Genomic DNA, 72,089 nt, shown 5'->3' on the forward strand with positions numbered 1-72,089 from the left:
TGTTTTTTTAGGTACTGGGTTGAGAAGTCAGGACTTTTTCGTTAATCTAACATTCTCTCTCGCCCACTTTGGTCACTCCTTCACTCCCTTTCTCCCTTCTCTTTTTTTCCCCTCTTCTTGGAACTTCCTGAAAGTTTAAAGTTGGGAAAGATAAGTTTGAGAATTGTAAAACTGACTTTAACTACCTGAATGTTGGAAAGATTAAAAAAAACAAACCAAAAAACTGTATATGTTTTAGTGGGCCTTGACAAAAATAGGAAGCAGTGCCTCTGTGTGTGCTTATGGGTGTGTGTGAGGGGAGCACACGTGAGCAAACGTGGTCAGCAGAACTTGGTCCCTAAGCAAAATAACTCCCCTAGGCTGAGAATGGGGACTTTTTTGCTCAAGATTAGGATTCTACCAGTTGAAGTAAAACTCTACTTGAGGTATTTGGTAGTTAATTGCAATAAGGGCCTCAAAGTTTTTTCTACAGAGTTGACATGACCTCAAATATGAGATCTGAAGCTAACAGCAGCATGAGAAGACAGAATTACAAGTGCCATGAGTGCCCAGTCTTATTCAATTATTCTGTTCCTTCCCTGTCCATCCATACAATTGCTTAAGTTGAAAATATTTAAAGGTAAAATTTGTGGTTGTTAGTAAGTACATAGGTTACAAATTTGTGTGTGTGTGTGTGTGTGTGTGTGTGTGTGTGTGTGTATGTATGTATGTCAGAACTAAGTCTTTTACTGAGTGCTTAGGACTTGTATCTGATGTTCATTGCTTATGCTAGAGCTCATATTGATGGATAATTGGTGATGCCTCTCACAGGTTTTCCTGCTAGGACTTATTGGAAAATGTTATATTCAGACCTCAGCCAGTTAAGTAGCTACTATTACAACAGTAAGTTGCTAGCAAGCAGCAAGGTACAGAATTAAAGGTTGAATTTTGCTTACTAATATATTCTGAAAATCATTCCTAAGTTATCCAGCACACCTCTGTAGTTCCTATGGCCCACTGTACCATATCTTCAGATAAAGATAGTTGATAGCTTTGTAGAGTATATAGAGAAAACTCTCCTACTTTCACTTCAAGTTCAAGACCTTCTGGAAAATTCCAAATATTTGCAAGAGCAAACTCTGCATCCAATTTCCTTTTGTCATGCCAAATCACTTGATCTCCAGCAGGGTTGTGAAATTGGTTGTTCTTCAGAAAAGGATGCAACTAAAAGAGATATAATGATTGAGAATAAGGTCCATTCTAGAGTTAAGATGGAAGACCTGAACTAAGAAAATCTCCTGATTGCCTTAAATATTGCTTCAGAATTCCAGAATACCAGAGGCGTGTAATGAAGTATACCAGAGGAAAATCTACAGAAGAATAAAAATAATATTTAGGAATCTTTCCCACTCAGCAAAGGAATAAAAGGCCTCTTTTCAAGAAAAATGAATACCATGTAAATAGTCACGAGTGACACAATTTTCGGTGGTCTATCTACTGTTTCCCACAACCACAAATTTGGGAATGTCTGTATTGTGAATTTTGTAAATTTTTAATATGTAAAGTAGAACTCAATTGGATAACTCATGAGGTCATCATCTGCATTTGCAATTACTTGAGAAATGCAAAGGGAAATGGTGATTTTGCAGTTTTCAAAATATTAGGTATTACTGTGTTGATGTTATTTGTAACTAAAAGAATTTTTAGAAACAGCGAATACAACTTGTCACTGTTAGTGGCCTCCTTTCCCTAGAGGGCACATGAAAACATGCCTAGAGAATTTCACAGACATTTAAAGAAGTATAGTTTCTTGGGTTTAGGAAAAATACTTGAATTAGTTAATTTCATAGAGTTAGATACATCTCTACAAAATGACTTTCCTCATGGTGTGTGTGATCCAACACAGAAGGCCCTACCTGTGCAGGGGAAGGCACTGCCCATTTTCTCTTTCCTATTGTACTTCTGTTTGATGAAGAAGCATCTCATGGGGAGCCTGGGCCACAGAATACACAGTGTTGTATATACTGTAACTGTGTCCAGACATAGTCATGTCAAAAATGTATCCTGACAACGAATCCAAGGAGGCATTATGAGGACAACTTTCCCCCATGACACAGTCAGATTCAGAATCTGAGCAATTAAAAGAGAGAAACCACAGCCTAGCAAGGAAAAAGTCATTTGGATATTTGGAAGGCTTAACTGCCTGGACTAAATCTGTGAATCCAGAAACCTCTGGGTGATAGTGTGTAAAAATGAGACATTCATACAGTGAACCTAGAATGAAATATCTTTTCCTCAAGGCTGAGTCATCCTTTGAGTTCATGGTAAAACTGCCTTTCATTAAAAATTGTTTAATACACATCATTACATGATGTAGGAATTCATTATCAGCATATATGATGAAGACATATGCTGAAGATTTATTTATCTGGTTATAACTTCCCATGAATTTGAAAACATTTAAGATGACCTGTTTTAGAAATGCTAGCTCAATGTCCACACAGACTCTATTCCTGTCCATCTCTTCTTCTAATGCAGGAAGAATCCACAAATCATTTTCATCCTGTAAGGTTAAAAGTCCCACCAATTTCATCTAAAGTGAAGCAGTAATAAGACCATGGCAGTGGCTATCGATGTGTCCTTTGGGGCCACCTGATAGAGACCAGGAAACTTGTTCTTGTCTCTCAGGGTATGATCAAAAGGCCCAGTGGTAAGATAAAGGGAATGAAATTAGGGTGGTTCATGAATGCCATGATTTCCATCTATCATAATCCCAGACATGATGTATATTGTATAAACATGATGTAGGTGAAAGGTAGGCTTTCCTTTTAGTTTTTGAAAAACAATTAAATTTACCAATTATTTTACAACACATAAATTTGTTTGTGTGATGCCCTTTCCTTTTTGTCTGTTACCATCACCTCTTGTTCCAAAGCTCCACCCCCTCTATTCTGACTTAGTTCCATTTTCACATGTGTACATTGAGTGTGATATTGTATTTGCCCACCTATCTACTACTTCTTCCTCTGCCACTTTCCACATCCCCATAACTCCGACACCCCTCTCAGGAAAGATATGCTTATTCTTATTTTCATTTTCAGGGAAGTGGTACCATGAAATTCTATCCTGATAGTCACCATAATTTAGCCAGAGTAATCATGTATACATGTAAGTGAATATGGGTGTTCCATATTTTAAAAAATATTCCAAGTCCCTATTTTAGGCCTGACATTACACATGTGTGAACAAATACATCCTTTCTCTTTCTGAGTCTGACTTGCTTCATTCAAAATGTCTTACAGATGAGTGTGCATGTATGTGTGTTTCTTTGTGTGTGTGGCAGTACAGGCCCAGGAAATCAGTACCATATTCACTTCTTGCCTTATTCCTTCATAGGTAGCACTCTACTACTTGAACCACACATTGCTGTCTACTTTTTTTCTCATTATTTTTTCTCATTAATTAGCAATAAGTATTTTTTATTTCCTGATGTCATAAAGAAAAGTAATGATAAAACTTAACCCTCTAGGAAAGGCCCTTGTGTGCTCTTACTTTTCCATACCCTTTTCTAAAATAAGGGGACTATAGATATACAATTCTCTTTGAGGATTTACACTTTGAAATGACAAAATTTGGTAAGTTCATAAATCCAGTATCTTCATACCATTCTCTCCTAACACTTTATCGACACCAAATTATACATTTCTAGTATCCTTCCCCCTTCCCACTCTCACCTGAGGAAACCTGTAAATGTCCAGCAGTGTCCCAATCTGGGAATCTATTGCTCCTGAAGTTCTTGTAAGGACTGCTATAGACTTGCTCTTGCTCATACAGTTCTAGTTTGAATCTTGTACTCCTGAAAGAGTCAAATGAAGGGATTTTAAATAATGTCCACGTTCCATATCAAATATCATAGATATCAAATCCTAGAGTCAAATTATGTAAAAGGTCAGGGTTTTGTTGATCTCTTCAATAGCAAAAGCCAAGGCCAAAACAAACTGGTAGTTCTTGATGGATAACCTGCATAATGAATATAGATATTAAGGAAGACTATTTCAAGCTTATGACTTTGATAGACTGATTGTTTGCTTCTCTGTCAATAAATATGTTTTAACTACTCTCTTCCTAATATATTTAGATTGAGATACTGAAAAGAAAGAACATAGAAGTGAAATAGTATAAAATATTTATCTTTTGTCATTTCTGTGTGTGCAATGGTGTGTTTGTGTGTGAACTTTCTAAAGAAATGAATATAATGAAATTAATGCACTTTGTTCACAGAAAGAATCAATGGAAACAATATGGAAATACAAATGACTCAAAAAAGACTGAAAGAATCCACAGAAATACAAGAAACACAATGACAAAATGTTTATGAAAAGAAAAAAACATACGCAAGGAAATTAAAGAGCATAATTAGAATAACAATTAGTAGAACAATTCATGGTATCTACAAAAAGACAAATGAATATCATGAGTCAAAAAGGGGTCCAATTAAAATACTGTGTCCTGGCAAAATGATATGAGAGAAGACAGAGATAAACCAAAGAAGTAAAGGAGCCATACAAAACCAAAAAGAAATCGTCAGTAAAATGATAGAAGCCACCAAAAATAATCAAGTGTAAGAAAAAAAAAATAAAGTAGAAAGTCCTGACACAAGTATTTGAGACACTGAAGACAGAATAGATATAAATAGGGGACAGATTTCTATAATAAATATGAGACAATAAAGGAGCTTACAAGAAATACAGGGATCAATCAAAAGGCCTACTTTAAAAACTAAGTATTCAGGAAGGAGAAGACCACACAATGAAAGATATAGTTAATATATTTAACAGAAATCTAGCAGAGAAGTTCCTGGCCATGAAAAATCATAGACACATTCATATACAAGAACCCATAGAAGTCCAAAGATAACAGAGTAGAAGAAAACATCCTGTTGCCACAATATAATTCCCACAGGATCAGTCGAGGCCAAGGAAAAAATTATGGAGTTTATCAGAAAGAAACAATTGATTACTTATGAGGGAAAAGCTGTCAGAATGACTACAAATTTCTCATCTGACTCCATGAAATCAAGGAGAACTTGAAATGATGTATGTCACTGCTTACAGGCAAATAACATCTAAGTAGAATTGTACCCAGCAAAGAACTCCTTCATATGTGAACAATACATATAAAACTGCATAACCAGTAAAATTGAAAAAAATTCTCCACCTGACCAGCAATTGAAAGGAAAGGTAAAGTTGTCCTTCATGTAAGAAACCAACCACAAAATGATAGTGACAGAGAAACAGTCTCTGATTACATACTCAGATCAATATAATCTGAAATTATGAGACAGCCACCAAATAAGTGGATAAAGTGTCAGGAGTTACCAAATGCTTTTCACTTCTCAATAGACTTAAATCTCCAAATACACAACATAGATTGAGTAATTGGATTACAAAGCAAAACTCATATATGTGCTGTCTACAGAAGACCCATCCTGTCAACAAAAATTACATGCTCAAACTGAAAGCCTGGAATAACATCTTTCAAGACAATGGCCCCTTTCATAATGAGGGTGGATTCCAGATCCACAATCATGATAAATCAAAGAAAGTGTAAATGAATGGGATTGCTTCCAAATGAAGCATCTGCATGGCAAAGCCATATCTACCAGGATAAATAGGCCCTCAAAAGGGAGAAGGTCTTTAGTAACTGTGCATAAGACAATAGCCTCATTTCTAAAATGTCCTCAGAGGTCAAAACATTAAACTCAACCCAAACAAATCCTCAAAGAAACAACTCCCAAATCCCAAAACAAATCCTCAAAGAAACAACAGCCCAATTAATAATGGGAAAATGAATCAGAGAGAAATTTCTATGAGGAAGAAATAAGTATGGCCCATCGATACATATAGAGATATTGACATCTCTAGCCAAAAAACAAATGAAAAGAACATTGAGGTCCACCTCACACCAGTTCCTTTATTATGAAGGAAACTATTACAGATGGTGGCAGGGATGCAGCCAAAAGGGAACATTACCACACTGCTTGTTGAATGTAAACTTTTTTTCTTCTTTATTGTCAAAGTGAAGAACAGAGGGGTTACAGTTTTGTATGTAAGGCAGGTACATTGCTTATCCAACTTGTTACCCTTTTCAACCATCCTTGAAAGCAGTATGAAGGTTCTGTAAAAGAGTAAACATAGAACTTCCCTATGACGCACCAATTCCCTTCCTGGGCATTCATCCAGTAGAACACAAATGAGGCTACACTAAAGGTGTCACCCATTGACATACATTGCAGCACTGTTTACTATAACCAAGATATGGAATCAACCCAGATGCCCCTCAGAGGATGAATGGAAAAACAAACTGTAGTATATATGTACAAAATGGCATTGTATGATTCCATCTGAAAGAATCATATTGGTGCCTTCATAGGGATACTAAAATATTGGAAAATATAATATTAAGCTAAGTAAAGCCAGACCCAAAAAACACAGGTTGCATGGTTTCTCTCATTGTTGTAACTAAAGTGTCTTCCATAATATATATCTACAATATATCTACAAGTAGCCCCCTGGATGATGCAAAAACAAAATGTACACTTAGACATGACAAATTACCCAGGATTCTACACATTCACATAGTGAGAACAAAGGACAATATTTCCAAGAAAGGATCACAAAGGCTCAGTAGCTATATGCATATGATCTTAATATCATGTTTATTGAAATGAACATCCAAGATACTGAAATGAGATTTTTATATTTTTTGCTTTTCTATTTTGTTCTTTGTTTTCTGTTTTGTCACCGGTTTTCATTTCTGTCTTGCATGTAAATACCTGTTTTGTAGATATTACAGGGGAGCACAGAAATGGTGGCACAAATGATGAATGAATGCAGCAGTGATAGATACTAGACACTAGTTTGAAACTCAAATATACAACTTGTCAGGGAGGGGTAGAGGAGGGAAAAGCTGAGAGAAAATGAGGGTAGAGGTGGCACCATTCAAAAAGAAATGCATTAATCACCTGACTTATGTAACAGTAATCCCTCCATACATCATCTTTAAAATGACAATTTAAAAATGAAAAAAGGAATTGGAATAAGGCACTCTATACAAAGGAATTTTTTTAAAACTAGGAGTATCTATAACATATCACATGTGATAGACTTTAATGAAAGAATCAAAAAGTGACAATTGTTTAATGCCATGATAAAAAGGTAAAGTCAACCAGATTAAAAAAATCATCAACAATCACAGCAGATGTCAATACAATTACGTATATCAACACATATCTCCCAGGTTCTGGATGAACTTAAACAGTGTGGTGAATAAAGGCATATTACTGAAAATCGTGTACAAGTTCAGTTCTCCATCCCATTTCCTATAACTTACTTCATAGAAATGGAATCGTTGAGACTAAATTTTATGAGAAACTAAATTGTCATTATCTAGAGGTATCTTAAGACACAAGAACACTGAATTACCAGTATACCTGTCTTTCTCTTATGCAACTCTGCCAAGTGGCAGAAAAATTACTGGAACTTTGCAAGTAGTAGAGAAAATGAGGTTCAATAGACCTGTATTGGTAAGTTCAACGGAGCTCAACCCATCATAAAACAATAGCAGGAATTATCTCTGAATTTGTCTAAGTGGGAGAATTCCTAAATTCCACCAACCACTGGAAATGTAAAATAGCTTTGGTTATATTGAATTGAAAAGTTTCAGCACATGAATGAAACAGTGGGAAGCCAAATCCATGGTTGAAACTATTGCTACTCATTCATCTCTCAGAATATTAGTAGAATAGCGTAAAATAATTCTGAAATGTATATTCCAGTAGGAAAAATCAAGAAACTGACATATGGGGCTGGGAATACATGAAGCCCTGGGTTCAATTCCCCAGCACCACATATATAGAAAACGGCCAGAAGTGGCACTGTGGCTCAAGTGGCAGAGTGCTATCCTTGAGCAAAAGGAAGCAAGGGACAGTGCTCAGGCCCTGAGTTCAAGGCCCAGGACTGGCCAAAAAAACAGAAGCAGACATATGAGCAGACACTTCAAAAATTACAAATTTATCACTTGATCTGGAAGGAATAGTTTTACAATGAATAATCATAGAGGATATATGCTGGGCCTTTTACCCCCTCCTCTGTGGTCCCCTATCACTCTCACGCATGAGCCACCTGACCAGCAGGTAGTAATGCCGGAGTGAGGGCCACGGATAAACCGCGGACCATGTGTGGCTGGAAGAACACCCTTCTCCCCCATACTCGCCAAGAATAAGGAAGCTGGATACATGTGGGCACCTCGGGGTAAACTTCAGGAACTTCCATTTATTCAAGGGAAGGCCAAATACATTTATAGCAGTAATGATGGCGGGAAGGGGAGGGACCTGGAGTTGCCAGCTCAGATTAGCGACAGGCCAATCTGAGCTGTCCATCACAGTGATGTCACAAGGCTTCCCCCAAAGGCGGAGATCACAGCCCACAGAACCACCCCCTTTGGCTCCCCTCGGTGCCATTATGATATCCATGTGCTCGGAGGCAGGAGGTGGGGCTGGTTTGCTACCTCTTCCAGTTCCGGACCCGAAAGGGGGATGGAGAACATAGAAGGATTCTGGATTAAAGTGAAGCACTTAGAACCCTGGAGAGAGAGGCTACAAGGAAGAAACGCACAGTCATTTCTTACTGGCAGGTAGAAATGTCCTGAATAGTTTATGAAAGATACAGTGAAACTGAGCTGTTTGTGGTCCAATAAGAATGAGTTGTCAGGGTAGAGAAGACAGAGAACACTCATCTGTGCACCCAGAGTTCCCTCAGCCACTGTTCTCAGGAAATGAGAACACCCTAGGCTTCTTCATTGTGCTGTACTTTAATTAGGTCCCTGAGCAATCTTCAGGCTCTCTGGTGATTTGGCAGAGATATGCTACTCATGTGCCAGGGAAGTAGGGAAAATTACATGAGACTGGCAGGGTGAAGGATAAGTGCATAGAGTAAGGAATGCTTGCACATGCAGAACTTATAAACACTTACCATTGTGTTAGCTGAGAGTATAAGGTGTTTTTTAATCCCTTTAGTGAAAAGAACATGTAGATAAGGTGATGACATGGGTAGGAGGGAAGTTCTGCCGAATGTAGAAAGGTGTTGTCATGTAAGACATAATGGGGTGGGCTGGGAATATGGCCTAGTGGCAAGAGCGCTTGCCTCCTACACATGAAGCTCTTGGTTCGATTCCCCAGCACCACATATATGGAAAGCGGCCAGAAGGGGCGCTGTGGCTCAGGTGGCAGAGTGCTAGCCTTGAGCGGGAAGAAGCCAGGGACAGTGCTCAGGCCCTGAGTCCAAGCCCAGGACTGGCAAAAAAAAAAGGAAGCTTGGGCTGGGGATATAGCCTAGTGGCAAGAGTGCCTGCCTCGGATACACGAGGCCCTAGGTTCGATTCCCCAGCACCACATATACAGAAAACGGCCAGAAGCGGCGCTGTGGCTCAAGTGGCAGAGTGCTAGCCTTGAGCGGGAAGAAGCCAGGGACAGTGCTCAGGCCCTGAGTCCAAGGCCCAGGACTGGCCAAAAAAAAAAAAAAAAAAAAAAAAAAGACATAATGGGGCAGTGTGCCCAGGGACATGGAAGTCGTTCAGACTCTTACAAGTTTTCCAGATGTCACTTTGGCTCTTAAAAGTTCCAGGTAAAAGAAAGACAGCCTCTTCAACAAATGTTGCTGGCAAAACTGGTTCAACACCTGTAGCAAATTAAAACTAGATGCTTATATATCACCTTGCATCAAAGTCAATTCCAAATAGATCAAAGACCTTGAAGTAAAATCAGATATCCTGAAAACACTACAAGAAGGAATAGGAGAAACACTGGGGCTCCTCTGCACAGGATGAAACTTCCTTAATAAAGTTCCATAAGTGCAACACATCAAAGAAAGTTTGGACAAATGGGACTGCAACAAACTGCAGAACTTCTGAAGGGAAAGGGACATAGCTTGCAAGATAAACAGAAAGCCCATAGATTGGCTGAAGATCTTTACCAGCCATGCAACAGACAAAGGCCTCATATCTAAAATATACGCAGAACTCAAAGAATTAAATTCCTCTAAAAGAAATCCTTAGGGGATAGGAATATGGCCTAGTGGTAAAGTGCTCGCCTCATATACATGAAGCCTTGGGTTCGTTTCCTCAGCACCACATATATAGAAAAAGCTGGAAGTGGTTCTGTGGCTCAAGTGGTAGAGTGCTAGCCTTGAGCAAAAAAGAAGCCAGGGACAGTGTTCAGGCCCTGAGTTCAAGCCCCAGGACTGGCAAAAATATCCTCAAAGAACCAATGGCCTCTTAAACAAGTGGGCTAAAGACCTAAAAAGAGTCTTCTCTGAAGTGGAAATTAGAGTGTCCAAGAAACACATGAAGAAGTGCTCTACATCACTGCCCATAAAAGAAATGCAAGTCAAAACAACATTGAGATTCCACCTCACCCCAGTAAGACTGTCCATGATCGGGACAACAAACAATAACAAATGCTGGAAGAGATGTGGCCAAAAGGAAACCCTCCTACAGTGTTGGTGGGAATGTAAACTTGTTCAACCACTCTGAAAAGATTCCTCAGAAAGCTAAACATAGACCTCCTCTACAACCCAGCAGCCCCACTTTTGGGCATCTACCCAAAAGATTACGAGCAAGACCACACTAAATCTACCAGCACAACAATGTTCATTGGAGCACAATTTGTCATTGCTAAAATATGGAACCAATCCAGATGCCCCTGAGTAGATGATTGGATCAGGAAAATGTGGTGCATATACACAATGGAATTTTATGCCTCTATCAAAAAGAATGACACTGCCCCATTTGTAAGGAAATGGGAGGACTTGAAAAAAAAATACACTAAGTGAAGTGAGCCAGACCCAAAAAACATGGACTCTATGGTTTCCCTCAGAGGGAATAATTAATACATGTTTAGGCTAGTCATAGCAGAAGATCACAATAGCCCTTATTAACACATAAGATGTCCTTATTAACGCATAAGATGATGCAAATTGAAATGAAATCCACGTTATGGAAACAAGTGTTATATATTGTTGTAATTATTTTCAACATGCCACATGTAACCTTACCTTGTTTTTATTTTTCTTGTATTTCCTTCCTGTGGTTGTACCCCAGCTATCACTGTATCTCACCTGAGTACCCTGGAAACTGTACATACGTGTATTAGAACTAGGGAAGGGAAAGGGAATATCAAAATTGAGAGACAAAGGATAAAAGACAAATGATTCCAAAAGCAATACTTACAAAACCATTTGATATAAGCCAACTGTGCAACTCATGGGAGGGAGAGGGAAAGGGGGAGGAGGGAGGCAGGAGAAAATGAGGGAGGAGGTTACAAGTTGAACAAGAAATGTGCTCACCGCCTTACATATGAAACTGTAACCTCTCTGTGCTTCACTTTGACAATAAAGGAGGACAAAGTTCTAGGTAAGTTCTGTGAAAGAAAATATATTTAATTGTTCTCCTTTGAAGAGCTGGACAATTAGCTACTAATATTGGGATACACATTGCTAAGAGAGATGTCATTATTCAGTGGCCCTCCAGGGTTTTTCTTTTACAAGAGCTTATTACCAAGCAAATAGCATGATGACCAACAAGCAACAATAACAGAGGTTCTACATCCAATAGCCAGGATAATTTTCAACACCACTATGCTCTGGTACTGGTCATGGAACTTTTCAAGTCTCCTGTAGTGTTTTGAAATTTGTTTTGTCTTTGCCTGAAGCAGATCACCAGAACACAGTTGATTCTCTGAGCTCTGTTTCCAGGGATTCATCTCAAAAGACTTTCTACTTATTTGTGAGGGGGCTGGAGCTTGAGTTTATGGCACTGGTGCTGTCCCTGATCTCTTTTTGCTCAAGTCTAGCACTCTAACAATTTGGCCAACAGCTCCACTTCTGGTTCTCTGCTGGTTAACTGGAGATAACTCTTTCATGGATTTCCTGCCCATGCTGGCTTTAAACCACTACCATTTCATACATGAGGCAGTGAGTACATTTTTAAAAAATCAAACTCGTTATCTCCTCCCACTTTTTTCTTCCACTTCCCCCCTCCCCAATTCCCTCACCCCTATTGAGTTGTACAGTTGCATTACAGCATATTGTCTCCTAAGTATTGCTGTTGTATTGGTTCCCCTATACCCTTTGTCTCTTGATTTTGATGTTACCCTTCCCTTCCCTAGTTCTGATAAGCACAGATACAATATCCAGAGTACCAAACTCAGTTACAGTGAATTCAGAGGTAGAGCCCTGGGGAAGAAAGTCAAAAGAGAAAGCCATAACTCCACATGCTACATTGAAAATAACAACAATAATGATAGGCCACTTATTTCCATAACTTGGAGTTCATTTCACTGAGCATCATCTTATGTGTTCATATGTACATAGGTATTGAACTATTGTGATCTTCTGCTTGACTATCCTAGACATGTACTTATTATTACCTATGAGTGTACCATAGAGGCTATATTTCTTTGAGTCTGGCTCACTTCACTTAGTATGACTATTCCAAGTCTTTCCATTTGCTTATGAGTGGGGCATGTCATTCTTTCTGAAGGAGGCATAGAATTCCATTGTGTATATGTACCACATATTTTTACTCCATTCATCTACTGAGGGGCATTTGGGTTGGTTCCTTAGTTTAGTGATGGTAAATTGTGCTGTGATGAATGTAGTTATGCTTTAGTGTGGTCTTGCTTGTAATTTGGGTAGATGCCCAAAAACGGGTCTGTTGGGTTATAGGGGAGCTCTATGTTTAGCCTTTTGAGGAAAGTTCACACTGCTTTCCAGAGTGGTTGAAGAATTTTACATTCCCACCAACAGTGTAGTAGGGTTCCCTTTAGGTTACATCCCTGCCAGCATCTGTTGTTAGCCAATGTTGCCAGCACCATTTGTGGAAGAGGCTGTCTTTCTTCCATCCTACTTTTTAGCTCCTTCATCAGAGATTAAGTGGCCATAGGTCTCTGGGTTCATTTCTTGGTTTTCAGTTCTATTCCATTGTTTCCTGGACTTGTTCTTGTGCCAATACCAAGCTGTTTTTAGTACTATAGCTTCGTAATAGAGCTTGAAGTTTGGTATTGATATTCCTCCAGCACTGTTCTTCCAGTTTAGGAATGTTTTTGCTATTCATGTTTTTTTTTATTGTTCCATATTTTTACATTGCTTCCTCTATTTCAGTAAAGAATGATGTTGGGATATGGACATTGAATTTGTAGGAAGCCTTTGGCAGTATTGCCATTTTCATGATATTAATCCTCCCAATCCAGGAGTCTTTAGCGTTATTGTCATTTTCATGATGTTAATTCTCACAATCCAGGTGCAGTTCTTTAGCGCTGCTTTAATTTCCTTTTTTAGGTTTTTAAAGTTTTCATCGTAGAGTTCTTTCCTGAAAGCATAGGTCTTGGGCCATCCCAGAGGACCATGCGGAGATAATCACAGGCAAGAGAAGAAGGTTCATAAGTAGTTTTATTAGTGGGACCATAGTTCCCCACTACATAGCATCTGCACCTTATCCAGGTGGCAGCTTCTCTCTGGGGGTAAAGGGGAAGTAGGTAGTGAGTAGGAGTGGCTCATTAGGTATGGTGGATCTGGGGGCTAGTGGGAGGAGGTGAGCACCTGAGGCTAGGGAGATGCTAACATTTCCCTTCTTTGGTTAAGGTTATTCCTATGTATTGTTTTTTTTTTGAGGCTATTGCAAAAGAAGTTTCTTTTCTGTTTCTAGCCTCATTCTTCACATTGTTGGCATACAAAAAAGCCATGGATTTTTTTTTTTGATGATTTATTTTATATCCTGCTACTTTGCCAAAGTTTTGGATCAGTTCAGTTTACTTCGAAGAGGCATCTATAGGGTTCTTTAAATACAGGATCATGTTATGTGCATAGAAAGTTTTGCTTCATCTTTCCCTATTTGGATCCCCTTTACATTTCCTCTTGCCTTAATGCTTTGGCTAGGGTTTATAGTACTATGTTGAAGAGGAGCAGAAAGGGCGGACATCCTTGTCTTGGGATTATATTTTAACATATACCATAATCATTGATAGAGAAGCAAGAATCCAATCCTTCAAAAGTTTAAGTTTGAAATTTTCTCCCAAAAGTTTTTTCCTCATTATTCAGGTTTATCTTCAAGAACTACGGGTTTGTTTTGGCCTTGGCTTCTGCTATTGAAGAGATCAACAAAAACTCGGTTCTTTTACATAACACGACTCTGGGATTTGATATCTATGATGTTCAATATGGAACTTTGACAACATTAAAAAAATTCCCTCATTTGCCTCTTTGGGAATTGCAATATTCCAAACTACAACTGTACGAGAGACAGGGAGTCTGTAGCAATACTTACAGGATCACCAGGAACAATATTTGCCCAGATTGGGGCACTGGTGGACCTCTACAGGATTCCACAGTCAAGAATAGGAGGGCTGGGTAATATTAAATGTCTAATTTGGTGCTGCTTCAGATGTTAGAAGACAATGATAGGAAGAGACTGGAGTAAATGATCTATAAAATTTTGTCATAAAAGGAGGACTAATTAAAACAAAATGGAATATCTATATTCCCATTAATTTGGTAAAGGAGATGGAAAAGTTAGAGCAGACCAAGCGGTTTTTGGAGCTTTAAAACTTTTAATATTTTTTTGAAAATCAAGAAATCAAAAATGACTTTAAAGTGTAAGATATGTTTAGCTGTGTGCTGGTGACTCACATCTGCAATGCTAGTGACTTAGGAAAATTATTTCTAACTAACCGGAAAAAAGTAGGCAGTAATGTAAGCTTCATATGCTAGAGTACTTGCTTTGAGGGAAAAAAGCCAAGAAGGGAATGCAGCCATGAGTTCCTGGCCCAGTACTAACACACACACACACACACACACACACACACACACACACACTCACACACTCATTTGTAAGATATATTAAAGTAAATGAAGCTCAGAAAGAGAAAGGAGGCATATGATTTCTTACATGTAATGTTACATTTACAATATATACATGAAATATTTAAAATACATGGAAACACATACTCACTTTCATATAAATATGATAAATCGTGGAGCCAGAATGACTCCACTTTAAGGCAGCCCCCATTTTTGCTGTTTATTCAAACTATGAGTAACCCAGAGCCCACCCCAATTCCAAGAACTGCTGACTTGTTTGTGCTGAAACTGCTAAACCATAAATCACGGAGACACAACAAAGCCATTTTGAAGTCAGGCCCCACTTGGTACTATAGATGACTTCAGACTCACATAAATTCCATGAAATGACTTCTAGCCACCAATGCTTCTAGCCACCCCCTCTTCCTCAGGTGCCAGACAAAGAGGAATGCGCCCGGGTACGTAGTGGGAGGTTGACTTCACAGAAATAAAGTCAGATATATTTGGCTGTAAGTATTTGCTAGTGTTTATAGATACATTTTCTGGATGGACTGAGGCTTTCCCTACCAAGCATGAAACTGCAACTGTAGTGGCAAAGAAGATCCTGGAAGAAATTCTACCCAGGTATGGATTTCCATCTATGATAGGGTCCAACAGTGGGCCAGCTTTTGTTTCCCAGGTAAGTCAGGGACTAGCCACTGCATTGGAGTCGAACTGGAAATTATATTATGCATATAGACCTCAAAGCTCAGAACAGGTAGAAAGAATGAATTGAACTCTAAAAAGAACTTCACTAAATTAGCCTTGGAGACTGGTGCAGACTCGGTGTCCCCCCTGCCCTTCGGCCTGTTTAGGGTTAGAAATTCCCCCTACCAGATGGGGTTGACCCCCTTTGAGATTATGTATGGCAACACTCCTTCTATGATCCCTAGCCTTCAGACTGACTTGGTTGCTGAAATAGATGATCAGGATGTGATTTATGTCTTGCAGAAACTCCAGACTGTTTATAAAGCAATGTGGCCCAAGCTTAAGGCCTTGTATGAATCTGCTTCTGTGCCTACCCCACATTTGTTTAGACCAGGAGACTGGGTATTAATCTGAAGACACAATCTGAAGTCGCTGGAGCCCAGATGGAAGGGACCCTACATGATCATCCTGACGACTCCCACCGCACTCAAGGTGGACAGCATCGCAGCATGGGTCCACTACTCACATGCATGTCTGGCCTATCCCTTCGTGACTAAGGACAAGTATCAAGGAGACTCCTGGGAGACCTTCAAACATCCCACCAACCTGCTTTGTGTCCAACTCTGGCGTGGACACCCTGAACAACTCGACCCTGCCTCGTGCTCTTCTTCCTAACCGCAACTGCTGACCCCAACCCCCATTACCCTTACAACAAAACCTGGTCCATTGGTAACAATGGCAACTGGAAGCTACTTGCCTCCTCCCCGACACCCCGCCACCCCCGATGTTAAATGGTGTCCTGACCTCACGTTCGTTCTCTGTAAATTGTCTGGGGACGAATGGGCCAGACAATGTAGGGAACAGACATGCGAAGGGGTGGAGGATCTATTTTGCACCAAATGGAGCTGTGTGTCATCTATCAAGTACTGGGATGGTTGGACCCCCTTCAAACAGGATTTAGTGAAATTTTCACCAGTCCCAAATTCAGAGACCAAGGTCAGAGCAACCTTTACAGATGCAGGAAAGTTAGCAAAAGGATGGTTCGAATAATGTTTTAATAACTCCCCCTGGCTGACAATTCTGATATCCACCCTGCTGGGCCCACTAATAATTCTGCTGTTAATTCTTACCTTCGGGCCCTGCATCTTAAATAAACTAGTCCACGAAGGACTGGCTGGGGCCCATCCAACTCATGGTTCAGAGGTCCCAATTGTACACTCCATTAGTCCAACAAAATGTAATAGAACTCGACTGTAGGAACCCATGATTGTGTTATGTATGTCAAAACCAAAAGGAGGAATGTGGAGCCAGAATGACTCCATTTTAAGGCAGCCCCCATTTTTGCTGTTTGTTCAAACTATGAGTAACCCAGAGCCCACCCCAATTCCAAGAACTGATGACTTATTTGTGATGAAACTGCTAAATCATAAATCAGTGGGACACAACAAAGCCATTTTGAAGTCATGCCCCACTTTGTACTATAGCTGACTTCAGACTTACATAAATTCCAGGAAATGACTACACTAACCTGAGCTAAGCAGGCCCTGTGGCACCAATTATCCTGGCTAGCAGAACAAGCTTATTAGGGCCCAGCCAGTCAGGAAACTCCCTGCTTAACTCTAACCGCCCTGGAATGTCTCTAGCCCTGAGCGAATCAGATTTGTACCCATACCCTAATCTTGCTTGAACACCTGGTTGCTGTAACTTTGTGGTTTTTTTTTTTTTTTTGCCTTTATAAGCCCTGTGAAATTTCAGCTCAGGGCCTTCCTCCTAACCTCCGCTGCAACGGGGTGTAGGACAAGGCCCAAGCTGCAGCCCGCCTGAATAAAGCCTTGCTTTTGCATTTCGGAACATCTGGCTCTTGGTGTTATTCTTGGTGGTCGTCTCACGACTTGTGCATAACAAAATTATGGCAGATATTGTGGTAGAATGTCATATATCCTCTCTTAATAAACAAAAACAAAAAAATGAACACCAGAACACTGAAGCACATCATCTTTGGAAAAGAGGGTCTAGCTGTTAGGGTGATAAGGAAAGGGACACAGGAATAAGGACTAGATGCATGGGCAAATACAACATAATATTCAAAGTATATATGTGAAAATGGGACTAGGAAAGTCAAAGAATATGTGATCTTGATATAGATTACAGTTGATGGAAATGATGACAAAGATCTATAGGCATTTTACAAACAGATAGGATGCATAATAATTGAAAAAATATTTTTTTTTTCAAAAACGAAAACGAAAACTACTTCCCATGGTTATAGATCATGTCTGGGGTTATGATGGATGGAAATTTACTCATTCATTCATTGTCCTATTTTCATTCCCTTTAGCTTACCTATGGGCCTTTTGAACATGGCCTGAGCAACAATATTAAGTTTCCTGGTCTCTATTAGATGCCCCAAAAGACACATAAATAGTCACTGCCATGGTCTTATTACTGTTTTATTTCAAGTGCAACTGGGTAGGATTGATACCTTACAAGATGAGAATGATTTGTGGCTTCTTCCTACATTCAAAGAAAAGATGGCCAAGAACAGGGTTTGTGTAGCCTTTGGGCTAACAATCCCAATCTATACTGTGTCATATATTTTGAAAGTCATGGCACACTATAACCAGATTAATAAATCTTCAGCAAATGTTGTCATTATATATGCAGATAATGAATTAATACTTGCAGGGAGCCAACAGTGAAGTTCATCCTGACTTCTGGCTATGCTGTTCTCAAGGTCATGCAAGGACATGGCTTACTGGATGTAGGGAACCAACAACAAAGTTCATCCTGACCTCTGGCTATGTTATCTCAAGGAGTGCAAGGTCATGGCTTACTTGAAGGACAGCACTAATCGGAGATGTTTTATTATGTCCACAAGAGTTGGTTTTATGTTAGCCATTCAACCTTATCTTGTTTTACTGCCTCACAGCATGACTTTACAGCTTCCAAGAGCCATTTGATTTTCTGTTGCACAAAACATTAGAGGTAAGAGAGACAAACATACCAACTGAAAGGAAGGGCTACAGGGCTCTGATTTACTTTACACAGAGACATACAGGAAGTGCTAGCATTAGTATGCAATTTTTTTTTTTTGGCCAGTCCTGGAGCTTGGACTCAGGGCCTGAGCACTGTCCCTGGCTTCTTTTTGTTCAAGGCTAGCACTCTGCCACTTGAGCCACAACGCTGCTTCTGGCCGTTTTCTGTATATGTGGTGCTGGGGAATTGAACCCAGGGCTTCATGTATCCGAGGCAAGCACTCTTGCCACTAGGGCATATCCCCAGCCCTAGTATGCAAAATTTTGAGTGAAGGGCATGAGTAGTACACACAAAGCTGAGAGTAACGATGGCAGCATGAAGAGGTACAGAAAAAATTGCAATATTAAAAATGGCAAGAAATAATATGTGTGATAGTCACTGTGGGAAAAAGCAACAATGTGGGAATGTGTGTCAGAATATGATGAAGTCATAAGGTAATAATTTACATGTCCACTAATACATTGCAATATTACTTTTATGTTATAAGTATTGACATAAGAATTATCTCTATGTAGTGATTTTTAAATTCCTTTGAAGTATTGAAGAGGGTGTAATGGTTATTTGATTTCCTCACCAGATATTGAACAATGTATGAATTGCCCAGATCATTGGTATGCTGAAACAGAGAAAAACTTGTGCCTCACTCTGACTACAGTGAGAGTTGTGGTCCTGGATTCAGAAAATCCCCTCAGGAGGAATAGACTATTTGTTGTATTGACTGCATCCCTTGTTTAGAGAATAAGATTGCTAATGGGACAGGCAAATCATGACTTAGTGAGAAATTCATCTTCTCTCCTAGTGTCTCCCAACCCATGGAAGTAAATGAAAAGTTGTGTTTTACAATTGCAGTGTCAGTCTTCCTTCCTTCATTTAGAAATTTGTGCTGATGCATGATCCTGCTCCTTGAAAAAATAAAAGTAACCATAGATTTGTTATTTACTTAGAATTATTTAGAATTTTTTTTTACTCTCTTGTATACATTTTATTCATCAATTCAGTAATGTAAGTTTAACTTCATTCATATTAAGTTCAAACTCCTTTGAAGGACAAAGTCTCCATCTTCAAAATTACCCTTAGACCATGAAAAAACAGATCTTGCACATCTTTATTTCCTAGCGCCCAGAACTGTTCTTGTAACAGACCAAGTGCACTGTGCTGTGCTTTAAAAAGCAGGGACATGTGTTGTGCATAGAATGACTTTATAGCTTCAAGGAGTGATTTGATCCTTTGCTCCCCATTGATTTACACGTAAATAGGAGAGACAAATGTAACATCTGCAAGGGAGGGCCACAGTCCTCCTTCTATATTGCACAGAAACATACAGGGAATTTTAAGCTTTAATATTCATCATTTTTAATGAGGGCATTGAATGGTACACCCAAGGCTGAGGAACATGATTGCAACAATAAGAGGTGTAAAATATTGTTGTTAGGGTATTAGAAATGGCAGGAAATAATATGTTTGAGTCCTTGGAGGTCAAAACATTTCTATCAGAGTGATGAAAGGAGAATATGGGAATGTGTGTGGGAACATTATGAAGGCATAAAGTAACAGTGAAAATGTATGCTAATACTTGGTAATTTTTATTACAATGCTAGTAAGTAAGCTGACATGTTAGAACTACCTCCGTGTAGGGATTTCCTAATATTGATTACTGAAAAGGGTCTAGTGATTAATTGACTTCTTCAACATATATGGAGCAGTATGTGAAGTGCCCAGATCATCAGTATGCCAACACACAGAGAAACCAGTGCCTTCAAAGAGCCGCAAGTTCCCTGGCTTATGTAGAGCCCTTGGGTATTGCCTTGGCCTGCATGGCTCTTGTTTTTTCTACACGCACACCACTTGTTCTCAGAGTCTTTGTGAAACATCACAACACTCCTATTGTCAAGACTAATAATCAGGCTCTTAGCTACATTCTGCTCACCTTCCTTCTCTTCTGTTTCCTCTGTCCCTTGTTTTTTATTGGCCATCTGAACGCACTCACCTGCATTCTACCCCAAACCACATTTGCAGTTGCATTCACTGTGGCTGTTTCGGGTGTCTTGGCCCAAACTGTAACTGTGGTTCTGGCCTTCAAGGTCACTTTCCCAGGGAAGAAGGATGAGGTGGCTGCTGGTGTCAGGAGCTCCTAACTTCATCATTCCCATCTGCACTCTGGTACAGGTGACTCTCTGTGGACTCTGACTGGGGACTTCACCACCCTTCATTGACACAGATACACACTCGGAACATGGCCACATCATCATCCTGTGTAACAAAGGCTCCCTAACTGCTTTCTACTGTATCTTGGGATAACTGGTTGTCTTGTTCCTGGCCAGCTTCACTGTGCCTTTCCTGGCTAGGGACCTACCTGATACCTTCAATGAAGTCAAGTTCCTGACCTTCAGCATGCTGGTGTTCTGCAGTGTGTGGCTCACTTTCCTCCCTGTCTACCACAGTTCCAAGGATAAAGTCATGGTGGCTGTGGAGGTCTTCTCCATCTTGGTTTGCAGAGCAGGGCTCCTGGGTTGCATCTTTGCCCCTAAGTGCTACATCATCTTGTTAATGTCAGATAGAAATTGTCTGCATGGCTTTAGGGACAAAACATACACTGGGAGAAACAAACCCTCTTAACATTACATGTTAATAATGTAATGTTAAAGTTACGTGTATGGTCAAATCTATAGAAGATCAAGACTAAATACACATTCCTATTTACAATCAAATATTAGTTTATATTGTTGGAATCAATTAATTGACACTCATTTCTCCAGTAATTGTACAGTCACACGTTGTAGCCAGTCAGGTAAATTTGAATTTCATTCCACGTATTTTCGGTTCTTTCTATTTACTCTGCATTTATCATTTCCACTTTACATTTGCAGGGTTTCTGGTTTTATAATTGTGCTTTCTGAATAATTTGCCTAATATTTCTTTTTGTTGCAAATCTTGGGTCTTGACCTTGTAGCCTGGGTACTGTCCCTGAGTTTTTTTTCAAAGCTAGTGCTTTACCACTTAAGCCGCAGCTTCATTTTAGCTCTTTGGTGGTTAACTGGGAATAAGCTTTTATTGACTTTCCTGCCTAGGGTGGCTTTAAACTATGATCACTGCATCTGAGCTTCCTGTGGAGTGGGTTCATTCATATTTTTCTAAATTTTAAAGTATATAATCTTCCTGCCTGTACATCACAATTATTCTTAATCACAATTAATTCACATTTTTTGAGTTTGAAAAGTACCATGTTTTCCCATACTCAATAAAGTATATTTTCCTTATTAATTGTGCATCCATTTACACATCTGTGATTTTTCATGTTGCTCGGTCTGTTTTGTTGGATCATTCTTCCCTATTCTTTCTGATTCTAGTTCACCTCTTTGTTTTCCTTTCCTTTCTTTCTGCTCCTTTTTTGATTTTTTATATTGTTTTAGAATTTCAAGAATGGCTTTATGAGCTACAAAAACATGCATTAGTGGTGTATAATAATATCAATTAATAGCTGAGGAAAGTAAAGATACATAATAGGTTGGTTACACATGGCTGCTTATGGTTTTCAACTTATTCTTTATTAATCACTTTAAGAATAATATACATTAAAATACATATTTATATGTCTATATATGCTTTTTTCTTTTTATGTCTGTCAATAGAAAATAAATGCTCCATTTTTAATATTTTAATTTTATAAAGAAATACATTATTAATTATTGAACAGATTGCAATTTTGGTTTATACTATGCTTAAAAAATATGGCTATTTAACACATATAGTCACATACTGGTATGCGATTCTGCTCTCTCCTATGGTTCTCTGCACTTTTCTTTCCTCTGACATTTGATTTCCTTTCTTTTCACTTTTTTTAAACTATCTTTAAGTAGTTCTACAAAGGTTTTCAATTCCACATATCAGTTTATGAGAACAATGACATTTGATTTCTATTATGTGAGTGATTTCATGCTAGCAATGGACTTCTATTTCTTTGTTTTTAAATTGGAAATATTTGCCAAAAAATCCCACATTTTGTATGTTCCTTTCAAAAGGCACATTGCTTAGCAAATACTTCTAAATTACTAGTATTTTTATCGAGATGGTCAAAATAGTGGCAAGAGTACCTGCCTTGGATACACGAGGCCCTAGGTTCGATTCCCCAGCACCACATATACAGAAAACGGCCAGAAGCGGCGTTGTGGCTCAAGTGGCAGAGTGCTAGCCTTGAGCGTGAAGAAGCCAGGGACGGTGCTCGGGCCCTGAGTCCAAGGCCCAGGACTGGCCAAAAAAAAAAAAAAAAAAAAAAAAAAAAAAAAAGGAGATGGTCAAAATACTTCAGTTTCTATTAAACTTCACATTTTATTTTTCTTCTTCATTGTAGTAATTTCATCAATAGATTTGCATTATTATTCCTCAGTAAAACACTGATTCCCCATTCAGTGTCAAGAAATTGACATTTACCAGAGCTTAAGAGATCCCATCTATGCCTTATGCTGAAGTGAGTGTGCATTTTGTTGATCAGGAAGGAGAGTAAGTTATCAAGTCTGAGTAAGAAAAAATAGAAAAGAGATGATAATTAAGACATACTGTCAACGTTGTGTAAGTATTATACTTAATTGGAAAGGTGAAGTTCTGGAGTTGACATTAAATTCAAGCTCCTATGCTCTGAATTCAAGCTCCACCACACCACCATCAAATTAAGGAGCAGGTAAAGTGGGAAAAAAGTGGGAGGAGATAAGAAGTTTGATTTTTTTAAAAATGTATTCACTGCCTTATGAAATGGTGACCATGCACAGAAGGTGCATCACTTTGACAATTAATTAATTAATTAAAAATAATTCTGAAATAAGTGATGAATCCTGTGTGTAAGGTGCTGAGTACATAAGTATACAAGGCCAGCAGAAACCCCATTATCAATTTTTTCCTCATATTAGTTTAAAGTACATATGTTGCTTTGTTTATATTGTGATGTTTATGTGCATTCAACACTGCAGCATTGCACAGAGTGTCTTTACTGCTCTGAAGGACTTCTATTCTCTAGTGTCTCTAGTCTGGTCTAACATATTTTAACAAGTAGAATACACACAGTTGGTTTTCATATTAATTTATGCATGAGACAGATAAGAATTTCCCTGTTATCACAAGTTCTCAATCCAGTACATCATGAAAAAAATTCTGACCTGTATGTGAAGGTAAAAGGTCAGAAAGCAAATGCAAATCTCAATTGGGGCATTGACCTTGACTTTTTGAGACTACTCAATTGATAATACTTTTATGATATACCAATCTGTGAATCTGTCAAAGTATACTAGAAATATATTCCATGCAGAGATCTCAATCTGCCTGGATCAAATGGCAATGTTGTGAAGCTGTTGTAAAACACTGAGTTTGTGAATTGATCCACTTTGTGTGATGTTCTAATTAATTTGGTTGATTTCCCACTTGAATACATTTTCCTGGCCATTTCATCATTCAGCTCATTTGTCATTCTCTGATGCAAGCCAGTTACATCATCCCAAATGCCTTTCATGCAAATAGTTTCTTTAGACAGTTGGTGGATCAAATCTATCAAGGTAAATTTCATCCCTAGGGCCTCACTATCTGTGATCTTGGAGGAAATCATAGCACCTGCGATGAAGAAGAGGAATCTGCAAACATGTTTTCCAATTTACCATTTCCTCCTGCATGCGAGGCCTCAGGTGCCAATCCCCAAGGAAGTTTTACACATTCTTCCTGGGGTTCACAAGAGGTGGGCTGTACACCCCTTTGTCACTAAAAAGAATGTGCACATGTACAAAGTTACATGAACATATATTCCCCAAATTGTGGACCTCACCTCCTGCCAGGATTTCAGCTTGACAGAGCCTTCAGAGATGTGTCCTTTCAATTTCACATTCCTTCTTCTGCAGCTTCTTCTCCTTGTCCAGTCTTTGGCTGGCCCTATCTGCTTTTCTACAATGAAGCACCTTGCACACATGGATGGAGATGCCATGATTGCTGCATTTTTCCCTCTCTACACTTTGGGACTAGATCAAAGTAACAGCGATGCTTCTGGGCATGAAGATAGCAACCCGTAAGTAACTCATCAATTGTTTTTCCATTTCCTGTCATATTCTCAGGATAGGCAATGACTGAGGGAACACTGGGTGCACAGATGAGTGCTCTCTGTCTTCTGTACCCTGACAAGCAGTCCTTATAGCAACAGAAACAGTTTTTTCACTATTGTATTTTTCATCTACTGTTTAGTAAATTTCTACCTGCTAGTAGGAAAGGTCTTTGGTTTCCTTCCATGTAGCTTCTCTCTCCAGGGTTCTAAGTGCTTCACTTTAATCCAGCATCCTTCTATGTTCTCCATCCCAGCTGTCACTGCAGAGGATGGAGTGATGAGATTACAGTCACCTGGGTCAGTGGCAACAGTTCTGTCCTAACAGGCTGCAGTCACATTTCCTTCCTCACAGAGCAGTGGTCTCAGTTTTGTTTGGTAACACATATATTTTGAGGACACTGACAAAAATTCTAATTGTTAGCTGCTACATGATGATGTAATCATAACTATTCAGGAGGCTGTTGTCTAAGGCTATGCTGGGCATGAAAATCCCTAAGACTTTAATCTACATTTCATCAACCAAAGCTGGATTAGCAGCTGTGGCTCAAGTGGTGGAGTGCGATGAAGCTAAAAGACAGTGCCCATGCTCTCATTTGAAGCATTAGAACTCAGACACCTGGACACAAACTCTCTCTCTCTCTCTCTTTCTTCTTGTGTAGAAAAATAGTTATCCTTAAAAGTAAGAACTGTGTCATTATTTCATGTCACATATGCTCTACAATCCAGATGTTATCAAGCAGGTCAACATTATCAAAGATCCCTAATCTGAGAATTTTATCTGCCCAAGATTAGATCTGCTTTATTTGTGAACATGCACATCCTTGGCTTTTAGTTTGTTACAGAGTATCACACTAATATATGGCTAAAATGGCTATACAAAAAGAAAGAGAGAAAGGGAGAGAGAGAAAGAGAGAGAGTGAGAAATGCAACTATACACATCTCCAAGAAAATACAGCAGGTAATTTGATACCTATTTCAAAAGAAAATTTCATTGGCTTTATCATGTGCACCGCTTTTCAAGTGCTGATATGACAAGTGTCACTTGGATAGCCACCCACAGACGGGGAGAAGAGATGGCAGGGGTAGAATTACTCTCTTCCTTGCTATACAAGATACATATCCTTATATCTCATGAGTATGTTTGCTTATCCTTTTTTCCTTTTGTGCTTGATCCTGAAACTCAGGGCCTGTGCACTGTCTGTGACCACTTTTCATCATCTTTGAAGTAGCTGCTTTTCCACAGGGGAGCAGCATTTAGATACCATGTTTCCAGCATGCATCTCCAGTTCAGATTCTTTACCTTAGTTTTTATGTGCTTGACATCATCATTGAAAAATGAATTTTCCTTCTGCCAACACTGCCATCTTCCAATTCACTTTAAGCTTCTCTGGCCCTAAATGTTCAGCTTGGTATTTTCCATTACCTCATTGCCCAAAAGCACTCTCCAGTTCCAGAACAATACAGTTTTTGTCTGGCTTGATGGGTAAGTCATTGTAGCTTTGATTTTTCTGTCCTGATGTTTCAAATGCTTTAACTTTTTTTTTTCTGTTTTGGTTTTCCATTTGTGATTTGTGAGCAGATGCTCATATGTCTGTCTAATAATTGGATTTTTTCCTACTCAAATATACATTTCAGAATTATTTTACACTACTCTACTGATATTCTAAGAGATGGATAAGTATCAATAATTTCAAACATTCATTTGGCTGTTCTTCATTGTGCTGAAAGTTTTCAATTTGATACAATCCATGCTATTTTTCATTTCCAGTGTTGGGTGGAATTTAGGAACTCTACCACTTAGACAAATTCAGAGCTAAGTCTTGCTATTATTTTATGATGGCTTGAGTTTTATTGGAGTTATCAGTATAGGTATGTTGACCCTCATTTTCTCTAATACTTGCAAAGTTCCAGTAACTTTTTCTGCTACTTGGCACAGCCTCATAAGAGATATACAGGTATAGTGATAGTTTGGTATAGTTCTTGTATCTTAAGATAGGTCTAGATAATGACAATTTAGTTTCTCATAAAATTGCTCTTGACCTTTCTGTGTTTATGAAGGAAGAGATAGGAAGCAGGATAAAACAGCATTGAACTTGTACAAGATTTTCAGTAATGTATCTTTAATCATGAAACTGTTTAAAATCATCCAGAGTCTGTGAGGTATGTGTTGATATGTTTAATTGTGTTGATCTCTGCTGTGATTGTTCACTTCATTATTTTTACTTCAGTCCTATCACCTTTTGTTTCTGTACAACTTCCTTTTGATTCCTTGCTTATTGCTTTTGTGATTCTATCCTGTATTTTTTTTAGGATGGCTGTAATTCTTGCTACTAATTTGGGGTATATTTCTAATTCCTTAAGATGGCAGGGTAAGTTTGTCTTTCAGTAGCTGCTTTCTTGATTTAAGCAGGTTGTGATGTTCGTTTCATTCCTCCATTTTCTATATCCATAGAATTAATCTATGCTGTTGACATTTTTATTTTTTCAAAGCATCGATTTATTTCTTGTAATTTGCCTTGAAAAACAATTCACATTATCATGCATTAATCTTTAATTATGGTGAATAATTTAAATTTAATTTTTAATTAAATTTTATTGACAAGGTAATGTACAGAGGGGGTACAGTTACATAATAAGGTAGTGAGTACATTTTTTGTCATATTTGTTACACCTTCCCTCATACTTCTTTCCCTTCCTTAGCTCAGGTAAGCATATATACAATATCCAGTGTACCAAAATCATACACAGTAACTGCATGCGGTACGCCAAAGGAAGTTCACCTAGTACATTATACATAACGACAACAATAAAATCCTCCCCTTTCCTTCTTTTGGAGTTCATTTTGCTTAGCCTCATCTTATATAATCATGTGTACACACAATAGTTGTTGAGCTATTGTGATCCTCTGCTCTATCCTAGAACTTTTTATGTTTATTTAGTAATTGATTGGTTTAAATACATAATGTAAAGTCGCTGATCCAAACATATGAAAATACCACTTGAAAAGAAGTGAGGAGTTTAGCCTCCCAGTGTTCGTGTGGTTTCTGCAGTATTCCTTCTTATTGAGGGCTAGCTTGCCTCCACTGTGATCAGATAGAATACTTGGGATAACATTAGTGCTCTTGTATTTGCTGAGGCTCTTCGTATGGATTATGATATGATCTATTTTGCAGTATGTTCCATGGGCTACTGAGAAGAATGTGCATTAGGTCTCTCTGTAGGGTGAATATTCTGTACAGATATGTCAGATCCATGTGTGATATGGTGTTATTTATGTCTTTGTCTCCCTTGCTAATCCTCTGTGTGTTGGATCTGTCTCTTGGAGAGAGTGGAGTATTAAAGTTGTTGTATTTGGGTCTATCTTGTTCTGTAGTTCTGAAAGAATTTGAGATATTTTAGCACTCTTTTAATAGGTCAGTAAACATTTATTACTGTTATATCTTCTCCCTGGATTGCTCCCTGTATTAATATGTAGTGACCATCTTTGTGAAGTGATTTTAATGAGAGGTTTAGCTTATCTGAAATCAGGATGGCTACTCCTGCCGTTTTGGTAGGTGTGTTTGCTTGGAAGATCTTACTCCATCCTTTCACTTGGAGCCTGTTTTTATCCTTTGCTCTGAGATGGGTCTCTTGAAGACAACAGATAGATAGGTCTTGTTTATGGCCCCACTCTTCCGTCTGCTTTTTTTTGATTGGAGAGTTAAGTCCATGATGTTTATAGTTACTATGGATAGGTGTGGGTTTTGTTCCCTTCTATTTCCCTATTAACCTGCGTTTTGCTTCTGTCCTTTCTTTCTTGTGTTAATTAAGATGCTTTCTTATTGGGTTCTGAATATTGGAGATCCTTGTTCCTGGCTGTTATCTGTTAGGTGAGGTTCTCCTGGCTTTTTGTTGATATATTCCTTTAATTTTTCTTTATCGTGGAAGGTTTTGGTTTCTCCATTGAATGTAAATTCTAATTTTGATGCCTATCTAAATCTGAGTTGGCAGTTGTTGGCCTTCAGGACTTGGATGGTGTTATTCCAGGCTCCTCACGTGTTGAAAATTTGTGTGGAGAGGTCTGCCGTGATTCTGATCTTTTTTTGCCATTGTAATATAGTTCTTTCTTGGTTTTGACTTCATTCAGGATATGTTCCTTGTTGTTAAGATCTGAAGCCTTGTCTATGATGTGTCTGGGTGTGTTTCTTCTAGGGTCTGGTCTGCTAGGTGTTCTATATGCTTCTGTTATATGGGTAAGGTTTTCCCTTTTGAGATTGGGAAAATTCTCTATAATAGTTCTATTGAGTAATTGTTGTATGCCTCTGCTCTGGTACTCTTCTCCTTCATCTATTCCAATTATATGTAGATTATATTGCTTCTCCCTGTCCACTATCTCCTGAATTAGTTTTTCATGAAGAGTGACAGTTTCTTGGAGTGTGATAATCTTCTGATCCTTATCAGGTGAGTTGTCTTCCAGAAATGACACCCTAGATTCCAAATGATCAAGCCTTTGAGACATAGCTTCCAGTGTAGTTTGCATTGAGGCAAGTGAGCTGTTTATGGTTCCCTGATCAGCTCTCAATGTAATAATTTCTTCTTTTAATGCATTGAATTTTGAATCTATTTTTTCATGCATTTTGGTTCTCAGGATGTTAAGATCTTCTTTAAATGAGGACTGGATTGTGTCTATTTTTACTTCCATTTCTTTCTTTACTTCCTGAAGTTCCTTTGATAATTCCTTTCTGTATTCCTGAAATTGTTTTTGGAATTTATTCCTGATTTTTTGGTAATTCCTGCTATCATAGCCTGAAGTTTTTTTTTTTTTTAATTTTTTATTCTCCATCTCCTCTTGGGTCTCACTGGATTTTGGAGATGATGGGTTGGTTTGACCTTTCATAAAATTTGTAATATTTCTTTGTGATTTACACATCAGGGATGAAGGAGTTGTGGATTCTTGATTTCCCTCTGCACTTCCTTTTGGTGTCCTGTAGGTGGCGTCCTAGGTTTGGCTTTGTGCTGGTTTCCGCTGGTCTGCCAGGTGTGTGACTTGTTTGTGTCCTGGCTCCAGGTTTGGGCTCTGGGTGTTAGCTCCACTATTGTACCTTTCTGCCCTATGCGTGAGTGTGCCTGCCTCAGCTGCTGCCAACCTGGTCACCCTGTCTGCAGTTAAGGGTAGGTAGGTTCTGTGGCTTTCTCTGCTGGTTCGTGCTCTGCTACTCTGAAGTGCTGATCCTTGTGAGCCCCTCTTGTGGGTTTGTGGGTCACCAATTCAGCATGGCATGGAGATTTTTCTCATTTTTTTTCTTTCCCCCGCTAGTTGCTGTAGCTCTGGAGTGTGCTTATCAGAGTGAGTGTTGCTGCAGAAGGGCAGCACGCCCACCTGTGCACTCCCACAGGGGAGCAGGTGCCAGGGCCCTCCTGCTGGAGGGCTAGGATGCTAATCTGTGTGGGTGTACTGGGGACAGGTGCGTTTGAACCCCAAGCTGCTGGTGGGTGCGTGCCTGTGAGCTTGCATGCATTTGCTCGGGGCACGCGGTCCCAGGCTGTTGGGAGGTGCTTGTGCCCTCTCGTGCCTCTGCTGAGGGGTGTTATGTGTGACCACAAGTGGGTTCAAGTATCGGCAGGGGGGTGGGGGAAGTTGGAGCCCGCAGCCTCCCTGTGCCTCTGGTGTGGGGGGTACATGTGCTTGTGCCCAGGTGAGCTTGCTGGGCTAGTATTGCACATGACCACGAATGAGTCTGCTGTTCAGATAGTCCCTCAGCCCCTCAGCCAGAGGTCGAATGCCTACTAGCCCTATGATCCCTGCTGGGGGGTGTGCTGGTGCATGCATAATTTAATTTTTTTGATTTAATCTTTGTCAAAGTGATGTAATAGGGGTTACAATTTCATACATAAGGCAGACAGTACATTACTTATTCAACTTGTTTTCTCATTTTTCTCCCACTTTCCCCATCCCCATTTCCCTTCCCCCTCTCCATGTCTTGTACAGTTTGTTTACAGCATATAGTTTTATAAGTGTAGCTGTTGCACTGGTTTGTCTTTTATCCCTTTTCTTTTGATTTTGATGTTCCTCTTCCATTCCCTAGTTCCAGTATTCCTATATACAATACCCTGGGTAACAAAATCAACAACTGTGACATTGGGGTAAAATACTGGGGAAGAAAGACATAAGAAAATGGCATAATTTCACACAATAAGTTGAAAATAACAACAACAATGATAAACCACTTATTTCCATAACTTGACGTTTATTTCATGTCGCATAATCTTACGTTTTTAATTTTTATCTAAGTATTTAGTAACTATTGGATAATAATAATTGGATAATAATAATTTTCATGTCATGTGCCTATTTTTATTCTTAATTTGTAGCATTACAACAGTGTGGTCTGCATGTGTGCTCAATATACATTTGTTTTGTCAATATACTTTTGTGTTTTCTTCCAGCCATCAACTCTCCTAGACAATGTTCAGTATTCTGATGAACAGTGTTTATTCAATAGAAGCTCATTGGAATAACCAGTTTGTATATGTGGCGTTCATCAGATTATTGGTGAAATTTAATTCTGATGCCTTCCTGTTGATTTTGTTGAGAAGATCTGTGAAATCTCCAGCTGGTGGATGACCTTAAATTATGCTAATATAGTTCAATGCTCAATTAGTGTGAGAAGAAATAGAATTACAATTTCACCTTGTTAATTTGACCCCTCATCATGGCATTAAGAAATTGTCACTTTTTGATTTATTCATTAAACTCTATTTCAAGTGATGTGTTATAGATACTACTGTACTTTTTTTTTTTAAGAAAAAAGAAAGCTCCTCTGTATGGAGTGCTTTATTCTAATTCCTTTTTAAATTTTGTATATTGTCATTTTAAAGGCAATGTACAGGGAGTTTACAGACACATAAGTCAGGTAATGGGTACATTTCCTTTTTAATCATGCACCTCTTCCCTCATTTCTCTCAGTTTTTCCCAACTGAATACCTCCCTGATAAGTGTTATATTTGAATTTCAACCTAAGGTCTAGTATGTATCACTGCTGTCTTCATTCATCATTTGTCTCACCATTTTTCTACTCTTCCTTAACCTCACCAAAAACAGATAAACTTACATAGAAGAAATAAATAAAAACCAGTGACAAAAGAGAAAAGAAAGAACAAAATGGAAAAGCAAAATACAAAAATCTCATGTTTACATTTCTTGGTGGTTCATTTCAGATGTGATGGGGCGCGTTCATGGTGGTATGGCTATAGACTTGGGGGTTCATTTCAACAAACATGATTTTAAGATCTTACACATAAAGCTATCGCATTTGTGATCTTCTCTTGAGAATATTCCCCTTGATCTCACTATGTGAATGTGTAGAATCCTGTATAATTTGCCATGTCTAAGTGTAAGTTTTTGTCTTTTACCATCCATGGGAAGTACTTGTAAATATATTGTAGATATTTATTATGAACACATTTTGGTTACAAAGAGAGCAACCCTGTAACCTACGTTTCTTTGAGTCTGGCTTAGGTTAATGCTACATTTCCCAGTATTTCCATTTCCTTATGAAGATAGAAATATATTTCAGAGTCATAAAATGCCATTTTGTATATATACCACATTTTGTTGATCCATTCATCCTCTGAGAGGTATCTAGGTTTATTCCACATCTTTCCTATAGTAAACAATGCTGCAATGTATGTGATTGGGTGATGCCTTATCTGTGGCCTCACTTGTGTATTAGTGGATGAATGCCCAGGAGGGGAATTGCTGGTTCATAGGGAAGCTCTGTGTTTACTCTTTTGAGGAACTTTCATAATGCTTTCAAGAGTGGTTGAACAAGTTTAAATTTACAGGAACAGTTTAGTAGTGTTCCCTTTTGTCCACGTCCCTGCCAGCACCTGCAATTGTGAGTTTCCTTCATAATGAGCAATGTACTGGGGTGAGGTGGAAATTCAATGTTCTTTTCCTTTGCATTTCTTTTGTGGCCATTCTTATTTCTTCCTCAGACAAATCTCTGAGGCTTTAGGCCATTTACTAGTTGGGTTTTTTTTTTTGTTTTGTTTTTTTGAGGATTTATTTTGTGTTGAATTTAGTGTTTTGACTTCAGTATATTTTATTAATGAGGCCATTGTCTTATGCACAGTTATTAAAGACCTTCTCTCATTTGAGGGCCTATTTATCTTGGTAGGTATTCCTTTGTCATGCAGAAATGCTTCATTTGGAAAGCAATCCCATTCATCTGTACTTTCAGTGAGTTTTTGTAATTGTGGATCTTGACTCCACCCACTTTATGAGGATCATTTCCTTGAAAAATGTTATTACAGGCTTTCAGTTTGAACATGTAATTTCTGTTGGCTAGAAGGGTGTCTTGTAGACAGCAGATGGAAATGTATTGCTTTGTAATCCAGTTTCTCAATATGTCATGTACTTGGAGTTTTAATTCTATTGAGATGTATTTAGCAGCCCCACCCATGTTATTCACTTTTTGGGTGTCTGTGCCTCATCTTTTCTTATTATATTTATCTGATTATCTCAGCAGGAACCTTTTTTTCTGCTACTATCATGTTCTGGATGGCTTTCTATATGTAGGACATCTTTGCCTTTCTTTCTTTGCTGGTTTCCTGTAGAAAATTACTTCATTTTTTCTTTTTATCAATTTTACATGTGTCCTTCAAATATGAAAGGGTGTTTTGATGGGTATGTCCTACTTGTTATTTGCCTGTAAGCTGTGGAATACACCATTTCAACTCTCCTTGCTTTCATAGGCTCAGATGAAAAATTTGTACTTTTCTAACAGTTTTTCCTTTATAAGCAACCAATTGCTTCTTTCTGATAGCTTCCAGAATTCTTTCCTTGGTCTCTACTGATCCTGTGGGAATAACAGTATGACAACAGGATGTTTTATTCTGGTTTGGTTAGATTGGACTTCTATGGCTTCTTGAGCCTGAATGTGTCTATATTTTTTTCATGGTAAGGAACTTCTCTGGGAGAATTCTGTTAAATATGTTACCTACATCTATCATCGTACAGTCTTCTCCTTCCTGAATACTTAGTCTTAAATTAGGCCTTTTAATTGATCCCTGAAATTCTTGCCTGCTCCTTCATTGTTTCTTACATTTGTTCTAGAAACGTGTCCGCCCTTTCTATCTATTCTGTCTTCTATGTCTTGTATTCTGTTGTCAAGAATTTCTACTCTTTATTTCTTTCCCTATACTTGATTATTTTTCGTGACTTCCATCACTTTCCTGAAGTGTTCTTTTGGTCTTTATGCACTCCTGTATTTCCTTGGTTTATCTGTGTAATCTCTCATGTCATTTTCCCAAAGACAATATTTTCATTGGACCCCTTTCCATCTGATGTTCATTTATGTTTCCTTGTACATGCCATGAATTCTTCTACTAATCTTTACTTACTCTCATAATGTTCATGGATTGCCTTGTCTATGTTTTATTCTTCTCCTAAATGTTTTTAAAATTGTATTTTTAAAAAATAAATACAACTGTCTCTTCATTATCTGCCCTGTAGCCTGCTTATTTTCTGGAAAAAATTATCTTCCTGTATGCCATTTTTTTTCTATTTCTATGCATTCTTTCTGTCCATTTTGAATAATTTGTATTTCCATATTGCTTCCACTGATTCCCACTTTGAGCAAGGTGTGTTAATTTCATTATATTCATTTCGTTAGAATGTACACACACACACAGACACACACACACCATTGCACACATAAATATGACAAAACATAAAAAATTCTATTATCTTCTCTACTCCTTAATGTTCTTTCTTTCCAGTATCTCAATAAATATATTGAGAAGAGAGTAGGGATTTGTGCAATTTCCAGTTATGGCTTTGGAAGATGGATTTAAATGTAAACCTTCCTCACAATTCTTTCTGCATCCCCCTTGTTGGAGGTTCCTCTCTCAATAATTAGTTTCTTAGAGTTAGTGGATTGAATTTGGTATCCCTACATAAATAAAAAATTCCCTCATCTGATATTTAAGCTCTTATTAAATTTCGAATTGCAGGAAGAGCTGGTCATAAGGTTGGGTTAGTAAACACAGCTTCTTCTAAAGAATCGTTTTTAAATGAGTTTTTGCTTCTGAAAGATGCTATTAAATTGAAAATAGTTAGCTCAACATGTAATATAACTACATAACATAACCTGGGAGGCTTAAAACACAAATTTTCAAACAGGTGGAGATTGTTTCCCAAGGTGAAGGGAACAAAATATTGGGTGTCTCATGAAAGCCTTCTCTATGATTAATGGAAAATTTTTGCTGTACTCTGTGTGTGGTAGTGAAAAGCAAGCAATCTCTCTCTCTTAACTAAATTTCTGAAGTAGATTGACAAATTTCTTTCATGTCCTTATGTAATCCTATATACAAGCACAAGACATGATACTCATATTCCATCTGGAGTAACAATAATGTTTTAACATATTTATTGTCAGAAGAGCAAACATTCATTCCATCAAAGTTATAAGCTTGGAATAGCCCTACTGAATATCTATGTCCATTATGCAGGATTTCCATCAAGAATTACCAGTTTGTTTTGGCCTTGGCTTTTGCTGTTGAAGAGATCAACAAAAACCCTGATCTTTTACATAACTTGACTCTAGGATTTGATATCTATGATATCCAATATGGAACATCGACCTTATATAAAAATCCCTTCATTTGCCTCTTTGGGAAATACAAGATTCCAAACTATAACTGTATGAGAGAGAGCAAGTCTATGGCAGTCCTTACAGGACCTTCAGGAGCAATATCTTCCCTGATTGGGACACTGCTGGACATATACAGGTTTCCGCAGGTGAGAGTGGGAGGGGGGAAGGCTACTAGAAATGTATAATTTGGTGTCAATTCAGGTGTTAGGAGAGAATGGTAAGAAGAGGCTGGATTTATGAATCTATAAAATTTTGTCATGTCAAAATGTAACTCCTCAAAGAGAACTGTATATGTATAGTCCCATTGTTTTAGAAAAGGATATGGAAAACTTAGAGCAGACAAAAGGATTTTCCTACAGGGTTAAGTTTTACCATTACTTTTCTTTAAGATATCAGGAAATAGAAAAAAAAACGTATTCCTAATTAATGAGGAAAAATTAATGAGAACAAAGCGGACCGTAATCTGTGGTTCAAATAGTAGAGTGCTACCTTTGAGGGAATAAGACAAGAAGTGCATGTGGTACTGATTTCCTGGACCTGTACTGCCACACACACAAAGAAACACACATACATGCACACTCATGTGTAAGATAATTTGAATGAAGTCATACTCAGAAAGAGAAAGTATGTATGTGTTTTCACATGTGTAATGTAAGGTTTAAAATATGGACATGAAATATTAAAAATATGGAACACTCATATTCACTTACATGTATACATGATTACTCTGGCTAAATTATGGTACTTATCAGAATAGAATTTCATAGTGCAACTTCCCTTAAAAATACAGTGTGAACAATGAACATAAGAATACTGAAGTATATCTTCTCTGAGAGGGGTTCAGTGTTATGGGGATGTGGAAAGTGGCAGAGGAAGAACAAACAGATAGTTGGACAAATACAATGTAAGTTTCAATGTACATATGTGAAAATGGAACTACTGAAGTCAGGATACAGGGGGTGGAGATATGGAAGAAAAGGTGATGGTAACTGACAAAAATGAAGAGGCATTACACAAACAAATTTATATGTTGTAAAATAATTGGTAAATTTAATTGTTTTCAAAAACTGAAAGGAAAGCCTACCTTTCACCTACATCATGTTTATACAATATACATCATGTCTTGGATTATGATAGATGGAAAGCGTGTCATTCATGAACCATCCTAATTTCATTGCCTTTAGCTTACTACTGGGCCTTTTGATCATAACCTGAGAGACAAGAACAAGTTTCCTGGTCTCTATCAGGTGGCCCCAAAGGACACATCGATAGCCACTGCCATGGTCTTATTATTGCTTCACTTCAGCTGGAATTGGGTGGGATTCATATCCTTACAGGATGAGAATGATTTGTGGATTCTTCCTGCATTGAAAGAAGAGATGGCCAGGAATAGAGTTTGTGTGGACATTGAGCTATTATTTCCAAAACAGGCTTTAAATGTTTTCAATTTCATGGGAAGTTATAACCAGATAAATAAATCTTTAGCAAATGTCTTCATCATATATGCTGATAATGAATTCCTAAATCATGTAATGATATGTGTTGAACAATTTTTAATGAAAGGCAGAGTTTTTATCATGAACACAAAGGGTGACTCAGTCTTGAGGAAAAGATATTTTATTCTAGGTTCACTGCATGTATATCTCATTTTTACACACTATCACCCAGAGGTTTCTGGATTCACAAATTTTGTCAATGCAGTTAAGCCTTCCAAATATCCAGAAGACTATTTCCTTGCTAGGCTGTGGTTTCTCTCTTTTAATTGCTCAGATTCTGAATCTGACTGTGTCATATGGGAAAGTTGTCCTCATAATGCCTCCTTGGGTTGGCTGCCTGGGCACATTTTTGATAAGACTATGTCTGCAGACAGCTACAACGTATACAACACTGTGTATGCTGTGGCCCAGGCTCTCCATGAGATGCTTCATCATCAAACAGAAGTACAAACAATGGAAACGAGAAAATGGGCCGTGCCTTCCCCTACAAAGGTAGGGCCTTCTCTGTTGGATTGCACACACCATGAAGAAAGTCATTTTGTAGAGTTGTATCTAACTTATGAAATTAACTAATTCAAGTATTTTTCCAAAACCCAAGAATCTATACTTCTTTAAATGTCTGTGAAATTCTCTAGGCATGTGTTCATGTGCTCTTCAGGGAAAGGAGGCCACTAACAGTGACAAGTTGTATTCCCTGCTTCTAAAATTCTTTTAGTTACAAATAACATCAACATCCTAATCCCTAATGTTTTGAAAACTGTAAAATCACCATTTCCCCCTGCTTTTCTCAAGTAATTGCAAATGATGAACTCCTATATGTAATTATCTATATTTTCATGAATAATCCAGTTGAGTTCTACTTTACCTATTCAAAATTTACAAAATTCACAATACAGATATTCACAAAATTACTGTTCATGGAAAACTGTAGATAGGACACTGAAAATTGTGTCACTCATGACTATATACATAGGGTTTGTTTCTGTTGGAAAGAGGTCTTCTATTTCTTTGTTGAGTGGACAAGATTCCTAAATATTATTTTTATTCTTCTGTATATTTTCCTCTGGTATACTTCATTACATGCCTCTGATATTCTTGAATTCGGAAGCAATATTTAAGGCAATAAAGAGCTTTTCTTAGTTCAGGTCTTCCATCTTAACTCTAGGATAAACTTTACCTTCAATCAATGTATCTCTTTTAGTTGCATCCTTTTCTGAAGAACATGCAATTTAACAACCCTGCTGGAGATCAAGTGTTTTTGCATGATGAAAAGAAATTGGAGCCAGAGTTTGATATTGTGAATATTTGGAATTTTCCAGAAGGTCTTGAACTTAAAGTGAAAGTAGGAAAGTTTTCTCCATATACTCTACAAGGCCATCAACTATTTTTATCTGAAGATATGGTACAGTGGGCCATAGGAACTACAGAGGTGTGCTGGATAACTTTGTAATGATTTTCAGAATATATTAGTAAGAAAAATTTATCCTTAAATTCTGTACCTGGGTAGGTGCTGGCAACTTACTCCTGTAACACTAGCTACATACCTGGCTGAGTTCTAAATATCACGTTTTCCAATCAGTCCTAGCAGGATAACCTGTGAGATGCATCGCCAATTAACCATCAATAGGATCTCTGGGTCAATCACTAGGGTTAGCCGTAAGCAACAAATTTCATACAAGACCTATGCTGAGATCTCAGTTCAAGACTTAGTTCTGGCACACACGCGCATGCACACACACACACACACACACACACATACACAAATTTATACCGTATGTACTCACTAACAACTAATATTTTACCTTTAAATATTTCCAACTTAAGAAATTGTATAATGGACTATTGCATAGGAAAGGAACAGAATAACTGAATAGGGCTGGGCACTCGTGCCACGTACTTGTAATTCTGTCTTCTCGTGCTGCTGTCAGCTTTAGATCTCAGGTTACAGGTCATGTCAACTCTGTAGAAAAATTTGTGAGGCCTTTATTTCCTTTAACTACAAAATAGCTCAAGTGGAGATTTGCCTCAACTGGTAGAACCCTAATCTTGAACAAAACTTTTCAAAGGCAGGGCCCAGACTGTGAATTCACACTACCTTCAAATGTAAATTTAACTCCTCTGTACATCACATTGAAAACAAAATTGCATTAATAAAATAAGTTACCTTTGTGTGTCTTAATGTTTATTGAGAATATTATCATAAAATATAAATTAAATTTTTTTCAGTCACGGGGCTTGAACTGGTCCTGGGAGCTGTCCATGAGCTCTTCATCTTAAGCTTAGTACTCTACAACTTGAGCCACAGCATCATTTCCAGTGTTTCTGGTGGTTAATTGGAGATAAGTGTCTCAAGCACTTTCCTCCTCAGGCTGGTTTTGAAGTACCATTCTTAGATCTCAGCCTCCTGATTTCTAGGATTATACTCATGAGCCACTGGTGCCCAGCTAAATTACATTTCACTTAGGAGGTATCTATGCTGTGACAAAGTATCAGAGCAATCATTTTATGTGTTGTAAAGGTTTATTTTGCTTCATCTCCTGGGAGTTCCATTCACTTGTAAACTGCCTGCTACTTAGGCACCTTTGGTGAGAGGAATCAGTGAAGGAGCATGAGTTTTAAAAACAAGATTCACACTGCTTGGCTACTAGACAAATTAGAAGAAGAAGATGAGCCTAGGCTTCAAATAACCCTGAAAAAGAGAGACTTATGAATTACCTTGCAGCATACTTTCAATGCTTCAAAGATGACTTTTCTTCCTCACTACTCAACAGCTACAAATAAGTATAAAATAACCAAGAATAACATGAATTCAAGAAACTCCATAGGGCCAGCCACTAGGACTTACTTTATTACCTTTGATCTCCACAGATCTCAATAATTCAAAAGGTTAGAGATCAAAGTTATAAAACATAAGCCTTTTGTGTTATGAAGTGGAATCTATAATAGCATTCAATTAAATTACCACATATATGTGCATAAAATACTATGCTTAATAATCTTATTCTTTAATATAATGGAATTTTCAGAGTGTCAGGTACATGACTGAAGTGTTACTGATACATACCTAATTTTCCTCAGCCTCCTCACTCTGTCTGCAGTCAGAGTTGTCATCCTGGATTCAGGAAATCCCCTCAGGAGGGAAAGGCTGCCTGTTGTTTTGATTGCACTCCTTGTTCAGAAAATGAGATGGCTAATGAGACAGGTAAGTGCATGACTTAGGGAGAAAATTCGTACTTTCTCCTAGTGTCCCCCAAGCCAGGCAATGCAAGGGTTATTTTTTAGAATTTCAGCATCAAAGTTTTTCTTCCTTCATTTAGCAATCTAATGGTGACCAGAGTGATACTGCTCCTTGAAAAAGAAATCACAGGCTCTGAATTATGTGTATCTTTAATTTTTTCCACATTGCTATATGTATATAGATTCAAGTAATCACTAATGGAACTTTAATACTTAGGGAAAATGTAGGAGAATGGAAAAGGAATAGGCTGGACTCAATTGTCAACATGCAAGGACTGTTTATTGAAGAACCTTGAAGGGCACAGACCTTCCCACCGGTTTGGGGCTTGTGTGAAGGATGAATTTGAGATCAGGCTCATAAGGGGTCTGAGCAAGGAGGCAGAAGTGTTTGAAAGGCCACTAGGTCTAGGAAGTTGGGGGCCCACAATGAAGTGTTTGCAGCTGGGCTTAGTTTAGTTGCCCTGCCTCACATCAAAGCTAGTTCACATATAGCTGAGGTTTTACCTAGAGTCTCATGCACCTGAGGCAATAGGGTGTAGGTCAAATCATCTTTACATGCAAAGCCTTCTTAAAGATGGTCTCCATTTTCTTCAAAGCAAACATTACTATACAAAGAAAACAGAGATGTTGCATATCCTTATGTCCTAGTGCCCAGAAATGTTCTTGCAAAAGAACAAACGTGCTGTGGCTTGAGTTCTGTGTAAAAATCAGGCACAAGATTAGTGGAAAGCATGACTTTAGGTCTTCAGAAAGCAATTTGATTTTCAATTTCGCAGCACTTTATAGGTAAGTAGGAGGGACAAACATAACTACTGCAAGGAAGGGCTACAAGTCTCCTATTTATTTTGCACAGAGACAGATAGGGAGGTGCAAGCTTACTATGCACAATTTTGGATGAGTGGGTTGAGTAGTGCACACAAGGTAAATAACTGGCAGTATGAAGTGGTATAGAAAATTTTATGGGGATATTTGAAAGGGCAGTAAATAATATGTCTGATAGTCACTGTGAGTAAAAAAACAGCATGGAAGAATGTGTGTCAGGATATGATGAAGACATAAAATAACACGGAACAATTTTGGTAATATTTTGTAATAGTTACCTTCATGATAATAAGTTTGACAGGTTAGAATTATCTCAATGTATGGTTTACCTAATTTCCTTTTTAAGCACTGAAAAGGGACTAATAGTTATTTGACTTCCTCACCAGACATGGAGCAGTGTGTGAAGTGCCCAGATCATCAGTATGCCAACACACAGAGAAACCAGTGCCTCCAAAGAGCTGAAAGTTTCCTGGCTTATGGAGAACCCTTGGGGATAGCCTTGGTCTGCATGGCTCTTTGTTTATCTACACTCACAGCACTTGTTTTTGGAGTCTTTGTGAAACATCAGAACACCCCCATTGCCAAGGCGAATAACCTGGCTCTCAGCTATATCCTGCTTATCTCCCTCATCTTCTGTTTTCTCTGTCCCTTGCTCTTTATTGGCCATCCCAAAACAGCCACCTGCATTCTACAGCAAACAACATTTGGAGTTGCATTCACTATAGCTGTTTCAGCTATCTTGGCCAAAACAGTAACTGTGGTTCTGGCTTTCAAGGTCACTTTTCCAGGGAGAAGGATGAGGTGGCTGCTGGTTTCAGGGGCTCCTAACTTAATCATTCCCATCTGCACTCTGATACAGGTAACTCTCTGTGGACTCTGGCTGGGAACCTCTCCTCCCTTCATTGACACAGATGTGCACTCAGAACCTGGCCACATCATCATCCTGTGTAACAATGGCTCCCTCATTGCTTTCTATGGTGTCTTAGGATACCTGGTTTTCCTGGCCCTGGCCAGCTTCACTGTGGCTTACTTGGCCAGGAACCTGCCTGACACCTTCAATGAAGCCAAGTTCCTGACCTTCAGCATGCTGGTGTTCTGCAGTGTGTGGCTCACTTTCCTCCCTGTCTACCACAGTGCCAAGGGGAAGGTCATGGTGGCTACAGAAGTTTTCTCCATCTTGGCTTCCAGTGCAGGGCTCCTAGGCTGTATCTTTGCCCCCAAGTGCTACATCATTTTGTTGAGGCCAGATAGAAATGTTCTGCCTGGCCTTAGGGACAAAACACACACCAGGTGAAATAATTCCTCTTAATATGAAACTTACATATATAGTATAATCAATACATGGTTGAGATTAAATATGCATTCCTTTCTTCCATCTGATATTAGTATATATTGTTGGAATTAATTCAATGAATTAGTGATACTCATTTCTCTAGTAATGGTACAGTCTTTTGTTGTAGCCACAGGCAGGTAAATTTGAATTTTCTCCTATATTTTGGTTCTTTCTCCCTATTCTGCACTTATTCAATCATCTCCACTAGTCTATTTTCACTGTTTATTTTATAATTGTGCTTTCTGAGTCATTTCCCTAAAATTCCTTTTTTATTTCCAGTCTTGGTCTAGAAATTAAAGCCTGGGTACTGTCCCTGTGTATTTGCTGAAGGCTAGAGCTTTAACCCTTGAGTCACAGCTCCACTTTTGTCTTTCTGGTGGTTAACTGGGAATAAGTTTTTCTTGACTTCCCTGCCTAGATTGCCTTTTAACCCTAGCCTCCAGACTTAGGTATCCATTATAATTGGGCCCTTCTGGCTCCACAGTATAGACAGACTTGGGAGTTAAAAGCAGCAGCCCCACAGCAGACAAGAGGAACCACAGTTCCTGAGACTCTTCAGCATCTCCCAACTACAGAAGGTACCCAAGCCATACTTGCAAGCTATGTGAACCACACAGTGCTAGGATTTAATTAACTGGGGAACAGGGTCAGAGCCGACCTACCCCCTGCAAACTGAAAGCAAATCAAACCAGCCAAGCCACAGGAAAGCAGACCATAGACCATTGCAAGGAAGCCAGAGGCTGGAAAGAGCCCACACAAACAAGGAAGACTCCTTTTCTCTTTATTGTTTGATCTTGTTGTTTTTTATTCTCTTTTTATGTTGTTTATTTGTATTCTTTCTTTGCATCTCTTTAAACATTTTTTCTTTAAAATTACTTTCATTTGACTAATACCTTTACTCTTTTTTGTTGACCAGCTGTCGTATATCAATTTGACTAATACCTTTACTCTTTTTTGTTGACCAGCTGTCGTATATCATTTCAATCTTGTTCTTTCTTCCTATCCTACTCTTTTCCACCTTTCCATTTCACTGAAACTAAATCAAAATCATCATCCTCCATTCCTCTTATTCTATTCTCTTCACTACTCCTAACTTACCCTCCAAAATCTATTTCCAGGACCTCCAGACTGCTGGGCTAGATTTACCTCCACTGGTGGAGAGACGCTAAGCTTTATTCCCTTATCTGTGCTCCCTTTCCACTCTCTCCCTTTGCCGCCTGACCTGCGGGCAGGCCAAGATGGAGTGGAGGACACGGGTAAGCCTCAGGTGCACATGGCCGCAGGAGATCACTTCCCCCTTCCTATACCCACCAAAGAAGCAAGGCACGCATGGATTCCTGGAGAGCCTCAAAGGGCGATCTGGTTTATTCAAGGGAGGGGCTAACAGTCTTATACCAGTAATGACACTCGAAGGAGAGGGACTGGCCAGGAACTAACGATAGGCTGGTGAGCTTCTCCATCCAAGAGCAGCTCTCTAGGACCTCCTTCATGTGCTAATGTCACTTCCCACAGTACCACCCTCTGGGCACCTATATGACACACGTGCTTGCTGGCAAGAGGTGGGGGCTGGTTTTAGAGCTACTCCCTCTGGTTCCAGACCCGGAAGGAGATAGGTATGGCTAGCTTCCACATGGCCCCAGGGCAGGGGGGGGAAAGGCAGCGTCTCGGGACCGCGCTCTCCCCCTCAATGGCGAGCTGAATCCCCAACACCAGACTCCATTGACTATTGGTTATTGGCTAGATAGAGCATACCCTTGTTCAATCTGAGTGAGTCAAACGGGTTCATAGAGCAACCCTACAAGTCTAAAAAGAACCAAATGTAAGAACAAACTTGCTCATGGTTATAAATCTATATAAGTAGCTACGGAATACAGGACCCAGGCTTGGTGGTTACATTTAAAGTGTAATGTGTGGGGATACCAAATAAGCTTATATATACAAAGAAGAGAGGGAAGTTATCTGTATATGATTGTGAACCTCTAAGATTTGTACAACAGGGCTTCGTAAGATTTGCTTCAGGTCTTAAACGGAGCTCACAGGTGCTTGTAGATTGGCATTTCTGATCCAAATGTGCAGAAGAAGCACAAGAAAGATGACAAGTCAGGGAATGTCATCTTCCACTCAAAATAAGCAGGAAACAGAGCAGTCAATCAAAAACCTAGAGAAGAATCCTCAAGATGCTCTACAAACTCTGCTGATAAAAATGATAAATGAAAAGTTTGAGTCTCTTCAGACAAGTATTTTAGAGCATGAGGAGGCGAGGCAAAGATTAGTACATGAACATGATAAATCCAACCATAAGTTAATAGAGGAATTCACGGCTTCCACAAATAGAAAGATAAACAAACTCCAATAGAAGGAAAAAGAGTCCTATTAAAGGACAGCTACTCAGCTAAAAGATTTGAGAGACAGCACTCAGAACAAAATTAATGAAGTAAACAAGTTCACACAGGACCTAAGAGAAAATTGTAGCAAAGACATGGAAGCCATCAAGAAAGACTAGTCAGAAGGAAGGGAGGTACGAAATCAAGTAGCTAGCTTACAGAGCAGTATGAATGATGCAGCAGATCGAAACTCTGGAACTGAAGATTCCCTAGACATTATGGAGGAAGAACAAAAAATAATACAAAACCAATCTCATAAGCAAAACAGATCGCTTCAGGAGCTCCAAGATACAATCAGGAAGCCCAATTTAAGGCTAATAGGTATTGAGGAAAAACCAGAGAAAGAAGTTAATGGAATAGGTAATATGTTTACTGAATATGAGCAGAGAACTTCCCAAATATCCAGAAGGAAAGGCCTATCCAGATACAAGAAACATTTAGAACCCCAAACAGACCAGACCAGAATAGGACATCCCACCAACCCAATGCAATCCAAACAGGATCAATAGAGACCAAGGAAAGAATCTTTAAAGCTGCTAGGGAGAAGAGAACAATCACATATAAAGGAAAACCAAGCAGAATTACTCCAGATTTCTCAGCAGAGACCATGAAAGCAAGGAGGGCCTGGAATGAGGTATGCCAGACCCTAAGGAAAAATAACTACCAACCAAGAACACCGTACCCAGCTAAATATTCATTCATAGCTGAATTTCATTCAAATAAAAGTCTTCCACAGTAAGGAAAAACTGAAACAATATATCTCCACCAAACCAGCCATTACAGAAAATCCTCAAGAATGTCCTACACATGGGACATCATCAAGATCACAATATAGACAGAGAAATGAACAGAGAAATAGAAAATCAGGTTATTACAGCAAGAATTGGGAAGACATAGCCTTTAAAAAGATAGTTATAATGAAAAGAACAATCATCTCTCAATCCTCACTCTCAATAGTAATGGACTTAATGCTCCAATTAAATGACATAGAGTCATAAGTTGGATCAAAAATTCTTCTGCCTCCAAGTGACACATCTACCCAGCAAAAACAAACATTTTCTAAAAGTGAAAGGCTGGAATAAAATCTACCAAGCAAACAGCCCCCATCAGCAGGCTGGAGTTGCAATCTTAGTATCAGATAAAATGGTCTTCAAATTAAAAATGGTAAGAAGAGACAAAGAAAGTTCCTACATATGAATAAAGGGATCTCTCCTACAGGAGGATATAACCATCCTAAACATCTACAACGCAAATACAAGAGCAACCAAGTTCATCAAACAAACTCAGCGGACTTTAAAAACACTCATAGATCCAAACATATTGATAGTTGGAGACTTTAACAATCCACTGTCACCTCTAGACAGATCAACATGCCAAAAACTGAGCAAAGAAACCTCAGCATTAAACAACTTCATAGACCAACTAGACTTAACTGACATCTACTCTATATTCCATCCAGCAACACAAGAATATAGATTCTTCTTGGCAGCACATGGAACATTCTCCCAAATAGATCACATTTTGGGGCACAAAGCAAATATGTACAAATTAAGAAGTATCAAAATCATTCCCTGCATTCTCTCAGACCACAATGGAATAACATTAGAGCTCAATTCAAACAGCCACCACAGAACATCTTACAATTCATGAAGACTGAAAAACACATTGCTGAACCACCAGTGGGTCATTGAAGAAATTAGAACAGAAATTCAAATGTTTATGGAATTAAACCAAGAGGAACACACAAAGTACCAGCTCCTTTGGGACACAGCAAAGGCAGTGCTCAGAGAACAATTTATATATCTGAGTGCCTACATCAACAAACTGGAGAAATATCAATTCAGCAACTTAAGGAAACACCTTGAAAGGGAACAACAAGCCAAACCCCAAGCTAATAGACAGAAGCAAATAATTAAAATTAAATCACAATTAAATGACTTAGAGTAAAAAAAAAGAACCATAGAAAGAATCAACAAAACTAAGAGTTGGTTCTTTGAAAAAATTAAGAAGATAGACAGACCCCTAGCAAACCTGAACAAAAACGAAGAGAGCACACCCAAATAAGCAAGGTCAGAGATGAAACAGGAAAAATCACAACAGAAACACCCACGATCCAGAATACAATAAGGAAATATTTTGCAAACCTTTATGCTAAGAAATTTGAGAAACTGGAAGAAATGGATGAATTCCTAGCAAAATTTGATATGCCCAAACTTAACCATGAAGACTTAAACCTACTAAACAGACCCATATCCATCAGTGAAATAGAAACTGCAATAAGAGATCTCCCATTCAAGAAAAGCCCAGGTCCAGATGGATTCACAGTAGAATTCTAGAAGGCCTTCAAAACAGAACTCACACCAACATTTCTCAAACTCTTCAATGAAGTTGAAAGCAGAATTCTCTACGAAACACTTTCAATGTTCCAGTATAACCCTTATCCCAAAACCAGACAGGGACTCATCAAGGATAGAAAACTACAGACTGATTTCCTTGATGAACATTGTTGCAAAAATTCTCAACAAAATTCTGGCCAATTGACTTCAACAGGTCATCAAAAAAAATCACACACTATGACCAAACTAGATACATTCTGGATATGCAAAGTTGGTTCAATGTAGATGAGTCAATCAACGTAAAGTACCACATCAACTGGAGCAAGGTCAGGAATCACATGATTATTTCACTAGATTTTGAAAAAGCATTTGATAAAATCCAGCGCCCATTTATGATAAACACTTTGGAGAAACTAGGATTCCAGGGAATATTCCTGAATATAATTAAGGCTTTCTTCGACAAACCCACAATGAGCATTATTCTTAACGGTGAAAAGTTAAAGCCATTTCCTCTGAAATCAGGAGCAAGACAAGGTTTTCACTATCTCCTCTCCTCTTCAACATAATACTAGAATTCCTAGCCAGAGCAATAAAGCAAGAGGAACATATAAAGAGGATCCAAATAGGAAAAGATGAAGTTAAACTCTCTCTGTGCAGAGGACACAATCCTGTATCTAAAGGACCCCAAAGACTCTACTCCCAAGTTTCTTGTGCTGATCTAAAACTTTGGCAAAGCAACAAGCTATAAAACAAACCCTCAAAAATCAATGGCTTTTTTATTTGCCAACAACCTGAAGAGTGAGACTGAAATCAGAAAAGCAACTCCTCTTGCAATAACATAAAAAAAATTGCTTAGGAATAACCTTAACCGAAGAAGTGAAAGACCTCTTTGACGAGAACTTTAAAAACCTGAAAAAGGACATTAAGACCTATGGAAATGGAAAAATCTCCCATGCTCCTGGATTGGGAGGATTAACATTGTCAAAATGGCAATATTGCCAAGGGCTATCTACAAATTCAATGCAATACCCATCAATATCCCAATATCATTCTTTAATGAAATAGAGGAAGCAATCCAGAAAACCATATGGAACAATAAAAGACCCAAATAACAAAACCAATTCTAAGTAGAAAGAACAGTGCTGGAGGAATTACAATACCAAACTTCAAGCTGTATTACAAAGCTATAGTAATAAAAACAGCTGTTATTGGCACAAGGACAGGCCTGAGGATCAATGGAACAGAACTGAAGACCCAGAAATGAACCCGCAGAACTATGGCTACTTAATCTTTTATAAAGGAGCTAAAAAAAAATAAGGTAGTAGAAAGATAGCCTCTTTAACAAATGGTGCTGCTCAAACTGGTTCAACACCTGTACCAAACTAAAACTAGATCCTTATATATCAACCTGCGCCAAAAGCAATTCCAAATGGACTGAACACCTCGAAGAACAATCAGATACCCTGAAAAAACAACAAGAAGGAATGGGAGAAACACTTGGCTCCTTGGCACGGAACAAAACTTCCTTACTAAGGGCCCAGAAATGCAACAAAACAAAGAAACATTTGACAAATGGGACTGCATCAAACTGCAGAGCCTCTGCAGGGCAAAGGACATAGCTTGCAAGATAAACAGAAAGACCACAGATGGGGAGAAGATCTTTACCAGCCATACAATGAACAAAGGCCTCATTTCTAAAATATATGCAGAACTCAAAAGATTAAATTCCTACAAAACAAATCCTCAAAGGTCCAATAGCCACTTCAACAAGTATGGTTAGGCTAAAGACCTAAAAGGAGACTTCTCTGAACAGATAATGAGAATACCCATGATACACATGAAGGAGTGCTCTACATCACTGGCCATAAAAGAAATGCAAATGAAAACAACCTTAAGATTCCACTTCACCCCAGCAAGAATGTCCTATATCAAGAAAACTAACAATAACAAATGCTGTAAGGGATGTGGAAAAAGGGAACCCTACTTCAGTGTTGGTGGGAATGCAAACTTGTTCAACCACTCTGGAAAGCGGTATGGGGGTTCCTCAGAAGGCTAAACATGGAGCTCCCCTATGACCCAGCATCCCACTTTTGGGGATCTACCCAAAAGATTACAAGCACGAACACACTAAAGTCACCAGCAAAACAATGTTCATCACAGGTCAATTTGTCATTACTAAAATATGAAACCACCTGAGACACCTCTCAGTACATGAGTGGATCAGGATAATGTGGTACATATACACAATGGAATTCTATGCCTCTATCAAAATGAATGACATTACCCGACTCGTAAGGAATTGGAAGGACTTGGAAAAAAATTATACTAAGTGAAGTAAGCCAGGCCCAAAGAAACATGGACTCTATGGTTTCCCTCATAGGGAATAATTAGTACATGTTTACGTTAGTCAAGCAGAAGATCATAATAGCCCAATAGCTATGCCTTTATAACACATAAGATGATATTAAGTGAAGTGAACTCCATGTTATGGAAACAAGTGTTATATCATTGTTGTAATTATTTTCAACATGCCATGTGAAACTGTAGCTTTTTTTTTGTTTCTCTTGTATTCCCTTCCTGTGGTTGTACCCCAGCTATCACTGTATCTCATCTGAGTACCCTGTATACTGTACATACGTGTATTAGAATTAGGGAAGGCAAAGGGAATATAAAAATCAAGGCACAAAGTATAAAAAGACAAACAATTCCAAAAGCAATACTTACAAAGCCATTTGGTGTAAACCAACTGTACAACGCATGGGGGTTGGGGAGGAACAGTGGGAGGGAGGCAGTGGAGGAAAAATGAAGGAAAAGGTAACAAGTTGAACAAGAAATGTACTTTCTGCCTTACATATGAAACTGTAAGCCCTCTGTACTTCACTTTGACAATAAAGGAAAAAAAAAGAAATGCATTATTCATTATTAAACAGCCTGAATTATTGGGTTCCATATTATGTTAAAGAAATATGTGACTATTTAATATATATGATCACATAATATCATGCAATTCTCTTTTCTATGGTTCATTGCACATTTCTTCTGAAATATGTATTTGTGACAGAATATTTATTTATTATTACCTTTGCCTAGTTCTACACTGGTTTTCAATTAAGATGTCAACTTATGAGTACAATGACATTTCCTTTCTACTGAGTGTTTATATGCTAATAATGGAGTTCTATTGTTTAGATTGAAATTATATCACCCAAAATAAAATCCCACATTGTGTTTGTGTTCCTTTCAAGAGACATACTCCTTAGTAAATATTTCTAAATTACTAGTATTTTTTATCATGGGATGGTCAAAATATTTCAGTTTCTATTAAAGTTCATATTTTATCTTTCTTCCTGATTTTAGAAATTTCTTCAACAGAATTGGTTTAGTATTGATGAGTAGAACACTGATACATATTTAGTAGCAAGCAGTTAATACTTCAACATAAGAGATCCCCAACTATCCATTATGCAGAAGTGAAAGTGCATTTTGGCCATCTGTATGAAGTGCAAGTTATCAAGTCTGAGTAAGAAGAAGACACAAGAAATGATTCTTAATACTTCCATAAATGCTGTATAACAGTTACAGTCAGTTGTAGAGGTGAAGTTCTTGAGTTGACCTTGCTGATAATGAGACAAAGAAGAGGTGACATTAAAGGATTAATGTCCACCTAAATAAGAAATTATTCTAAGGAAGGAATGAAGATTCCATGACTTAATTTTCAGGGCAACTCATTGAGGTCTTTAGTTAACTAGAAAAAAGCTAGAAATGGAAGCATGGCTCAAATGGTAGAGCACCACCAGCCTTGAAGGAAAAAGATAAGGGGCCCAAGCCCTGAGTTCAAGCCCCAGAACTGGCGCACACATGTGCGCACAAACACACACAACTAACCTCTGTCCTTTCTGTACAAAGGACAAAATGACGAAGAAAATGATTCCTTTTCTAGATCCCTAAAAAATCACAATGACCACAGCCTCCATGGCAACCTTGGATAGAACTATAACACAAGAAATGAATCTTTGTTATTTACATTCACTTACTATTTGAAGATTGGGCTGGGGATGTGGCTTAGTGGTAGAGTTTTGCCTCGCATGCATGAGGCCTTGGGTTCCATTCCTCAGTACCGCATAAACAGAAAAAACCAGAAGTGGCGCTGTGGCTCAAGTGGCAGAGCACTAAATAACCTTGAGCAAAAGAAGCTCAGGCCCTGAGTTCAAGCCCCAGGACTGGCACACACACACACATACAAAAAAAAAAAAAAAATGAAGATTGACCTTTTTTTTTTTTTTTTTTTTTGCCAGTTCTGGGGCATGGACTCAGGACCTGAGCACTGTCCCTGGCTTCTTTTTACTCAAGGCTAGCACTCTGCCAACTTGTGCCACAGCTCCACTTCCAGCCTTTTCTGTTTATGTGGTGCTGGGGAATTGAACCCAGGGCTTCATCCATGCAAGGCAAGCAATCTACCACTAAGCCATATTCCCAGCCCTGAAGATTGACTATTATTACAGCACAACCTAAACCATACTTGTAGCCATATTAAAGTTACTTAATTATGCAAACAACATGGAAAAGTTTGAGAAGCTATGGGAAAGCAAAAATATCCTATGGTGTTTTTATTTTGCTTTTTCTTCCCAGTTCTGAGCATCAGTCCCAGGGTTTTATACATGCTAGGCAAGTGCTCTACCACTGACTTATGTACCAGCCTTAAGACTTTATATGTTTAATGTAAATAAAATATAAATCAATAAAATATATAAATAAAGAAAAAAAAAGAAATTATTAGGTGAGAAGGGCATGGAAACTGGTAGTAAATATCCCAGAGTAGTACATATTAAACATACACATAAAATATTTTATGTATATAATGAGTATTCACTGATGAGAGCAGAACTGTGAGTGGTCTCAGTTTTCCTCACAGCTCCATAGGATGAGGTCCCCAGACTTTTAATTACCTTACCTTTATTTGAGGCACAATAACAGAATGAAACTCTGTGACCATCATGGGAAAATGATGTCCCTTACTTTGATTATATAGTTTCTCCAAGAATAATACAGAAACCCATACTCTCATATACACACACAAAAAGCAAAAAGTAATAATAAAGATGAACAATTCTTAAAGCTGCAAAGAATTAATGTAAAATACAATCCATGGTAACCATACTGGTGACAAAAACAAATTTCAGCTGGCATTGGCGGCTCAGCATAATTCTAGTTATTCAGGAGGCTGAGATCAGAGTATGGTGGTTTAAAGGCAGCACTGGCAGGAAATCCATGAGACAGTTATCTCCACTTCACCACCAGAGTACTAGAAGTGGAGCTATTGTTCAAAATGTTAGAGTGCTAGCATTGATTGAGTAAAAAAAACAACAACAGGTGATTAGGGACAGCACCTGTGCCCTGAATTCACAGTCCCTTCTCCCCACTCAAATGACTTAAACAAATATTAAGTGCTTTCAGGTGAACTCCTGAAAACAGAGATAGAAAAAAATCAACTGTGTTATGGTGATCTGCTGAAGGCATAGAGAAAACAAGTTTCAAAACACTCCAGGAGAGACGAAAAGTTACAAGACCCATACTGGAGCATGGCAGTGTTGAAAGTTGCCCTGGCTATGGGCTGAAGAACTCCTGTTGCTTGTTGGTCATCGTGCTGCTTGCTTGGTACTAAGTTCTTGTCAAACAAAAACCCTGGAGGGCCACTGAATAATGACTCTTAGCTCTTAGCTAATGTGTGTCACAACATTGGTGGCTACTTGTCTAGCTCTTCAAAGGAGAACAAGTCCACGACAGTTAGAATCTGAGAGAGGAATGAACACCCAGCATGTGCAAGTTGTGTTTCCAGTACCTGGCAGCTTCTCAGTGATGGCATTACTTCTCTGGTAATTGCAGAATTTGACTTATATTACCTAGACCAGTTAAGGACTTAGATTAGTTAGAGAAGAGAATACAGATTATATATTATATACATGAATATATAAATGCATATATATGTATGTATATATACATATATGTATATATGTGTGTGTATGTATATATATACAGAGGAATAGGATCTGGCAACGCATATGCATTCTCAATCTGTTGTCTGCAGAATTTTCTGGTATAAATTAAGACCACCATCATTACTAATTTTCTGCTTTTGTATCTGGCACAGCTGCATTGAAATCTTCAAAGAAATTCAGAGGATTCCATTCCCCTGAACAGTAAAGTTTCTTTCAAGATTAGAAATTCAGAGATGGAAGATGACACCGAAACAATAGGGAGGCACCCCAACTCACTTCAACCAAATAGTGAGCTGGGAGCCCCAACACCCACTGCCCCATCAAGAGACTGGCAAAATCAACAACCAGAACAGAGATCCACAGGAAATGAAAAGAAACAAAGAAAAAAAAAAGCCCATAAACTTCACGAAATCAGAAAATCTCTGGGGTACCCCCCCCCCCCCACCCGAACAGGGCCAGGCTAGGCAAGCGGCCCTGAGGCCGAGGACCACAGGTCTCCAGTGCCCATACACTACAGCAGAAAAGTCCTGCTGCGAGTGGGGAGGCCAGACAGCAAGAGGTCCACGGAACCCAGACCACGTGCAGACGGGACCAAGCCAGACCGCGGCACGGAACACAGAACGGACCCAACCGAACCGGCCAGGACCAGGCCGCAAGAAGCTGGGCACCACAGACTTGGAGAGCAGAGGCCAGCCGCCGCCAAACCCTGCCCTGGAGAGATCCCACAGCACCGCGGAGCACATATAGACCCCAGGACCATTGAGTTCCCCATCCCCCCCCCCCACCATGGGAAATTGGCCCTGGTACAGACCCTCAGAACCTGACTTGGCCCTCATTATGAGGGGATAAAGAAACCATAGCTCCCCAAACTCCCCCTCTCCGCTAGCCACCTCGAGGGAACAAAGGATCCCATACTTGGTGGCACTATGACCCTACATTTCCCAGAGCATCCCTGACTGGGAGAACACAGGAACTAGCAGCGGGCAGAACGTTTCCGAACAAAGTCACTTGGGGGGACACATTTGGCCAGTGTCCACCAGCACCCCAGCTGGGTCGCCTCAATTTGTGTGCACCAGCCCCCCCTGCAGGTATTCTTGGGCTGGTGCACAGTTGACCTCCAGCGGAGGTGCTTGGGTTTGTGTGGACTATTTGAAAGGTAGAGTCATTGGTGCTCCTGGGCAACACCAGCCCAGCAGGGTCACCTGGGCCCAAGCATGCACCCCCCGCCAAGCAGAGATGCAGGGAGGCCGCAGGCACCAGCCCCCCTCCCCGCAGACCCTTGAACCCGCTTGGGGTCATGCATACCGGCCCCCAGCAGAGTCGTGAGAGGGCACAACACCCCCCAACAGCCCGGGACCTTGCGTCCCAGCAGAGGCATGTCAGTTCACACTCACGCGCCCACCGGCAGCTTGGGGTTTGAACGCATAGGCCCCCAGTAGGCCCGGGTGGGTCAGTGTCCTCTAGCCCTCCAGCAGGAGGGCCCCAGCACCCGCTCCCCTGCAGGAGCACACAGGTGGGCGTGCAGCCCCTCAGCGGCTACACTCGCTCTGATAGGCACACTCCGGAGCCACAGCAACCAGTGGGGGAAAGAAACAAAAAGAGAAGTCTCCATGCCGCGCCGAATCGGCGACTTGCAAACCCCCAACAGGGGCTTACAAGGGAAAGCACACCACCGAGGCAGAGCATGGACCCGCAGAGAAAGCCACAGAGCCTACCCACCCTTAACTGTGGAGAGGGTGGCCGTGTGGGCAGCAGCCAAGGTGGGCACACTCATGCATAGGGCAGAAAAGTACAACGGCGGAGCTCAAACCAGGAGCCAGGATTCAATCAAGTCAGTCCATCTAGCCAAAGGGGAACCAAGCACCCACACAGGCACGGGTTGGGGTAGAGACTCATCCAGCGGATCAGCGGGAACCAGCACAAGGCTAAGCGAAGGCCGCCACCTACAGGGCAACAAAAGGGAAGTGCAGGGGAGAATTATACAATTTCAAGGCAATCCCCATCAAAGTCACAGTGACATTCTTCACTGAAATAGAGAGAACAACCCATAAATACATATGGAACAACAAAAGACCTAGAATAGCCAAAGCAATTCTAGGCAAAAGAAGCAGTATAGGAAGTATCACAATACCAGACTTAAACCTTAATTATAGGGCCATCCTAACAAAATTAGTCTGGTACTGGCATAAAAACAGATGTGAAGATCAATGGAATAGGATAGAAGACCCAGAAATAAGTCCACATACTTAGAGTCAGCTGATATTTGACAAAGGAACTGAAGACATACAATGGAAAAAAAAACATAGCCTCTTCAATTACTGGTGCTGGGAAAACTGGGCAGCCACATGTAAGAAACTCAAAGTGGACCCTAGCCTATCACCATGCATCAAGATCAACTCAAAATGTATTAAAGACCTCAACAGCAGACCTGAAACCCTGAAACTACTGAAGGACAGAGTAGGAGGGACACTAGAATTTATAGGCATAGGCAAGAACTTCCTGAATAGAGTCCCAGGGGCACAAAAGATAGGGGAGAGACTCAACAAATGGGACTACTACAAAATAAAAAGTTTTTGCACAGCTAAAGACACAGCCACTAAACTGGAAAGGCAGACAACCATATGGGAAAAGATTTTTCACCAGCAAAGCACAGACAAAGGCCTATTAATCGTCATCTACAGAGGACTCAAGAAACTAACCCTCTCCAAACCCAGTAAACCAATTATTAAATGGGCAAAGGAGCTAACTTCACAGGAGACTTCACAGGAGCAGAAATAAAAGTGGCAAAGAAACATATGAGGAAATGTTCAACATCCCTGGCAGTAAAGGAAATGCAAATAAAAACAACCCTGAGATACTACTTCACTTCAGTTAGAATGGCCTATATTCTCAATTCAGGCAACAATAAATGCTGCAGGGGATGTGGAGTAAGAGGAACTCTTCTGCACTGCTGGTGGGAGTGTAAGCCAGTACAACCACTCTGGAGAACAGTATGGAGGTTCCTCAAAAAACTCAGCATAGACATTCCCTATGACCCATCCATTCCATTCCTAAGCATCTACCTTGAAAAATAGGGTCCAGGATACCACAAAGACATCTGCACATCCATGTTTATCACTGCACAATTCATAATAACCAAAATATGGAAACAACCTAGATGCCCCATTACAGATGAATGGATAAAAAATGTGATACCCATACCCAATGGAATACTACACAGCGATTATGAGTGATAAAATAATGGCATTCACAAGGAAATGATCAGATCTTTAATAAATAATGTTGGGTGAAACAAGCCTAGAATGCAGAGAATAAAGGCGCATGGTCTGCCTGTATGTGGTTGTTGGGGGGGCGGGGAACAGTACAGATAACATCTGTAAAATAACAAACTTCTTTTCAAATGGTATTTTCACATGTTTTGGTCAGCGACTTTACATTATGTCTCTAAAACCACACAATTACTAAATAAACATAAAAAGGTCTAGGATAGACCTATCAGAGGATCACAATAGCTCAACAGCTATGAACACATGGTTATATAAGAGGAGGATAAGCAAAAAGGACTTCAAGAGAAGGACACAGGATGACTTTATTGTTTTCATAACGTTTAATGTTCTAGGTGAATTTCCTTCAGCATACCCCACATGGTCCGTGTATATGATTTTTGTACACTGGATATTGTATATATGCTTATCTGCACTAGGGAAGGGAAAGAAAGACGAGAGAGGGTGTAACAAATATGACAAGAAATGTACTCACTACCTTATTATGTAACTGTACCCCCCTGTACATCACCTTGTCAATAAAATTTAATTTAAAAAAGATTAGAAATTATGACTTTCTCACAACTACAAGACTATTTTTCAGAGATGTAAGATCTTTAAACAAAAATTGAAAAGAAGTCTGGAGATGGCACCTCATGTCTGTAATCCTAGGGATTCGTGAGATGGATATCTGAGAATTGCAGGTCAATGCCAGTCCAGGCAAGAAAGTCTGTTGGGGTCCATCTTTCTCGCCTTGATGGAAGGGGCTTGATGCACCTCCCCCAGCCCTGGGGAATGCGGCCCTGCTACTCCCTCTAGATTGGAATCCAGAGAAACCGGTTGGGCCAACAGCCCTCCAACCTGCCAGCCAGCCGGGCACCCACCAACCCAGCCTGGGTTCGGTGCGCTCAAGTGACGCTAGCCCTTGGGGGTCAGGTGACAGCTCTTGGCCTATCGGAATCCTGGCCAACCCCCTTCCTTCGGAATCATCTCCCCTTGTCCTTCTCTCAATAAAGTTAGTTCGCTCTCAGAAGCCTACTCCGTGGTCTATGTACGCTAGCTTCCAGGGAAGGATAGCGACCACATTACCACGTAGGTCACGCGTGTGCCAGGCCGGACCGAACCCCCACGTCTCACTCTAATTTACCTGCTGGTCGGGAGTTGGGGGAGAGGAAGTTACGGAGGGCAGGAAGAGAGAAGAAAGAGTCCGAGCCGGGAGGGGAGAAAAAAACCCCAATAAAAGTCCATGTAACTTTTGTCTTGAATTAACTGTGCAATAGCTGGAGTGGTGATTCACATGGTTCAACATTAGAATTGAGAGAAGCCAAGAGACAGCATCCAGGACCTGTATGTGCGCAAACACAAACATAGACACACATAGACAAACAAAATAAACAGGAACTCCAACACATCACTTTCACTGTTTCAGTGTGGCACTGCAATGAGGCAAACAATGTGAAACATGGAGTAATATATGATCCAATATCAACATTTCATTACTTCGGCCAGTCCATGACTTACACAGGGATTCCAACTTTCTGTTAGACACTATCAGCAAATTCACCGTCCAGAAAGTTCTGTATGCTCGAAGACCACTGTGGTTTTTGCGTGGATTTTGTGTTTCATATATATTCAGTGGGGGAAATATGGATGTATTGTTTTTTATCATTGTCTTAGTTTGCCAAGTAATCAAACCAAGGGCTTTGTGCATGCTAGGCAAGCACTGTACTGCGAAGCCACCTTCCCAGCCCTGAAGTGATGCTTTTGCAAACACTGGCTGAATCTGTGGCATGCTTTCTGTACTAAGAAGCTACAGGAACACTTCCTTCCCCTTAAGACAGTGGACTTAGAAGTTTTTGTTAATAAGTTTGATGTCACATGTACTTTAACTGCCTTGGTTAAAAAATTCTTATGGTTTCAAATTAAGGATTGTCTCATTAATTCATGCCACTTATGCTCATGATCCAGGAGCTTCTGGGCAGGTCCAGGATGAAAGATTCCTCAAGAGTCTGCCCAAATTAGGTTCCACTTCACTTATGCTTATACGCATCCTGAGGTTCTGGTCTTTAGCAGAGGCTCTTATTTATAAATTGCAAAGGAAGAATTTCAAGAAGTTCTAGATTGCTATTTGATTCCTATTTCAAAAAAAAAGTCATTTCCTGTATTGATGGCTTGCCCCACTTTGAAACTGATGATGTGGCAAGTGTAGTCTGAGGTACCTCCCACAATTGGGAGCAGAGATGTAGGGTTAGGAATTATTCCATTATCTCCTATAGCAAATATACATCCTGATCTTACTGAGCACTCCTACTTGTTTGGCTGTTTAGTCTTTCTTTTCCTGTACTATTATTTTTATGTGTATTTGATTTTGTCTGTTTAATTCCCAACACATGTTTGAATGTTTTTCATAGTGTGTTTATACAGATAAATGGGCATATGGATGCAGTGATAGATATTACTTATTTACATGTATGATGAGCTTTGGGTAATAGTAAGGGAAATCTGATGTTCATGCTGTAATACACTTCAGCAAAATTTTGTGCATGGTGCAGGTTAAAGGTAATATTTTATGCATGAAAACATTACTGCCATTAGTTATCAATGACAGAATTTTTATTCAACTCGAAGACCATATATAAGGTGGTATTTTATGACAATTTAGTACATGGTTAGTGTCAGATAGTACTTTATTGAATTTCCTGCATGTCATGTATTTGATCAGGTTCTAGAGTCCATTTATTACCATTTCCTATGCCTGTGCCCACATTCATTTCCTATTCCCACAATTGTAATTTCTGTTATTTTCATATTTTTCTCATGCATTACACAAAGGAGAGAAACCATGCTACATGTATATTCATGATACTAACATAATTTGCTTAAATTTATCATAATCTTCTTTATGGCAGATGAAACTCAACACATAATATATGCATATATTCACACACATACATATATAATCTACATATACATTATGTTTAATATATTATATATTTGTATGTGTGTATTTATACAAATGTTTATATAACTATCTATATCTATAAAACTGTTTAATATCCATTCACCTATTATTGGATATCTGGTCAGATTGTGTAATTGGTTGTTTTCACATAATAACAAATATATACACACCTACACCTGTATGAAAACCTGAGCTTGATACATTGGGATATATATATCCCCAAGTGGTATAGCTGTATCAAATGTTAGCTCCATTTTCAATTTCTTCAGAAATTTCTATTGTTTATTATATCCATATAGCCTCAAAAATTTGATAACTTATGAGTTCCTTTTTTGTTCGTTGTGGGGCTTACACTCATGACCTAGGCATTCTCCTTGTGCTGCTGTGTGCTCAAGGCTAGCACTCTACCACTTCAGCCACAGCACCACTTCTGATTTTTGAGTGGTTAATTGGAGGTAAGAGGACTGGCTTTGAACCTTGATCCTCAGATCTCAGCCTTCTGAGTAGCTGGTCTTACAGGTGTGAGCCACTGTTGCCCAGCTTATCCATTTTATTTTTACACCAAGAATACTATCACATGTCAAGACCATTTAACCTTCTTAGGTCTAAGTAAAACCAACTCCCATCCTACTTTTCCATGCTATTTTCTAGTCCTTTCCCATTCTGATACTATGCTCATTTTAATTGTTTCCAATGATACTTATGCCTAACTACTCAGGAGACTGAGATCTGAAGGTCACACTGTTGAAGCTACCCTGAACAGGAGAGTCTTTGAGACTGATTTCCAATTAAACACAAAAAGCCAGAAGTGGAGCAGTGGCTCAAGTCGTAGAACACCAGACTTGAATATAGTAAAAGGTTAAGGAACAGAACACAGGCCCAGAACACAGTCCTAGAACAGACACACAAAGAAAGGTATAATTTAAAACTTGTATCCTGTATTCAATTTTAGGCTTGCAAGTAAAAACTTTCAGAGGGAGGGGAAAACTGATTAAAAAATATTATTATTTGCTTTTTGTTTGATTGTTTTGGTCAGTAGTAGAGCTTGAACTTGGGGCCCAATTTGAACCACAGCTCCATTTTCAATTTTCTGGTGGTTCCTTGGTGATGAGAGTCTCACAGACTTTCCTGCCAAGGCTGACTTTGAACCTTGATCCTCAGATCTCAGCCTTCTCACTAGCTATGATTACAGGCATGAGCCACATGCACCTCAATTTAATATTTTCTTTTTAATATCATGTTACAAATTTCATCTCAGGCTGGGGGTAATCCAGTTTGTGAAACTTTCAAGTATAACAAGATTTATGGTCATTTCTCATTACTAATACCAGTAGGTTTTCATATACGTGGCATTTCTTAGAAAAGTTCGTTTTCCAAAGCATCTGTATGACTTAATTCAGGCTCTAATTTTCTTCTTCTCTGACTTAGTTATGCCTAGTATCACTTGAAATAGTGCCCTCAAAAGGAAATGCAAGCCCAGTTCTCGTGGCTCATGCCTGTAATCCTAGCTATTCAGGAGGCTGAGATCTGAGGATCAAGGTTTGAAGCCAGTGTGGGCAGGAAATTACCACCAAGTAGCCAGAAATGGCTGAATGTGAAGAGTGGTCGAACACTAACTAGCCTTGAGCAAAAAAAAACCCTCAGAAACAGTACTCACACTCTAAGTTTAAGCCAAGAGCTGGCACAAAATATAAATTAATAAAAATAAATATAAATGCATATATTTATATTTGTATAATAAAAACAATCTTTTCTCTCCTTGAAAATGTTTATATTATAGTCAACAAAATCTATTCAATATACTTTTCCTTGTTATATTGATAAAACTTACAAAAAAGAAAATAAAACAACTAAAACAAGCACCAATTAATGAACATAAAAAACTCTTTTCATAGTAAAGTAACCTATTGGCACAGAATTTCTTTGAAATCATTGGAAACAATTAAAATGCAAAATAACTGACCAACTTTCTTGTGATTACATGAATGTTATTTTAAAAAATATTCACTTTCCATTTGGCTGAGTTGCAGTTTTGCATTGCTAATTTGCCTTAGATGCCACTAGTTTTCTCTTTTGTGAGGGAGTTCAAAGTGTATCAAATTCATTGTGTCAGTGAGGGCCAGGAAGCAAACATTTATTAAACTAAAAAAACACTCCTAGCTTATTTTGTTTTCAAGTAAAAAGATGGGTTTATTGGTGAAGTAAAAAGTGAACTGACTGGCCAGGGTCGCAGCCCAGACTTGGGAGCTGGAACTGCAACCATAAAAAGCAGGCTGGCCAGCCAGGGCCACAGCCCAGACTGGCCAGGGCCGCAGCCAGACTCGGCAGCTGGGACCATGTGCCCAGGTCCACGCTTGGGGTCGGGTTATAAAGGCAAACACCACATAGTCAAGCCTTCCACACTCAGGCGGCCAATGAGGTTACAACACGTACAGAGCATGCCAGGTCACACACAGGTGACCAATGGGATTACAATCTGTCTCATAGTATCTGTTTGAACCAACCTATCATTCTAGTTAGAATTGGTGCATGGATTTAGCGGGGCTCACATGATGCAGGCAGATACACCTACTCATGTGAAGGCACAGGTTTAACCTTGAATGCTCCACAACTCAGGTTGTCAAGAAGTTTATATCGGGGCTGGGGAGATAGCCTAGTGGCAAGAGTGCCTGCCTCGGATACACGAGGCCCTAGGTTCGATTCCCCAGCACCACATATACAGAAAAACGGCCAGAAGCGGCGCTGTGGCTCAAGTGGCGGAGTGCTAGCCTTGAGCGGGAAGAAGCCAGGGACAGTGCTCAGGCCCTGAGTCCAAGGCCCAGGACTGGCCAAAAAAAAAAAAAAAAAGAAGTTTATATCATCTTATCACAGAGAAGGAGAACTTCCCTGGATAGGGTGGGGGAAGATCTTAGTGAAGATGGAGTCAGCTTCTGCTCACCTTAATCTGAGATGTAGTCAGTCTGACCCCCCTCAACAGCCAATGATGGCGCTGGCCAGATCTGACCTCCATATTACATTCCCCCCTTTTTTTCTTGTACATAAAAATCAAATCACTGATTTCTCTTTTGGAGAGCTTAATATTGCCTGGACTGTAAAGTTACTCAACCCACACACAGGCTGCTGGGGAGAGCAAGGATGAGACGAGCCAGTTCAATGGGACTGCTGCTCTTAAGATTGCACCCAGAAAGAAACAGGTTATCTGTGAGGTCCACCTCCAGAATGGCTGCAGGTGTTCTCACCTGTTTAAGTCTCCATCCAGTTATCTAGGTAACTGGCACACCTGGAGGCAGTTACCTCCCTCCCTTCTCTGAGGTCACACTAATCCATCTGGACACTCTCTAATACACTTGGACACACCTTCCACCCTAGGCATCGCCTGGGAGTGACTCTCTAGCCTGCCATGCATGCTTTCCAATTTTCTTAATAGAGCTAATCAAATCCAGACAACTCAGAGGAGTGGGAAGGTCACCATAGAATGTCCTCCCCAAATCTTAGTTTCAGAAGATCCAAAGTGGGGCTGGGGATATAGCCTAGTGGCAAGAGTGCCTGCCTCGGATACACGAGGCCCTAGGTTCGATTCCCCAGCACCACATATACAGAAAACGGCCAGAAGCGGCGCTGTGGCTCAAGTGGCAGAGTGCTAGCCTTGAGCGGGAAGAAGCCAGGGACAGTGCTCAGGCCCTGAGTCCAAGGTCCAGGACTGGCCAAAAAAAAAAAAAAAGAAGATCCAAAGTGGTCTCCAAGCAGGAATCAGTTGCGTGTGATGGAGTCCAATCTGCTTTTACCATGGTAGGGGTGCTCAGGGTGAAGATGTAGATTCTTCCAGATGACTGTCAGGCTGTCCTTAACCCAAATGGAATGGGCAGGGGACATGGTGGCAGCAGGCAGCAGTGTCTCCCAGTGGCTCCAATAGAATGTCATACCTTCTGCTGGGTTGCCTGCACATTTCTGCATCAGCTGGTTAAAGAAGCTTAACCTAAGGCTTGACTTTAGTGAAATCTTCTAATATTTTCCTGGTTGCCTTTTAAATACACTGGCTTTAGCTGGCTGGCGCCCCACTGAATTTCAAGACAGCTTTAGGTTATCAGTGGCCCTTGGGTAATTTTCCAATAAGGCTAGCAAACTTTTATTAACTTAAAGAACACTCCTCGTTGTATTTGTTAAATAGTTTAGACACACCCTCTTAAAATTTCTTACACTTGTGAACTGAACACCTCAGGGGGGGAAAGGGGAAGGAGGGAGGGGGGTATGAGGGACAAGGTAACAAACAGTACAAGAAATGTATACAATGCCTAACGTATGAAACTGTAACGTCTCTGTACATCAGTTTTATAATAAAAACTAAAAAAAAAATTCTTACACTTTTATTTCTGTTGTGCCCAAGTCGCAGGACCCCCACCAAGAAGACCACCGAGAGCCAGACGTTCCAAAATGCAAAAGCAAGGCTTTTATTCAGGCAAGCTGCAGCTTGGGTCTCGTCCCATTCACTGACGCAGCGGAGATAGGGAGGAGGACCCTGACCTGAAATCTTATAGGGTTTATAAAGGCAAAAACCACAAAGTTATAGCAACCAGATTCTGATTGGCTCGGGGGTAAAAACATTCCAGGGTGGACAAAAGTTACCAAAACAGTCCTTCGGCCATCTGGGTTCTGATAACCTGCCCTGCTACATGGAGTATTTGGCGGCCTGGCCGGCTCACAATGCCTGTTTATCTTTGTCTAGCATGGCCATTTCTCAGAGCTTGTGCAGACCCAAGGTTACAGGCATAGAGTGGGGCCTGGCTGGCTTTAAGATAGCTTTGTTCAAGAAATTTACAGTTTAGCAGTCTTAGCAGAAACAAGTCAGTTCCTGGAATTCGGGTGGGCTCTGGGTTATTCAGTTTAAACAATCAACAAAATGGGGGCTGCCTGAAAATGGAGTAATTTTGGCTTTTCATTCCTTCCTTCTGATAGGTAACTCAAGAACCAATCATGTTTCTCCTTGCTCATAAGTTCGATTCTGACTGAGAATTGGTAGGGGCAGGTTGGTATTGTGCCCGCAATACCATAAGGTGTAGTTGTACAGTGTTTATTTTATTCTTAATAAAAGCTGTAAACTTATTAATAATTCAGGGTCCCACAATCAGGACAAGCATAATCACAAACAAAGGTCTGGTCACAACTGAAAGTAAAGTGAGTTGCCAGGGGGAATAATTTCCTCTTCCTTTTTTACAGTGGGGCCATGATCTCACGACTCCAGTAGGAGCAATAATAGTGGCCAGGAGAGTTACAGTAGCTCATCCCCAAGCTACTGGACCACCCATAGGTAGGCTTTATGGATGTCTAGGCTCTCTCCCTAGCTACGGAAGCACCAACCATACATAGCAGGCCTAGCAAGGTAACGTTAGCCAAGTCCAGCTTTTGGTACATGGCCTCTGTTGTGGCTAATCTGCCACCAGGGTAGAATGTTCTCTCTTACTGCGAATGGGTCCACTGGCTCTAGTCATTTCGATGGTGTGGGTGAAGAGAATCCAGGTCGCAACTCCGTCCACCCTGAGTGCAGTGGGAGTTATCAGCAGCAGGATGTAAAGTCCCTTCCAACGTGGTTCCAGGTTCCCTTGTCGGTGGTGCTTTACTCAGTTGGTAGCTGGTGTGGCTCAAGAGGAGGTCCAGTCTCATAAAGGGCCTTTAGCTTGGGCCAGATCTCTTGGTGGACCTGCTATAGGGCTCTGAGGGGGGATAAAAGCTCATAACAAATGCGATTGCAAGTTAGGAATTATGGGAGGGGATCCCAAATCTGATCCTAAGGCTACACATGAGCAAATCCAGGCTTTACCTACAAAACCATCTCAGCAAGGGAATCAAGCAGTTAAAGATACATGAGATCTTTCTAGTTAACATTTAGATGACATCACACAAGTCCCTTAGTCCTTCAGATGCAGGTATAGATAAACATAGTTTCACACCGAAGCCCCAATTCTGACCCTATTTATATTATAACCAATTTGATTACATACCAACTTTACTCAGAAGTTCCAATTTTAAGATATACTCATACCATTTGGACATACTTAAACTTTCGGGGGATTGTCTTCCTCACTTTTTTTTTTTTTTTGCCAGTCCTGGGGCTTGGACTCAAGGCCTGAGCACTGTCCCTAGCTTCTTCCCGCTCAAGGCTAGCACTCTGCCACTTGAGCCACAGCGCCACTTCTGGCCATTTTCTGTATATGTGGTGCTGGGGAATCGAACCCAGGGCCTCATGTATATGAGGCAGGCACTCTTGCCACTAGGCCATATCCCCAGCCCCGTCTTCCTCACTTTTAACATGCCAAAACCTTTTAATCTAAAGGAAACAATTTTGTTTCCCCAATTCTCTTTCTGAAGTCTGTCCTTGTACTGTTTTATAAGCTGTGTCTTATAAAACTTAACACATTCCCACTCACACCAACATCTACATCCTCATACCATCAGTGACTTACTGGAGCATTCTGTGACAATTGAAGACAATCCTTACTTTTACACTGGCTCTTGCAGGCTAGCACCCCACTGGTTTAGGCAGTGGCCCATGGATTTATTTCTGTGGGCCTTGATCTTTAAAGGGGAGCTGTTGGGCGAAGATCATCCATCTTCTGTAACTTCTTCAAGCTGACTCAGGGGCGTTGGCCTTTCCTAGCCAGGAACCTATAGAACCTTAGCCTACTTTACCAAGGGGCTGCAGGATCAGATGTCCATTAGGAGCTTTACTCCAAACTGGAAATTATATTTAACATTTAACTTTATACAGACTTTTCCTTGGGCTATGGCAGTGTATCCTTTTAACATCTTAATTTGCAAAAGCATTTTCCTGACTGGCTGGGGAACTGATCTCTGATGACCTAAAAAAATGCCTACATTACCTTTGCAGGCCTTTAACAGATCTCAATACAAGCTTTTTTTTCCTGAACAGCTGTATCAGCTCAAAATTCACTGCCACTTAGGGCTTTGAGCAGATGCAGTGGGTTGGGATTTTTAAACTATCCCCCATTTAACAAACTTAGCTTTACTACCCACTATCACAGATGACTGGCAAGTTCCTGTCCAATAACAAAGTAGATAGACATGGGCAATAAAAGGCATGCTTACGAACTATTCTTCTAGGACCTCCCAGCTCTGATTAACTTTTGAAAGGCCAAACAGGAGTGACTCTAGGATCTGACACCATTTCTGCCATCCAAGCAGTGGCTTACTCCCTCTGGATGCTCCATCACTTTTGTCCCAGGAGTGGCTTTTCCATGCTGGTGGAAATGCACCTTTGGTATTTCTCTGGGTCTGTCACTGGACTTGGACTCAGGGCCTGAGTGCTGTCCCTCAGCTCTCCAGCTCAAGACTAGCACCCTACCACTTTGAGCCTCAAAGCGACTCATGACCCTGTTCCCAGCACTTCTGCTGGCCAACTAGAGATGAAGACTCTCACAGGGACCTTTCTCTGCCCGTGCTGGCTTTGAACTGCAGATTTCAGATCAATGAGTCTTACAAGAGGCCACCTTACTCCAATTAAAAGCAAAGGTGGTCCACACAGAAGTAGTTTTTAAGCATGCTCTTACCTGGAACTTATTAAGGGCCAATGTTAGATCTTGACAAACTTGTAGGAATCATCTGTCCTTCTCTGTGGGTCTGCTGGGAACTGTTACAAAAAAAACCCTACAAACAAACTAGAACGGCAATTAAACACTCATTTTGGTAGCCATAATTTTCCTTATCCAACTTAAACATTTAGGACTACTTTTACTTCCAAATCTCTTACCTAGAAATGCATTTTGTTTTAATTTAAAGTCTTTAATATTTACTCTTTAGCGCTCTGGCTGCTCAAATTCTTTATCTAGAAATGCATTCTTGATTTTCAAAGCCTTTTTACTAACCTCTGCTTTAACACTAACACTTTAGCTTTTATCTGCATTGGAAAAACTCTGAAGCTTACAGGCATTCTGAAACCAGGTACCGTCCTTTGCCTCTGGGCTGCCTGTTTTAAAAGAGCCCCCCCCCTTTTTTTTTCAGTCTCAGTTACTGCATGAAGACCCTGAAACTCAAATGACAATTTTTCCTTAATGTAAGAATTACAATTACAAAACCAGAAAGATTTATCCATTCAGCTTTTCAATAAATTAGTGGGAAACGTTAGCCCATTTTGCCATTTCTTCCTACATACAGAGAGTTAATGAGAGTTAACTTCTATCCTCATTAGTTTAATATATATACTTTAAAATACTTGCCTGATTATATGTAACTTAAGATAGTTAAGAGTCTTACTATTACATCACAGTATACTCATAAAGTTCAGTACCTGAATCATTAAACTGATACCCAAAACAATTGTAGCAAAAGTACATTTAACACAGTGTTCTCCAGAATTACAAACACAAGAAATCCAGTCTCAGCATCTTTGCTTTTTCAATACATCCTAATTGCAAAAATAGCACAGGAATCAAATCACATCAGATAAATAAACTTTTTAACTATTTAAAAAACTTTTTCAATTCTTAGTATCTCTCAAGGGGCAGTTTTAGAAATTCCAATCAAATCATTCATTTTTACCACCAGGTTTTCAAAGTTCACCTGAAAACAAAAGAGACAAAAAAAAAAGGCCTCCATTGGCCTTTTCTACCCAACAGCCTATTTCCATCCTACTCCTCAGAGCTTGATGAACTGTCTTGGTGCCAGCTTGTCCTCTTCCACCATGAATGGAAACCTACTTATGGCTGTCCCACCACGTGGATTCCCTCCAGGGCCTGTGCCACTGTGTGGGCTGGCTAAGCTGCACCTTTGCCAGATCACCCCTCACTCCTGAGGATAGGCATACAGGCCCATCCTAGGTTTTTCCTGTCCTTTCCTATTGGTCTCTGACTGAGAAACCCAAGCAGTTTTTTTTTAACAGTGATTAAACCTTTACATCCAAATTTCTGACACTAACCCTGATTTTTAAATTAAAGAAACATTTTTTAACTAAAGTTTTTCTTTAAAACAATGCAATAATCCTTTAAAGCATTTGGTAATGCCCAAACTTGATGACCATTTGGATTTAAACTTAAACTCACTCAATTTTACATCATACTACAGTCTTGAACATGTTCACACTCACACATGCACATACACATACATATTCAAAAGATCTTAAAGTGCACAAAATAAACATCGGCCGTACATTTTCCAGTGGCAAGAGATATTTTTGCCAATCTTACTCATGCAAAAACAAGAATTTAAATAAAACCTTTAATAAATGATTTTTAGCATTCTCCAGTCTCATTTTCCAGGGCTTGATAGTTTTAGCAAAACATTTTAGCACACCAAATAATTTTCTGCTTAAGAAGGCTGGGTGGGGGTCCCCCAGAGTTCTTTTTGCGGACACTCACACTCTGATTGTGAGCTGTCACTAGTACATCTTTCCAATGAGCTAAACATAAATACAGGGGGCTAAGGGAGTCTGTCCCATTTCGTCCAGAGAACAGTCCAGACCAGTCCTGTAACAATACAGGCAAGCAATTTTTTCCTTTTCTACAACATAATCTTTTCTAGTATCTGATTGCATTTACTTTTACTTTCTTTCCTAATTTACCACCAGACCTAGTCTCCTCAATCTCGTCCTAGGCCCTTTTGCTTTCAATTTTACTTTTTCTTTTACATTAAAGTCCAATTAACCACATTATTTAGACAACTCCCACACTATTATTGTGAGCAATTTCCTTAACTTCTTTCCAGTGAGCTAAAGTCAAGTGCAGGGGAGTGGAAGGAACATTCTCCATCGTCTGTCTGTCAATCAGACGCAGTGCAAAAAAGAAACACAAAACAATAAACACAGGCACAAAGACCAGACAACACTCACAGACAGACTTAGGGAGCCGCGGCTTACAGGTTTGACTGTGTCTCTCCTGCCCCTCTGAGGAGGCAGACCACACAGTCTCACTGTGTCTCTCCTGCCCCTCTGAGGAGGCAGACCACACAGTCTTGAGGTTGTCTCTCTCTCTCTCCTACACAGGAGCTCCTGTGTAGGAGCGAACCAGACAACCCCAGATACAGAGTGGACTGGATGGGCACCTGTTAGAAGGGCCTCCCGGTCAAGTCCTTCAGGTTGGTAGTGGGAAGCTTGAGCCCCCTGTGGAGGGCTTGAGGCATCCCCCAAGTCCTCCAGGACTGCCCATACGAGAGTGTCCGCTCTGGCTGGTCCTTCACTACCTACAGGTTCAGATTCAGATTCAGGAGGCTGGCCAAAACAGAAAACGAAAGTACAAATCACACAGACACAGACACACAGAATGAACAGTGCTGTTTCTTACCTTTGGGGTCTGGAGTCTCAGGGGTCCTTGGGAATCCCAGACAAGTCCCCAGGCTGTGGTGCCCAAGTCGCAGGATCCCCACCAAGAAGACCACCGAGAGCCAGACATTCCAAAATGCAAAAGCAAAGCTTTTATTCTGGCAAGCTGCAACTTGGGTCTCGTCCCATTCACCGATGCAGCGGAGATAGGGAGGAGGACCCTGACCTGAAGTCGTACAGGGTTTATAAAGGCAAAAACCACAAAGTTATAGCAACCAGGTGTTTAAGCAAGATTAGGGTTCAGGCACAATTCTGATTGGCTCGGGGGTAAAAAACATTCCAGGGTGGACAAAAGTTACCAAAACGGTCCTTCAGCCATCTGGGTTATGATAATCTGCCCTGCTACATGGAGTATTTGGCTGCCTGGCCGGCTCACAGTGCCTGTTTATCTTTGACTACCATGGCTATTTCACAGAGCTTGTGCAGACCCAAGGTTACAGGCATAGAGTGGGGCCAGGCTGACTTTAAGATAGCTTTGTTCAAGAAATTTACAATTTAGCAGTCTCAGCAGAAACAAGCCAGTTCCTGGTCAGTTACTCAACAAGTCAGTTACTCAGTTTAAACAACCAACAAAATGGGGGCTGCCTGAAAATAGAGTCATTTTGGCTTTTCAATTTCCATTTTTGCTTTACTAGGAAGCAGGAACACATTTTATCACAGCAGCTTCTTTTTGTAAATTGCAAAGCCTTTTGTTAAATGTCCTCATGTTTATCAACTATAATATTTAAAAATAGCTTTCTTTGCTGGGCACAAGTAGCTCATACCTGTAATCCTAACTATTCAGGAAGCAAGATCTGAGGATTGCGGTTCAAAATACCTGTAATCCTAACTACTCAGGAAGCAAGATCTGAGGATTGCGGTTCAAAGCCAGCCTGGGTAAGAAAATCCATGAGACAAGAAACTACCCCCATAAAATTCCAACAAACTATCACCAAAAAAGCCAAGTGTAGAGCTTCCAGTTAATTTTTAGAGCGTTAGCCTTGAGCAAAAAAAGATCAGGGACAGCACTCAGGACCTGAGTTCAAGACTCAGGGCAGGCACACACACACTCAAAAAGCTTCATTTGATATGTGATTTGATCATCACAAAATTTATTCATTAGCAAGATAGCACACAACAGCTTTTAAAAGATTGAGAGGGTATTATGCAACCAGCTTCATATTCTAAACTTTGAACATATTTGTCATCCCAAGAAAGAAGCCTTGGACCCATCCAATCACCCCTTAATCACTTCAGTCCCAGAAAAACACGAATCTAATTCATAAATCAAAATAACATGCATATCAGTACTAGGGCTTGAACTCAGGGCCTTCTTCTCTTCAAGTCTAGTGCTCTACCACTGGAACCACAGCCCCACTTCTGACTTCTTGATGGTTCATTGAACATATGAGTCTCATAAATTTTCTTGCTGCCTGGGCTGGCTTTGAACTATGATCCTAACACCCTGTCTGACTTTGATGAACAACCTTGTGAACCTTCTGACTCAGCCCCTGTCCTGGGAAAGAGCATCCCACGGTATTGTAACCTAGCAACCTGACGACCCTGTCTACGTGAGTCACCCCTTGCTGATTACTATATAAGCTGCTGTGCAAAAATAAAATTAGAGACCTTGATCAGAATCCTGTCTTTGTCTCCTTCCTTGTGTCTGGTTTGTTTCTAATTCAGGTCAATTCCCCCTTGGGCTCCTGTTGACAAAACCCTACAGGCTGGGGGAGCTCAGGACAGCAAATATTAGCTTGAGTTGTTCTGAAAAACCCCTTTCTTCAGCAATTAAAGAAAGGAGAGTTTGAATAGCTAAAAATATTTCAGTGGCTATTTTCTCAATTAGTGACTTAGTGAAGCTAAACAAAAGCTGTAAAATCTAAAATAGTAGCACTTTTGTGAAATGTGTTCTCTAAGTGTTAGGTCAGTTTACCTTTTAAAGAAAACCCCACTGGATGGGGAAAAGAAAGACCTGGGCTCTGACATTTCACAGTTTTTTTTTTTTTTTTTTTTTTTTTTTTTTTGCTAGTGATCTCAGCTCTGTTTCCTGAATTTTATTATTTTTTTTAAAGCAGTGCTTCTAATTTTCTCTATCTCCATGCCCTTCCTTACTCTTTTTTCCTTTTTGTGCCGGTACTGGGTTTTTGAACTCAGTGCAATATGCTCTTGGCTTTTTCACTCCAGGCTGGAACTGTACTACTTGACCCCAGTTCCACTTTCATCTTCTATGCTGGTTAACTAGAGAAAAACGAATCACAGATTTGTCTGCAATAAATTTTGATCCTCATATCTCAGTTTTCTGAGTAGCTAGGATTACAGGCATGAGCCACTAGCACTTGGACAGCATCTCTTAGTTTTCACTGTGGTAAAAATCTCATTAGCTGAACACAAATGTCTACTTATTTGAAGTAAGAGCACCTTGGAGATATGTATCTCTTAGAAGGGTACACTCAACAAGGAAAGGAAACCAGACAATATATTCTATTTCTGATAATGTGATCTATTTTGACATCTTTATAATTTTGTCTTCATATTACTGAAGATTAAGTGGCTACTCAGATACATCGGTTGAATTTAATTTTCTTGTTAGCTTATGTGTTTTTGATAGATTTACTTAGGGGATGAATGGT

The 72,089-nt window shown here is 39.7% G+C and overlaps 1 protein-coding gene across 1 annotated transcript; it reads left to right on the forward strand.

The window, feature by feature from the left end:
* The first annotated feature begins 15,767 nt into the window (after window positions 1–15,767).
* On the forward strand, window positions 15,768–42,173 carry LOC125351161 (vomeronasal type-2 receptor 116-like). Its single transcript, XM_048345874.1, has 9 exons — window positions 15,768–15,980; window positions 24,491–24,654; window positions 30,753–30,810; window positions 34,684–34,700; window positions 35,182–35,470; window positions 36,509–37,312; window positions 38,022–38,249; window positions 39,899–40,022; window positions 41,266–42,173. Exons 1-9 carry the CDS (start codon window positions 15,768–15,770, stop codon window positions 42,171–42,173), a joined length of 2,805 nt encoding a protein of 934 aa, XP_048201831.1.
* Window positions 42,174–72,089: the final 29,916 nt, after the last annotated feature.

This window comes from Perognathus longimembris, chromosome 5, assembly GCF_023159225.1.
Source record: "Perognathus longimembris pacificus isolate PPM17 chromosome 5, ASM2315922v1, whole genome shotgun sequence".
In the NCBI taxonomy this organism is placed as follows: Eukaryota; Metazoa; Chordata; class Mammalia; order Rodentia; family Heteromyidae; genus Perognathus; species Perognathus longimembris.

Bases quoted from the DNA above. Each gene is read 5' to 3' on its own strand.
- LOC125351161 (XM_048345874.1), top strand. From the start codon at position 15,768: ATGGGGTTGACCCCCTTTGAGATTATGTATGGCAACACTCCTTCTATG. The intron at 15,981-24,490 runs GTATTAATCTGA...CTTCTTCTGCAG, and splicing joins TGTTTAGACCAGGAGACTGG to CTTCTTCTCCTTGTCCAGTC. The intron at 40,023-41,265 runs GTAAGTGCATGA...CTTCCTCACCAG, and splicing joins TGAGATGGCTAATGAGACAG to ACATGGAGCAGTGTGTGAAG.